At 43.2% G+C, this 72089-nt stretch overlaps 2 protein-coding genes and 1 non-coding gene across 3 annotated transcripts; 1 reads left to right on the top strand and 2 right to left on the bottom strand.

Moving 5' to 3' along the window:
• Positions 1–20193: 20193 nt before the first annotated feature.
• LOC118630383 lies at positions 20194–20357 on the bottom strand. Its single transcript, XR_004959617.1, has one exon. It is a non-coding gene; the product is annotated as a U1 spliceosomal RNA (small nuclear RNA).
• Positions 20358–25959: 5602 nt separating this feature from the next.
• LOC118629594 (cathepsin L1-like) lies at positions 25960–29834 on the top strand. The gene is made up of 8 exons (XM_036261058.1): positions 25960–26058; positions 26513–26649; positions 26945–27067; positions 27168–27314; positions 27504–27728; positions 28156–28318; positions 28967–29084; positions 29563–29834. The coding sequence occupies exons 2-8, from the start codon at positions 26524–26526 to the stop codon at positions 29660–29662; spliced, it is 1002 nt and encodes a 333-aa protein (XP_036116951.1). The 5' UTR covers positions 25960–26058; positions 26513–26523; the 3' UTR covers positions 29663–29834.
• A 7278-nt stretch (positions 29835–37112) lies between these two features.
• On the bottom strand, positions 37113–69223 carry FBP2 (fructose-bisphosphatase 2). Its single transcript, XM_036261207.1, has 7 exons — positions 68974–69223; positions 64227–64389; positions 61509–61601; positions 52869–53009; positions 48336–48473; positions 41342–41461; positions 37113–37503 (listed from the first exon to the last, which is right to left on the bottom strand). Exons 1-7 carry the CDS (start codon positions 69141–69143, stop codon positions 37309–37311), a joined length of 1020 nt encoding a protein of 339 aa, XP_036117100.1. The 5' UTR covers positions 69144–69223; the 3' UTR covers positions 37113–37308.
• Positions 69224–72089: the final 2866 nt, after the last annotated feature.

Here is a 72089-nt window from a genome sequence, read left to right as displayed (position 1 = left end):
AATGTTGTTCAGGACTCTCTTTTTCCTGACAAAATCTTGAGGAGGCTGCATACTTTCTGAGGCTCCTCCTATTGGAGGGATGAAACAGCTACAAGGCACCTCACCATTTGGGGTTCCCCAAACTGAGAAACTGCCAAGATTGTTAGGTCCATGGGGAAGAAAGGAAGCACCTGTCTATCTGTCATCCAAAGGGAATATTTCATTCATGCCAACTGCTCCACTGGATGAAGCTCCCCAGCATGTGGACTGTGTCAGTGTTAGTTCATCCGTGATCCCTCAGCACAGGGCCTGCCATAAAAGGGACTCAGTAAAGATTTGCAGAAGGAATGAATAGCAAAGCATTATTTCCTGAATCAGGCCTTTGTGCCGTCATTGTCCCCAGCCCCTGCCCTTCCCACTCCAGCACCTTACACAGTGTCCCCAGAGGAACAGAGTGGAGATCATTTGCAAAGGAAGAAATGGAGCCAAGCCCATCCTCACAGATCTGCCTAGAGGGCTGGTGTGAAGGGCCAGCCCCAGCCATTCGGGTCCCTCTGGACTGGGACCTGGCATTCTAGGCCAGGGCTGTGTGAATTAGGCCCAAACTGATCAAGATCCTCTGCTTCACATCCACCACTTTCTTCAAAAGGAATTCAAAGCATATTGTACATTTCCATCATCCTTCTTAGAAGATTTAAAATTCATTCATAGGTCCAAGAAAATCCCTGGAGGGGACACCCTAGGACAATGGGTGAAACACTGAAAGAAATCTGGCAGAGGACCATCCTGAATGGGAAGGATGTGGTACCCATGGTTTTATGTTTATTGAGGAATATTTTCTCTGAATGAAGTTAAAATCTTCTCTAATGCCGTACAGTAGGTTTCTAGATGAATGGTAAATGCAATAAATATAATCAATAGGCACTATCTCAATGACAAGAGTAGTTCCTGCAATATTAGTGTGCCTTGGACTAAATGTCATTTGATCAAGGACATTTCTATTTTCAAGGGAGAAATTATGGAAATATCTGGTTCTATCAACACTGGTGTTGCCTTAATTTTTAACACAACCTTATTAGAGTATTGGTGTTATCCACATTTATGGTTGTTATCAGAAAGGGACTGGGCCTGGAGCAGGTCTGCCTCAGGCTGGCTGGTAGTATGTTGGTTCTTGACTTCATGCAGAAAAGATTTCACAAGACAAGTCCAGGTGATTTTGAGAGGACAGTTATTAAAGCTGGAGACAGTGAAACAAGGAAGAGCTTAGAACAAAAGAAGCAATGAGATAGCCTAGGCAGGCCAGCTTTGGCTCCCTAGAAATGTTATAGTTAAGAAATGAGCCAAAGTGGGGCTGCACTGGTCACAAGAAAGTCAGGGAAAAGAGGGCCTTGGAGACAGGTTCAGGGCATTAGCCTACAACAAGCTGCTGCTGCCCATTTCTCCCCTGGTTGCAAGTCTCATGGGGTCCCTTAGAGTGTAGGAGATGCGCACCTGAGAGGGAAGAAGAGGGGGAGGGAAAAGCACGGCATGTTCCTGGAGGGAGAGTATGTGTTGGGTCCTTCATTTTGAGGGTTTTTAAGGGCTGGGAGTTTAAGGCAAGTCTTAGGGAAGGATCTTAATAGAATGCTCATCAGCTTTTCCAGGTGTATCCTTTTAGGGTTGTGGCGTCCACTGATTGGTTGGCAGTACGGTAGGGGGTCATTAGTCATCAAAGTTGGTCCTGGCATCACCCACCTGGGTTTGCTGCTTTACTGGGCCTGGAGCTGAACTACAACTGAGGCCCAGATGTTATTTCTAGGGAGGAAAGGTCAGGGGTTCTAAATCACATGCCCAATGATATGAAAGGTCAGGAAACATAAACTACATGACCATGATATGAAAGTTCAGGGGGGTCTAAACCACATGATCAGCAAAATTCCAGGGGAGAAAAGGCCACCCTGGGGGTGAGGTCTGCCACCAATTTTTCCTTTTGCTAGCCACCTGGGGCTTTCTGCCCTGGTGACCTTCTGTATCTGGCTATAAACTGCTCTACCAGTTTGTGTAGCTATCTGTCTCAGTTTCCCCATTTCATTGGCCAAGAAATTTTCCGGGCTTCTTACTATCTTTCCTTATAGTGAGTGAAACTGAAGCTTGAAGAGGGTGTTATCTGCCCAAAGTTTATCCCTACAAAACATGAGATTGAAATTACCTACATTTCAAGCCAATGCAATTTGGTGGTAAAAATAATCAAGTCAAAGCGTTTAAAAATTATGTATGTATCTATGTAACACCTTTCTTTTAACATTGCTTCTGTAAATGCTGACTCTGACTAATATGTAGCTTGCAGATAAACAGCATGTTTGTATAAGAATCTTAGAAATTGCCCGGCTGGTTTGGCTTAGTGGTTGAGCATTGACCCATACACCAAGAGGCCGTCAGTTTGATTCCCTGTGAGGGCACATGCCCAGGTTGTGGGCCTGATTCCCAGTGGGGGCATGCAAGAGATGGCCAATAGATGTTCTCTCTCATCTATGTTTCTGTTTCTCTCTCCCTCTCCCTTCCTCTGTCTCTAAAAATCAATAAAAAAAAATTTAAAAGAATCTTAGAAATTAACTTCAGATGACACAGACTTTGACCTTCAGCAGGCCCAGTTTCAGGAGATTTGCTAACCTTCAAACGTAGAACCCGGATGACAAAGACCAGAATGACACACACCAGACCATCACTTGACGAGTTTCATTGATCTTATCAGAATGGATTGTGCTGGCTTGCACATAGAGATCTTTTCAACCCCCTCCCTCTTGATTTGTTGTTCTGCTTTCCCTCTCCCTCCTTATAAAAACCTCTGTCCACACTGAGATGTTGAGATGGGCTTTGTGGTAAGAGTCCCCCATCTCCTCAGGTGACTGGCATTTGAAAATACCACTTTGCTTTTTCACCAGCATCTGACTCACAAGTTTGGTTTTTGTGGTAGCAGGCAGCCAAACTTGGGTTCTGGTTACATCTATTGGTTTGTCATTTACTAGTAATTGTTCTATTTATTTATTTATTTATCCTCACTTAAGGACACTTTTCTGAATTTATCTTCAGATAGAGCGAGAGGAAGAGAGGGAGAAAGAGAGAGAGAGAAACATTGATGTGAGAGAGACACATCAAGTGGTTGCCACCCACTCGACCCCAATCGAGGCCAGGGACAAACTGCAACTGAGATACACACCCCTAGTGGGAACCAAATCCAGGCCTCTCTTGTTCACAGGCTGATGCTCTAACCACTAAGTGAAACTGGCCAGGCTCCAGTGACTGTTTTAATGCAGACATGGTAGTAGTATAGAAAAGTTTTAAAATGGAAACTTTGGGATATTCTGTAATTTTGGTCATCATGTTTAATATTTCTAGCATAACATGATTGTTTATCAATGCTCTCTTCTACCTCAATCAAAATAATAAACAGGATGAAAAAAATAATACATGATTTTCACTGCTTCTGCAATCCAAAAGGAAAACCAAAAGCATAAACCAGAGCACTGGATGGTGTGGTTCAGTTGGTTAGATGTCATCCTGAAAAGTTGACTGTTTGACCCCTAGTCAGGGCATATGCCCAGGTTGCTGGCTCAATCCACAGTAGGGGGCGTGCAGAAGGCAGCAGGTTAATGTTTCACTTTCACATCAATGTTTCTCTCTCTCCTTCTCCCTTCTGCTCTCTCTAAAAATCGATTTTTAAAAATATGTCATAAAACAGAACTGACAGTTCAGATTAGTCCCCATTTTCTCCCTTTCATTAATTGGGCAAAATGATCAAACTATCCATGCTGAGGTCTCAATTCTCCATTGTGTTTACAGAAAGGTTTTGTTGCCTGTTGGGTGCAATGCTGAGATTCTCAGAGTGTTCAACAGGGTTAAAGACAAAAAGGTTATACTATATGATTGTATTAGTCTGGTACTGTTGGAAACGACAAGATTAGACACATGGTTAATGAGTCTTTATTCCATGCTCATTTTTACCATTTTTCAGCAACTGTTTCTCTTTCTCTCAGTTTCCCTGGAGGTGTTTCTTGGTAGAGAGTCAGACAATTGCAGGTCAACTCTGCTACAGAACAGGAATACTATGAGACATCAAAGAATGTTTAGTGACTTCAATAGCCCCCCTCTTTTCTTTATTGAGATATAACTCACATATCAGAAAGCACACCATATTAAAATGTACAATTCAGTGGTTTTTAGTATATTCACAGAAAGTAGAATAATGGTTGCCAGTGGCTGAAGGCAAGGAGAAATGGAGAGTTATCATTTAAGGGGTACAAAGATTTAATTTGGCAAGATAAGAATTCAGGACATGGATGGTGGTGATAAGTGCACAAAATGCGAGTGTAATTCATGACACTGAACAGTACACTTAAAATGGTTAAAACGTGCCCTGGCCAGTTTGGCTCAGTGGTTAGAGTGTCAACTGGTGGGCCAATGAGTCATGGGCTCAATTCCGGTCAAGGGCACATACCTTGGTTGTGGTTTGTCCCTGGCCCTGGTCTGGGTCACGTTGGAGGAAGCTGGTCAATATGTCTCTCTCACATAGATGTTTCTCTCTCTCTCTCTCTCCCTCCCACTCTATCTGAAGATAACTATAAAATATCCTTGGGTAAGGATTTGAAAAATAAAAAAAATAAAAAATAAATGGTTAAAATGGCAAAATTTATATTGTGTGTATTTCAACACAATTTGTAAAAAGAACGCTACCAAGAGAGTGAAAATCTAACAAACAGTGGGAAAATTTTTGCAAATTATATATCACATATATGAAAAACTTTCAGAATATATAAAGAACTCTTATAACTTACAATAATAAAAGGACAAATAACCCAACTGACAAATAGGCAAATGATTTGAATAGATATTTCTCTAAAGAACATATATGCACATAGCCAATAAGCTCATGAAAAGTTTTTCAGCACCATCAATCACTAGGAAAATGCAAATCAAATCCACAATGAGGTGCCACTTCTACCTACTGGCATGGAGACAATGAAATGGACAGTAGGATGGATAAGAGAGGGTGTGCAGAAATCAGAACCCTCATAATGTACTGATGGGAAAGTCAAATGGTGTAGCCACTATGGAAAGTGGTCTGGGATTTCCTCAAAAAGTGCTACATAACCATTCCTACGTTTATACCCAAGGAAATGAAAACATTCCTTCATTCAAAAACTTGTACACAGATGTTCATAGAAGCATTATTCATGATAGCAAACAACACAAATGTCCATTAATGAATGAATGAATAAAAAATGGTGATTTGTGCACTGAAATATTACTCAGACATAAAGAGGAATGAAGTACTGAAACATGCTATAATATGAATGAACCTTGAGGACATTATGCAAAGTGGCAGAAGTCAGACAGAAAGGTCACATATTTTATGATTCCGTTTATATGAAACATCGGAAGAGATAAAATCCATAGAGACAAAAAGTAGAGCCCTGGCCATTTTGGCTCAGCGGTTGGAGCGTCGACCTGCGGTACAGAGAGACCTGGGTTCAGTTCCCGCTAAGGGCATGTACCTCGGTTGCAGTTTGTCCCTGGCCCTGGTTGGTCGTGCGGGTGGCAGCCACTCGATGTGTCCCTTCACATCGATGTTTTTCTCTCTCTCTCTCTTCCTCTCTCTCCCTCCCGCTCTACCTGAACAAAAAATGGAAAAATGTCCTCGGGTGAGGATAAAAAAAAAAAAAAGTAGATTATGGGAATAGGGGCAGGAGAGAATTGGCATTATCTGGAACTAATGAATACGAGGTTTCTTTTGAAGACAAAAGCTCTTTTGAAGATGTCCTTACCTGTGGACATTTTCTGGAATTAGATAGTGCTGATGGTTGCATAAAATACTGGGGGGGGGGGGGGGGGGCCAACAACACGGAAATATTGGTTTAAATGGTGAATTTCATATTATGTGAAGCATATATCAATACAAATAGTTTGATATCTATATATATGTAAGAAACATCGTATAAGTAAAAATCAGTCTCTGTACCATTATGGTATGGTATGGTATGGGTGTGTGTGGGTGTGTGTGTGTGTGTGTGTATATATATATATATGCTGGGGGGTTGTACCATAGGAAAGGCATCTCTATCTGTGGGTATCTGATATTACTGAAAATTACAGCATTATTAGAAAGATTTCTGTGATTATGGTGATGGTCGTGGTGGTGATGGTGGTGATGATGATGATAACTAAGTAATATTTAGTTGCCAGGCACTGGTCTGAGCATGTTACAAGTGCTTCTTCATTTGCTCTCATGACCACCCTAGAACCACAGCTCTTAGACCTGAGCATGCATCAAAATCACCTGGAAGGCTTGTGAAAAGAGATTGCTGACCTCTATCCCCAGAGTTTCTGGTTCAGTGCATCTGGAGTGGGGTTTCTCAGCTGGCTTTTCTAACAAGTTCCCAAGAGTTGATGATGCTACTGTGGGACCTGCTTTGAGAACCACTGCCCTAGGATATAAGTGTTGTTATATGCCCATTTTACAGATGAGGATTATTACCACTGTGAGGCATAAAAAAATCAAGGGTGGTCAGAGTGTAGAAGATGGCTGCGGGCAGGACCGGAGGGAGGATGAGTGTGTGAGAAAATGAGCGAGTGTGTGAGAGAGTGGGAGTGGACAACCAAACTCGAGCAGTGAAAAGCCGCGGAGCAGAAAGTTCTTGTGCTGTGGATGGGAGCAGCCAGATACCATGGTAATCTGTCCTTTAGGGTGCTTCTCCCTGTGCCGCTGGGAGGTCCCACCATTTTGGAAGATCCCGGGTCTTCCCTGGGAGGAGGCAGTGGGAGCAGCTAGGGCCCAGCAACCTGAGCCCACCAGTGCACCTGGCACCATGGGACCACTGGGCACTCTGTGTCAACACAGACCAGTGCACAGTAGTGGAGCTCCCAAGGTGCAGGTCACGGAAGCCGCAGCCAGCCTGGAGCCCAGCACCATCCCCCACAGTAGCAGCCAGATCAGAGTTGAGATGTATCTCCAGCAACAGAGGCTGGGGAGCAGACATCCAGGCAACAGAAGCACAGACCAGCAACTGAGACCCATCCCCAAAAACTACAACAAAATTTGAGCAGTATTTGAGCCCCATGTGGCAGCAGCACTCCCCAGCTGCCAGTGGCGGGACCTGGGGCTCCAGAGGCCTGTGCGGTCCAGTAGCTTACAAGAGCAGTGGGAAGCTGGAGACCCAGAGGGACTGGAGCAATCCAGCTGCCCACCCACCCACAGGAACTGCAGGGTGCAGGGGCACCAGAGAGGCCTGTGTGACCCAGCAGGGACTGTGCTACCAGTTACCCAAGAGGACTGTGGGGTGCTGAAGCATCAGAGAAGCGTGTGAGACCCAGTAGGGACTGTGCCATCCTGTTACCCAAGGGACCTGCAGGGTGCTGAAGCACCACAGAGGCCTGTGTGGCCCAGCTGCCCAAACAAGGCTGGTCCAAAGCGGCCATCCGTAGGCCTGCGGTCCTAACAGAGGCTGTGACCAGGCACCAATATGTAAAAAAAAAATGGAGGCGGAGTGAATAGATGCAACCCAGATGATCTCCCAGGACCAAACTGAGGAATTACAACTAAAATAAAGACAAATCCTTGGAAAAAAGCAACAGAAAAGCAGCAGGACAGGACCATATAACAAGGGACACTGATAAGATCTGCAGAGGCACAAGAGGGTGGCGGTCTCGGGGAGCCCACGGACAGCAGTAGTCTTATCTGTGAGCAGCGCCCTTGGGGAATAAAGACCACACCCACTCCACAGTGCAGAGAACCAGGACAAAGCACTAAGATAGCCACAGCCACTCACCTGGGGGCTACAGCAGAGGGAGGGCAGACTGAGCTGAAACTCTGTGGGGACACCCGGAATTTGGAGGGCACTCAGAGTTTTTGCTGAGTTGTGGCCACAAAGGACAGTGGCCAGTGTGCTCCTTCCCAGAGCTGTGGGGAAAAGCAGCAGCCCCCGGCTACCCCACCCCCCATTAGAGATTCAGCCTTTCCCAGGTGAGGCTAAGAAATGCAAATTGAGGCTCATTAATAACATGCATCTATACCACCCTCTGGAATTCCTCTTATGCAGAACACCAGTAACCTTTTATCCAAGGCACTGAGTAACTGAGACTACCAGTCACCAGGAAAAAGGTAGAGGATAACTGAACCCTTCCTGGGTTTGCAAATCTACCCAGGAAAGTAAGACATGACAGTGGTATTAACGTGGACCCAACCAGGCTCATCCAAACCCAGTGTAGGGAGCCAAAAACAGCAGAACACCAACACCCACAGGGAAAATTTGGCAGGCTCCAAAACCCACTGAGATAGCCAAAATGGTGAAACAAAGAAACAAATCCCCAATGAAAGAACAAGAGAACTCTATTGAAGATGAGATAAATGAAATGCGGCTAAGCAAATGATCAGAGGTAGAGTTCAGAGCCATGATCTTGAGGAAGCTCAACAGCATGAGTAAGGACATCAGCACCATGAGTAAAGATATAGAAACATTGAAAACCAACCAAGTGGAAAGGAAGAATGACATAACAGAAATTAAGAACACATTGGAAGGACTAACCAGCAGAGTAGAGGAAACTGAGACTGGATTAGTGAATTAGAAGATAGGGTAGAAAAAATCAATCAATCAGAAAACCAAAAGGAAAAACACTTAAAAAACAGGAAGAGAGCTTAAGAGAACTGTGGGACAACTGGAAAAGTAATAACATTTGCATCATAGGAGGCCCGAAGAGGTAGAAAATGGGCAAGGGTTAAAGAATATATTTGAAGAAATAGTGACAGAAAACTTTCCTAACTTGGTGAAGAAAGAAGGCGTTCAAGTTCAAGAAGCACAGAGAGCCCCAAGTAAGAAGAACCCAAACAGGCCCACACAAAGACACATAGTAATTAAAATGCCAAAAATTAAAGACAGAGAATCCTAAAGGCAGTAAGAGATAAGCAACAGGTGTCCTACAAAGGAAACCCCATAAGGCTCTCAGCTGACTTCTCAACAGAAACACTACAGGCCAGAAAGGGGTAGCATGAAGTAATCAATGTCATGAAAAACAAAGATCTGAATCCAAGACTACTCTATCCAGCAAGACTATCATTCAAAATAAAAGGTCAAATAAAGAACTTCACAGACAAAAAAGGCAAAGGGAATATATTAACACCAAACCAGCACTGCAAGATATTCTAAAAGGACTGCTGTAATTAGTAGAAGAAATAGGAAGAAAAATAGAACTGCACTAAACAAAAATGGCAATAAATAAGTACATATCAATTTTCACCTTAAATGTGAATGGTTTGAATGCTCTGATAAAAAGACACAGAGTAGCTGACTGGATAAGAAAGAATTACTCACATATATGTTGTTTACAAGAGACTCACCTCACAACAAAAGACTCACATAGGTTGAAAGTGAAGAGATGGAAAAAATCTTTCAAGCAAATGGAAAGGGAAAAAAAAGCTGGGGTAGCAATACTCATATCTGATAAAGTAGATTTCAAAATGAAGGCCATAAGTAGAGACCAAGAAGGCAATACATAATATTGAAAGGAAGATATAACCTTGGTAAATATATATGCACCCAATATAGGACCACCAACATATATTAAAAATCTTCTGGAGGACTTCAAAGGAGAAATTGACAGCAATACAATCATAGCAGGGGACTTCAACACTCTGCTGACATCACTGGATAGGTCTTCTAGACAAAAAATTAACAAGGAAACAAACTGTAAATGAAGCGCTAGATCAAATGGATTTCATAGATATCTATAGAGAATTACAGCCCAAAACTGCAGAATTTACATTCTTCTCAAGTGCACATGGGACATTCTCAAAGATAGACCACATGTTAGGGCAAAAACTAAGTCTTTACAAGTTCAAGGAGATTGAAATCATATCAAGCATCTTCTCAGATCACAATGGCATGCAACTAGAAATCAATTGCAACAAGAATATGCAAAGACATTGGAAATATGGAGGCTAAATAACATGTTATTGAACAATGAATGGGTTACCATGGAGATCAAGAAAGAAATTAAAAACTTCCTGGAAACCAATGAAAATGAACACACAACAACATAAAAATCTATGGGATGCAGCAAAAGCAGTTCTGAGAGGGAAGTTCAGAGCACTACAGGCCTACCTCAAGAAGCACGAAAAACTTATAATAGACTATCTTACCTCACAACTTAAAGAACTAGAAAGCAAACAAAAGTAAACCTCAGAGCAAGTAGAAGGAAGGAAATAGTAAAGATCAGAGCAGAAATAAATGACATGGAAACAACAACAACAAAAAACAATTCAAAGGATCAATGAAACAAAGAGCTGGTTCTTTGAAAAGATAAAAGAGATTGATGGACCCTTAGCTAGACTCACCAAGAAACAAAGAGAGAGAGAACCCAAATACACAAAATCAGAAATGAAAGAGGAGAAATAATAATTGACACCACAGAAATACAAAGGATTGTTAACAGATATTATGAACAATTATATGGCAACAAATTCGACAATCTAAGCAAAATGGACAAATTTCTAGAAACACATAGTCTCCCAAAACTGGACCAGGAAGAGATAGAAAACTTTAACAGACCAATAACAACAAAAGAAATTGAAGATGTAATCAAGACTCTCCCAGCAAACAAAAGGCCAGGCCTGGACAGCTTCACAGGAAAATTTTACCGAAAATTCAAAGAAGAACTAATACCCATTCACCTCAAACTATTTCAAAAAATTCAAGAAGAAGGAACACTTCCAAACTCGTTTTATGAGGCCAGCATAATTCTAATACCAGAAAAAGACACTACAAAGAAAGTAAACGACACACCAATATCCCTGATGAACATAGATGCCAAAATCCTGAACAAAATACTAGCAATTCGAATCCAGCAATACATCAAAAAAATTATTCACCATGACCAAGTAGGATTCATCCTAGGGATGCAAGGCTGGTACAATATTCGCAAATCAATAAATGTGATACACCACATAAACAAAATGAATGATAAAAATCATATGATCATATCAATAGATGCTGAAAAAGCATTCGACAAAATCCAGCACCCATTTCTGATAAAAATGCTCAGCAATGTGGGAATGGAGGGAGCATATCTTGACATAATAAAGGCCATATATGAAAAGACCTACAACCAACATCATACTCAATGGGCAAAAATTAAAAGCATTTCCCTTAAGAACAGGACCAAGACAAGGATGCCCACTTTTGCCACTGTTATTTAACATAGTACTGGAAGTCTTAGCCACAGCAATCAGACAGGAGGAAAAAATAAAAAGGATCCAAATGGGAAAGGAGGAAGTGAAACTGTCATTATTTGCAGATGACATGATACTATATGGAGGAAACCCCAAAGACTCCATCAAAAATTTATTAGACTTAGTAAATTAATTTGGCAAAGTAGCAGGATACAAAATTAACGTCAAGAAATTGATGGCATTCTTATACACCAATGATAAACTCACAGAAAGAGAAACTAAAAAAATTCCAATTTACCATCACAGCAAAGAAATTAGGATACCTAGGAATAAACTTAACCAAAGACATAAAGGACCTACAGGTCATTGAAAAAAGAAATAGAGAAAGATGTAAAAAGTGGAAGCACATACCTTGTTTATGGATAGGAAGAATTAACATCATTAAAATGTCCATACAACCAAAAGCAATCTGTAGGTTCAATGCAATCCCCATCAAAATACCAATGACATACTTCACAGAACTAGAAAAAATACTTCAAAAGTTTATATGAAACCAAAAAATACCTCGATTAGCCTCTGCAATCTTGAAAAAGAAGAACAAAGTTAAAGGGATCACATTACCAGATTTCAGGTTATACTACAAAGCCACTGTACTCAAAGCAGCCTGGTACTGGCACAAGAACAGACATATAGATCAGTGGAACATAACAGAGAACCCAGAAGTGGACCCAAGTCAATATTCTCAATTAATATTTGACAAAGATGGCAAGAGCATATAGTGGAGTAAAGACAGCCTCTTAAATAAATGGTGCTGGAAAAATTGGACAGCTACATGCAAAAAAATGAAACTAGACCATCAATTTACACCATATACAAGAATAAACTCAAAATGGATAAAAGATTTAAATGTGACTCATGAATCCATAAAAATTCTAGAAGAAACTGTAGGCAACAAAATTTCAGACATCATACACAGTAAAATTTTCACTGATAAATCACCTAAGGCAACAGAAGGAAAGGAGAAAATGAACACATGGGACTACATCAAACTCAGAAGCTTCTGCACAGCAAAAGATACAATCATCAAAATGGAAAGGCAACCCACTATATCGGAGAGCATCATTGCCAATGATATATCAGATAAGGGGTTAATTTCCAATATATAGAGAGTGCTCATACAACTAAACAAAGGGAAGACAAAGAACCCAATTAAAAAATGGGCAGAGGAACTAAATAGACACCCCTCCAAACAGGAGATACAAATGGCTAAGAGACATATGAAGAAATGCTCAACATCACTAATCATCACACCTGTCAGAATGGCGGCCATCAACAAATCATCAAACAACAAGTTTTGGCGAGGGTGTAGAGAAAAGGGGACTCTAGTACACTGCTGGTGGGAATGCAGACTGGTGCAGCCACTATGGAAAGCAATATGGTGTTTCCTCAAAAAATTAAAAATTGAACTTCCATTTGACCCAGTGATCCCACTTCTAGGAATATATTTTAAGAAGCCTGAAATACCAATGAGGAAGAATATATATAACCCCATGTTCGTAGCAGCACTATTTACAATAGCTAAGATCTGGAAACAGCCCAAATGTCCATCAGTAGACAAATGGATAAAAAAGCTGTGGTACATATTTACAATGGAGTACTATGCAGCTGTAAGAAAGAAAGATCTCTTATCCTTTGAGATGACATGGAGGGACCTGGAAAGTATTATCCTAAGCAAAACAAGCCAAACAGAGAAAGACAATTATCATGTGATCTCACTTATTTGTGGAATATAATGAACATAAAAGTCTGAGGAATGGGGTAGTCCCAGAGACTTGGAAGTGGGGTACAGACTGACAATCCCCCAAAGAGGGGGTGGTGGGGGAGAGATAAACCACACAATTTATATGCATGTATGCATGAACAATGGACATGGACAACCAAGCTGGGGACAGGGCGGGGAGTGGGGGAGGGGAGAATCCGTGGGGGGGAAAGGAGAAACATCTGTAACAAAAATAAACTAATTAATAATAATTTAAAAAATCAAGGGTGATGCTAGGTTCCTCTCTTTGGTGAAGAAGTAACTTAAATGTGCTTTAGATCTGCAGGGCTTAATTGGCAAATTGGACTCTGGGTGCCAAAGGGCACCAAGAGAAATGAAATGTGAGCCCTGAGGCTATCTTAAGATAAAGCACCAAAGCTCCCTAGGGCCAGGCTCAACTTTGATTCTGGCTTGTCTGGTGGCATGTTGAAGGGAGGAAAATGCAGGTGAGCCACACAGAAGGCATGCTGCCCACATGAACCTGGCCTCCACATCTTCTCTCCACAAGCTTCCAGGAGGGTCTGTTGCCCTATGCCTCCTGGGCGTTTCCCTGCTTGATCATTTTTAGAGACAAAAGCCCCACACCTTATCTATGATAATTAAATGTCACATTTATAAGCCTAATTCTAATGATTTTGTCTCAATGACAATCTCAGTTATTGAAAAATGAGGTTCACTCATTCACCAATTCTAAAGACATACATAAAACATTCTTTTAGAAAATGTGAGACCACAGAAAGGAAACAGAACTATATCATCAAGCATCCCTATTCCCTATTTGATCACCCCAAAAACTAAAACCAGGAAATCTTCTCAACATAAACTTTTCAATTTTACTGACTCTACTCAGGTGGTTTATGTTTGTCTTTTCTCATGCCCTCTGTGAACCCTCAGTAGTTACTGTCTCCCGATCTTGGGTTTATTGTCCTCAAAGCAGACCTGTAGCTGTGGGTCAAGCACATCTAAACTTTATTCTCGAATCCATAGGATCCACAGAGGAATCCAGCTTCCACTTTTGAGAACAAACCCAGTCTCTGAATAAAGAATCTGATCTTTCTTTGGGATTACTGCTACATGGCCAGATGAAATTGCTTGTGGGAGCTCAGTATAGAACAAAGTTCTATTTACAGAAATAACAACTTCCTTTAAATGATTTCATTAGTAACAGCATCCTGTGCCCAGATGGTGGTCCCACACTCTGGGAGAAGACTTCAAGAGGATGGCAGAACACATAGGTCAGATGTGCCAGAAAGCTGCTCTGGTCTCTAAAAGAGAGTTTCTGGATACAGAGGTGGGAGGTGGGGATGAGGAATGTGGGGAGAAATGCCCCAGGTCAGCTCCCTTCTTATCTGCTGCAAAATGCTTGCCATAATTTTAATGGCAAAAATCTACAATGTTCTTTGCCCATTGCTATGAAATCAAGATTACTGTAGTAAGCTTTTATTTTTCAAACTTATCTTTATTGTTGAAAGTATTACAGATGTCTCTCCCCCCCACCTCATTGATTATGCATATATGCATATAATTTCTTTATTTTATCTTTTCCTGCTCCCTCCCACCTCCTTCCCTCTGAGGTTTGTCAGCAAGCTTTGATTTAATTACTATTTTTAAATTATGTTTTTATTAATTTTTTTTAGAGAGAAAGGAAGGGAGAGAGAGATAGAAACATCTATGTGAGAGAGGTAACATCAATCAGCTGTCTCCTGCATGCCCCTCACTGGGGATCAAGAAACCTGCAACTCGGGCATGTGCCCTGGCTAGGAATCTCTGAGTTCATGGGATGACGCTCAATCCACCAAGCCACACCGACTGGGCAGTAAGCTTTGATTTTAAATGGAAAAGCTGAGCCTGAGACACTGTTAGAAAAGGGATATGTAGGCCGTCTCTAAAGAAATGTTGAAAGAACACCAAAGAGGGGATAATGAGCACAAGACCAGAGCTTAATTAATTCTTGTTGATTGATTTACCTAATGAATGGGCTGACTGTTTAACCCTACAGGAAATGCAGTTTTATTTCTGTAAATAAAAAAATAACAAATGTACAAAATTTCTGGTCCGTGTTACTTAAATTCCTAATTATGTACATTAATGTTTAATATATAAATATACTTTTCCGCCCTGGCCAGTTTGGCTCAGAGGTTAGAGCTCTGATCTGTGGTCCAGAGAGACCCGGGTTCAGTTCCCACTAAGTGCGCATACCTCAGTTGCAGTTTGTCCCCGGCCCTGGTTGGTTGTGCGGGTGGCAACCACTTGATGTGTCCCTTTAACGTCAATGTTTCTCTCTCTCTCTCTCTCTCTCTCTCTCTCTCTCTCTCTCTCTCTCTCTCTCTCTCTTCCTCTCTCTCCCTCCCACTCTATCTGAACAAAAAATGGAAAAATGTCCTCAGGTGAGGATAAAAAATACATATATATACATATATATACACATATATATACATATATATATATATACACACATATATACTTTTCCTGCATTTAAAACATTTTCATCTCTGGCTAGTTTGAATCCCCAGCCCAGAGCACCAAAGCCAGGAAGAGGCACTCACATAACAGTTTGCTGTGAAAAGCAGTGGGGGTTTCTGTCCTCCAGGAAGAGACAGCTGGAGACACAGGTACTGTCTTAAAGGGCCAACACACAAAGTTTTGTTGACAGTCACTTACCCTAGGCTTTGGAGTGACAATGGAGTGAACCAGAATCACCTGAGAAGAGGCTCTGGGGATGAAACTGGAGGACAGCTATCAGGATCCCTGTGCTAAGTCATTCTACCCTACCACAGAAGCTAGGTTTCTTGGACAAAGGACTTCTCTCACTGTAGAATCTGCTTGGGAGAAAGCAACTGTGCCATCCTTTGGACTCCCTCTTGCCCCACCCTATAGAACTTAGGTCCAGCTAAGGAGTCAGCTGCCTTGGCCAGGGTGTAGAGGTCTGGGCAGACTTGGGGGGTGTCAGTGACTCAGTTACCTGGCTTTGTAGCTGGGGCCATTCCCCCCTACTTTCCCATGAACCTTACTGGTGTTTCTGCCTCATGGGAGATCTGATAGAAACAACCTCCCAGCTTCTGGAAGACCCAAACTCCAGGCTCTGGTTGCCCAACTCCCCCCCCCCCCCCCAATTCCTAGTAGCTCCATCCTGCTGATGTTAGGGCAAAATCTGGGACAGAGTCATGCAACTTTGTGTGGGTACCATACCCACCACCTTTCCTGAAGCCCACCAGGCACCTCCCCCTCATGGGGGATCCACTAGTACCAGAGACTACACCAGAGACTCAATGACTCAGCTTAACAGGCAGCTTCAAAATCAGTGATTTGGAAGAAAAGGTGGGAAAAAACACCCAATCAGAGCAACACAAAGAAAAAAGATTTTTTAAAATAATGAGGATAGTTTAAGGGATCTTTGAGACAACACAAAGTATAACAACATCCACATCACAGTGGTACCAGAAGGAGAAGAGAGTGAGCAAGGGATTGAGAATCTATTTGAAGAAATAATGAAAGAAAACTTCCCTAACCTGATGAAGAAAAAAGACACACAAGTCCAGGAAGTGTGAAGAATCCCAAAAAAGATGAACCCAAGGTGGCCCACACTAAGACACAGCATAATTAAAATGGCAAAGGTTAAAGACAAAGAGAGAATCTTAAAAGCTATAAAAGACAGTTACTTACAAAGGAGCTTCCATAAGCCTGTCAACTGATTTCTCAACAGAAACATTTTAAGTCAGAAGAGATTGGCATGAATATTAAAAGTGATGAAAAGCAAGGACTTACAACTAAGGCTACTTTCCACTCAGGCTATCATTTAAAATTGGAGAAGTTGCCCTGGCCAGTTTGGCTCAGTGGTTAAAGCGTCGGCCTGCGGTCCAGAGAGACCCGGGTTCGGTTCCCGCTAAGGGCACGTACTTCGGTTGCAGTTTGTCCCCGGCCCTGGTTGGTCGTGCGGGTGGCAGCCACTCGATGTGTCTCTTCACATCGATGTTTCTCTCTCTCTCTCCCTTCTTCTCTCTCCCTCCCGCTCTATCTGTACAAAAAATAGAAAAATATTCTCGGGTGAGGATAAAACAAACAAACAAACAAAAATAAATAAATAAATAAATAAATAAAATTGGAGAAGTACAAGAGATACGAAAAAAGAACAAAGGAGTTAAAAGAATAACATTACATTAAATATGTATCTATTATTCTGAATGGTTTTGCTCAGTGGTTAGAGCATCAGCCCGTGAACCAGAGAGGTCGGGTTCAGTTCCCACTAAGGGCACGTACCTTGGTTGCAGTTTGTCCCCGACCCCAGTTGGGGTTGTGTGGGTGGCAACCAGTCCTTGTGTCTCTCTCACATGAATGTTTCTCTCTCTCTCTTCCTCCCTCTAACCCTTCTGCTGTATCTGAAAATAAATAAAAAGATGTTCTCAGGTCAGGATAAAAAAAAAAATGTATCTATCAATAATCACCTTAAATGTAAAATGCTTAAATGCTCCAATCAAAAGACATAGGGTAGCTGAATGGATATGAAACCAAGACCCATACATATACTGTCTACAAGAGACACACCTCAGAATGGAAGATACACACAGACTAAAAGTAAAGGGATGGGAAAAAGATATTTCATGCAAATGGAATGGAAAAAAAGCTAGGGTATCAATACCTATATCTGACAAAACAAACTTTAAAACAAAGGCTATAGTAAGCAGCAAAGAAGGACATTACATAATGATAAAGGGAGCAATTCAACAAGAGACTATAACCCTTGTAAGCATTTACACACCCAACACAGGAGCATCTAATTATATAAAGCAAATCTTTATGGACATAAAAGGAGAGATTGAGAGTATACAGTCATAGTAGGGGATTTTAACACCCCATTGACATCAATGGATAGATCTTCTAGACAGAAAATCAACAAAACAATAACCTTAAATGACACACTAAATTAGATGGATTTAATTGCTGTCTTCATAGCATTTCACCCCTAAGCAGCTAAATATACATTCTTTTCAAGAGCACATGGAACATTTTCTAGGATAAACCACATGTTAGGACAAAAAAAAGTCTCAATAAATATAAAAAGACTGAAATCATATCATATGGTATGAAACTAGAAATCAATCACAAGAGAACAACTGAAAAGCACACAAAGACATGGAGGCTAAATAACATGTTACTAAACAATAAATGGGTTAACAATGAGATCAAGGAAGAAATCAAAAGATACCTTGAAACAAATGAAAATGAGGATATAATGACCCAAAAATCTATGGGACACAGTGAAAGGAATCCTAAGAGGGAAATCCATAGCATTGCAGGCCTACTTCAAGGAACATGAAGAAATGTCAAATAAACAATCTAACCTTACACTTAAAGGAACTTAGGGGAAGGAGGGAATCCCAAAGTGAGTAGAAAAAAGGAAATAATAAAGATCAGAGCAGAAATTTAAAAATAGAGTCTAAAAAATACCAAAGATCAATGAAACCAAGAGCTGGTTCTTTGAAAAGATAAACAAGATTAATAAGCCTTTAACTAGTCTCACTAAAAAAAAAAAGAGAGAAAGAGAGAGAGAGAGAACTCAAATAAATGAAATCAGAAATGACAAAGGAGAAGTAACAACTAACACCAAAGAAATACAACAGATTGTAAGAAAATATTATGAACAACTATATGTCAATAAATTGGACAATATGGAATAAATTGACAAATTCCTAGAAACATGCAATATTTCAAAACCGAATCAGGAAGAATAAAAAAATGTGAAGAGATAGATTACAATTAATTAAATTGAAGCAGTAATTAAAAACAAAAAAACTCCAAACAAACAAATTGGCTTTATGGGTGAATTTTATCAAGAATTCAAAGAAAACTAACACCTATTCTTCTCAAACTATTCCAAAATATTCAAAAGGAGGGAAGACTCCCAAGCTCATTTTATGAGGCTAGCCTTATCCTAATTCCCAAAACAGATAAAGACACCACAAAGAAATAAAATTATAGGCCAATATCCATGATGAACATAGATGCTAAAATCCTCAACAAAATATTAGCAAACTAGATCCAGCAATATATTGAAAAGATCATGATCAAGTGGGATTTATTCCAAGGTTGTAAGGTTGGTACAATATCCACAAACCAATAAACATGATATACCACATAAACAAAATAAAGGTAAAAACCACATGATCATATCAATAGATGCAGAAAAATCATTTGATAAAATCCAGCACCCAATTACAATGAAAGCTCTCAGCAAAGTGGGACTAGAGGGAACATAGCTCAACATAATAAAAGCCATATCTGACGAACCCACCACCAATACCACACACAATGAGCAAAACTAAAAGCATTTCCCTTAAGATCAGGAACAAAACAGGGATGTCTGCTTTCACCACTCTTATTCAACATAATACTGGAAGTCTACGCCACAGCAATCAGAGAAGGAGAGGTAAAAGGCATCCAAATTGGAAAGGAAGAAGTAAAACTGTCATTATTTGCAAATGACATGATAGTATATATAGACAACCCTAAGGATTCCACCAAAAAAAAACTACTAGAACTGATAATGAATTCAGTAATGTAGCAGGATATAAAATAAATATGCAGAAATCAGTTGCATTTTTATACACCAATAAGGAATTATCAGAAAGGGAAACTGAGAAAACAATTTCATTCACAACTGCTTAAAAAAATACTTAGGTGTAAATTTAACCGAGGATGCAAAAACCTATACTCAGAAAACTATAAAACACTAAAGAAAGAAATTGAAGAAGATACAAATAAGTGGAAGCATATACTGTGTTCACAGATAGGAATAATTAAGAGCATTAACATGTCCATATTACCCAAAACAATCTACAGATTCAACATAATTTCTTTTTTCTTTTTTTTATTGATTAATTTTTGTTACAGATGATTCTCCTTTTTCCCCCCACTGATTCCCCCCTCCCACTCCCGTCCCTGCCCCTTCCCCAGATTGTTGTCCATGTCCACTGTTCATGCATACATGCGTATAAGTTCTGTGGTTCATCCCTCCCCCACCTCCCCACTCCTTAGGGGATTGTCAGTCTGTACCCCGCTTCCGCGTCTCTGGGACTACCCCATTCCTCAAACTGTTATGTTCATTATATTCCACAAATAAGTGAGATCATATGAAATTTGTCTTTCTCTGTTTGGCTTGTTTCACTTAGGATGATACTTTCCAGGTCCCTCCATGTAGTCTCAAAGATTAAGAGATCTTTCTTTCTTACCGCTGCGTAGTACTCCATTGTGTATATGTACATTTGGGGAAATCGCAGGGGTCAGCACATCCGGAGTGCAATGGATAAGCCTCGCCCTGGGAAAACCACCTCCGTGATCATGGTATCTCCCCTGCCAGGTAAGTATCAACATAATTTCTATCAAGATACCAATGGAATATTTCACAGAACCAGAACAAATACTCCAAAAAGTCATATGGAACCACAAAAGCACCCAAGTAGCTACAGCATTCTTGATAAAGAAGAACAGAGTTGGAAAAATCATGCTACCTGGCATCAAACTATACTACAAGGCCATAGCAATCAAAGCAGCATGGTACTGGCATAAAAATAGACACATAGATCAATGGAATAGAGTAGAGGGACCAGAAATAAACCCATGCCTTCATAGTCAACTAATATTTGACAAAGGAGACAAAAACATACAAAGGAGTAAAGACAGTCTATTCAATAAATAGTAGTAGGAAAATTGGACAGATATGAGCAAAATATCAAACTAGGCCCCCCTCTTACACCATAAACAAGGATAAACCTCAAAATGTATTAAAGACTTAAATGTTAGACTCGAAAATATAGGCAGTAAAATCTCAGATATTTCTCATAGCAATGTTTTTTTTTCTGATATATCTCCTTGGGCAAAGAAAACAAAAGAAAAAATAAACAAATGGGACTACATCAAACTAAAAAGTTTTCACTGCACAGGAAAACCTTAACAAAATGAAAAGAAAACCCACCAAATGGGCAAACATATTCACTGATAAGGGCTAAATATCCAAAATTTATAAGGAATTTACAAAGCTCAACACCAAAAAAATCAAACAATCTAATTAAGAAATGGGCAGAGGACCCTGATCGACACTTCTCCAAAGAGGACATACAGTTAGCTAATAGACATATGAAAAAATGCTCAGTCACTAATTATCAGAGAAATGCAAATAAAAATCACAATGAGATATCACCTCACATCTGTCAGAATGGCCACCATTAAGAAATCAACAAACTACAAGTGCTGGCGAGGATGTGGAGAAAAGGGAGCCCTCGTACACTGTTGGTGGGAATGTGGACTGCTGCCGCCACTATGCAAAGTAGTATGGAGTTTCCTCAAAAAGTTAAAAATGAACCTGCCTTATGACCCAGCAATTCCACTCCTGGGAATATATCCAAAAAACCCTAAAACACTAATTTGAAAGAATACATGCACCCCTACGTTCATTACAGCATTATTTACAATAGGCAAGATTTGGAAGCAGCTCTAGTGCCCATCAGTAAACGAGTGCATAAAATAGCTGTGGTACACAGTGGAGGACTACTCAGCTGAAAAAAGATGGAAATCTTACCTTTAGTGATAGCCTGGATGGACTTAGAGAGTATTATGATAAGGGAAATAAGCCAGGCTAAGAAAACAAGTACCATATGATTTCACTGATATGTAGAATCTAACAGACAAAATAAACCAACAGAGTGAAGACAGACTCTTGGATGCAGAGGACAGACTTACAGCTAGCTGTCAGAGGGGAGAAGTTTGGGACTGGGTCAGAAAGGGATTAAGCAAAGAAAAAAAGAAAGACTCATGGACACATATCAGTATGGTGATTGCCAGTGGGAAGGGGGTGGGGGAGGTAGAAGAAGACAAGGGGGGGATAAATGGTAATGGAAGGAGACTTGGAGTGTTAAACACACAATACAATATACAGATGACATATTGTAGAATTGTAAACCTGAAACATATATAATTTTATTAACCAATGTCACCCCAATAAATTCAATTTAAAAACCCCATGAAAAATAATAGGACTCATCTCAGTTATCTGACAAAGAAATGAAGACAGAAGAGCAGAAAAAATAACAAAATGATGACCCATGTTGTCTTTCTGTAAGATGTTATTTAACAGATTCTATATAAATAGATGTTACAAATTCTTGCTTAAATGGCCTCTCATATTTCTGTGGAATTTAGACATTTCTTGTTCTCATTCTAGATTTGGGACACATTTGGTATAAAAACAGTCCATGCTTTCTCCAGTGCATTGTGTCACAGTCCAGAAACAAAGGCGATGCCATTCTTTGGAGCTACACCTGCTTCACAGCCTCCTGCGAGGTTATTGCCGAAGGTGCAGGTGTCCCTGCATCGCAGGTTCTCCACCCTGTGCAGTCTTTTCGTTCTGTGACCCAAGGGCAACTGTAAAACTGTATATTAGAAGATGTACTTAGATTTCTTGAATGATTGATTGTATTGAACTCCATGGTATATTAAAACTATTTTAACCCTCCAGTCATTTACCATACAACATAATGTTGCAATCATCTAAGAGCTCCAGCTGTGTTTGAGATTCTATTTAATCAAAGACCTTAAAATAAAAATTTTAATAACTGAATTTCAAAATTGTATGGGGTTACCAGGACCATTCAAAAGGAAGGGTGGTCATTTCAACAAATCATGCTGGGAGAATGGGGTATCTATAGACAAAGAATGAAGTTGGACTTTCACCTTACACCATATGCAAATATTAACTCAAAATGGATCAAAGACCGAACTTAACAGCAAAACTATAAAACTTTAGATGAAAACATAAAAGAATAATCTCATGAGAGTAAGTTGGTAACAATTTTTTGGTTATGGCACCAAAAGAACAGACAACCAAAGAAAAAAATAGACAAATCAAACTTCATCAATGTTAAAAAACTTTTGTGCACCAAAGGACGCTATCAACTTAATGAAAAACAACTCACAGAATTCAAGAAAATGTTTGCAAGTCATATTGCTGTAGGACAATGAAAAGCCAGGAAAATTCTGGGATAAGGGAAATTGTGACAGGAAAGTTAAAAAAAGCTTTGCAGGCCCCTTGTAGCAGGGTCTTATCTTGAGAACACAGGTTAAAACCTGGATGCAGAAGAGGAGGAGGAAGGAAGGGGGAAGAAGGAGGAGGAATCAAAGACTACTTAATGTAAATCATCCTGAAGTTGTTAGAACAGCAAGGAGGAGGAGGAAAAAAAGAGTATGAACAGAAAAAGCCAGGAGTCAGGATTTAATTGCCAGGTACCTCCCACAAATTATGGGAAAGTTGTAACAAAGAAAAGGGAGACTTTTAGAGTTAATCTGTACCAGGATATCTAACAAAGAAACTTTAAAAAGGTATATAATGCAGAAACTACCCACCCTACTTGCTCTTCAGATTAGCTGAGGTCCATCTGTGCTTTGTAAACCAGATGTGTAGGTTTGCTTGCTTTGTTTCATTAATAAGTGTGCATGCTTTAATATTTTAATAAATTCACTGAACATAATGCAAATATTATCTAGAGTCTCTTATACAAATTATTTTATATGAGAAGACAAGGATGGAGGTTGGGGACAACCCTTTCCCTCCGATTCAGGGGGCTGTCCAGTAACACTTTAACACTTCTCTGGTGTATGTGAGAGGTGCCTGTCACATTTTTGTCACAATATCAGATTGGAATCCTCCCTGTACAATTCTGGTAGAAATGTAAAATGGTGCAGCTACTGTGGAAAACAGAGAAAAAAAATTAAACATAGAATTACCATATCTAGCAAATCCACTTCTGTGTATACACCCTAAGAACTGAAACCAGGAACTCAAACATTTATACAACTATGTGGACAGCTGCATTATTCAAAACAGGCAAATGTGTAAATAACCCATTTGTCCATATAAGGATGACTGAAGAAATAAAAGATGGTACAATCACACAATGTAATATTATTCACCTTTCAAAAAGGGAAATTCTGACACATGTTACAACATGGATGGACCTTGAAGACATTATGTTAGTGAAATAGCCAGGCACAAAAAAACAAATATCACATGATTCCACTTATGTGAGTTAACTAGAGTAGTCTAATTCATAGATAAAGAAGATAGAATGGCTCAGTGGTTGAGCGTCGGCCCATACACCAAGAGGTCACTGGTTCGATTCCTGGTCAGGGCACATGCCCAGGTTGTGGGCCCGATCCCCAGTGGGGGGCATGCAGGAGGCAGCCAATCCATGTTCTCTCTCATCGATGTTTTTATCTCCCTTTCCTTTCTCTCTCTAAAATCCATTAAAAAAAAAAAAAGAAGATAGAAGAATGGTTGCAGAGGTTTGGGGGAGGAAGAAATGCAGAGTGATTGTGTAACAGGTACTGAGTTTCAATCTGAGAAGACAAAAAAGTTCTGAAGATGGATGGTGGTGATGGTTACACAACAATGTGAGTGGACTTAATGCCAGTAACTGTACACTTAAAAATGGTCAGAATGCAAATTTTTATGTTACATACATGTCACCACAGTAAAATAAAACAAAACTATGCGTTTGATAGTGCTTCTAGAAGGTTTATCAATTTAGTCCTAAATAGGAATTAGTTCACAAGTCCACATGAAACATGACACCATTTTTATCAAAGGATTCCAAAATATGCCTAGAAAAGGATGAGGTGGTAGGGGAAACAAGGTACTGATAATATTTGTTATAGAGGTTATTTTCAACAATGAAAATTTTTTGCAATAAAAAAGAACAAATGTATGTTTCTGATTTATGTTCCTTAAAATCTTAATTATGTACATTAATATTTAATATATAAATATATTTACCTCCATTTAAAGCATTTTCACAAACTGTCCTTTAAATCCTGACATTAAATGTAAATTTAAAAACATTGAAGTAAAAGTCACTAAAGCAAATTTCTTTTTTATTTTATTTTTTATTTAATCTTCACCTGAGGACATTTTTTTGCATTTATCTTCAGATAGAGTAGGAGGGAGAAAGGGAAAAAGAGGAAAAGAGAAGCATCAATGTGAGAGAAACACATCAAGAGGCTGCCACCCACAGGACCCCAAGCGGGGCGGGGACAAACTGCAGCCCAGGTACGTGCCCCTAGCAGGAACCTCTCTGGGTCTCTCTGGTCCATGGCTCACGCTCTAACCGCTGAGCAACCGGCCAGGGCTAAAGCAACTTTCTTAAATTAAATCTCAAAAAATCTCTTTGAGGAAGGCATAATCCACAAGGCAGAGAGTGGGAAGGTAAAAGCAGTTTCTACTTTCCTTCGTTTATTAAAGCACACTTTTCTGTAAATGACCGCTTTCTGTGGATTTCGAGGAAGGCTGTGATGGAGACACTCCCGACCTGGGAAGACAGGAAAGGAGCGCTCCAAACGCCAGCCTTCCCTGGGCACCTGCCAGTCCGCCCCCTTTCCCTGCAGGGACCTGGGCCTCGACCATCGTGTCGGAGCCCTGGGCGCCGTCCTTCCCCTCAGATTCCTCCCAGCAGCTGCGCCCCCGGGAACAGGGAGCCCGTCTGCCCGCGCCTCTGCCTTGCAGCCCGCCCAGTTTGCTGGGAACAAACAGGAACCACTAGGCTAGATTTTGCTGTTCTCAGCGCTCTAGGGATTTTAACCAACTCTAAAAGGCAGGGTTACACTGAAATCCACTTGGGGCGTTCCGTAAACCACCTGCTGACGCCAGAAATTCGCGGTATTCAGTTGATCCAGGTCCCCAGGGAGGCACGGGACTCCTCCCACGCCCCCCACCCGCACCCCCAGAGCTGTCCCTAGGCCCCCAGCTCACCTCCCACAGTGTCCAGTGAGGTAGGTACCATCTGCCCTGTGACAAGTTGGGACCTAGCCTGGTCACGAGCCAGGAGTCCCGGCACCCGAAGGCCCCGCCCACAGGCCGGCTCAACCAATCTCGGCGCGGGCTGGCAGTGGGGGCGGGGCGGGGTGGGGCGAGGCCGATACCCGGGGCCTTAAATGCGAGGCCTGGGGGTCACAGCCCCGGCCTTGCAGATCCCTGGACCTGCGCGTGCGGACTGCGTTTGCGCAGCCGCTCCCTCCGCTGGTGAGCACCCCACTCCCTCCCCAGGCCTGGGCCTGGCGCAGCCGGGCCACCCGGGGATCTAGGGCCGCTGCCAGCCTTGGGGATCGAGGGTTCAGGGATCCTAGGAGTCGATGTCCCCAGGTCTGACCTCCGCTCTCTCCACCGCGTCAACATCCTCTGGGAGTGGCTGGCGTGTGCGGAGGGCTGGGAGCGGGGCAGCACGCCTCTTGCAGTTCGGTCTGCAGAGCCTGTGTTACCTGACCCTGAACTGGTTCTCTGACCCCTGGAGAGCTTCACCCTGGGCGTGGGAATGGGGGTCTCAGGATTGTTTTTCTCCACCCACACCCTTAGCTTTCCTCCACAGTCCTTATGTAATTATTTGGGAGGGTAAATTAAATGTTTTACTCCATGGTGGCTTATAAGGTCTCAGGGGGAGAAATGGTCCAATCAGAGACTCACTTCTCTTTCTTCCTAGCTTTTTGAAATATGAATCCTTCCCTCTTCCTGGCTGCCCTGTGCTTGGGAATAGCCTCAGCTGCTCCAAACCTTGATCACAGTTCAGACGCACAATGGAACCAGTGGAAGACAACGCATGGGAAACTATATAATCAGGTTGATAACATCTGAAACTGTCCAGAGGGGACCCCGCAGAGAATGATCCTTGCTGTTGGGAGTTTATAGCAGAGAGTAGCTCCTTGAGACTGGCTCAGGTCATAACTTCATGGCACCCATTACTAACACAATAGGGTATACATCCCCTGTTGTGTGGGTGCTGGAGAACAGGTCCCTGAGGTATAGAGACATCCTTGACAGTGGTTTGTCTTCGTCCCTGTCTGCAAATCCACTTGGTGAAGGTGAGTTGGTTTTAAGTAGAAATAAAGACCATGGCTGATTTCTTTGCCTCTAGAATGAAGAAAGGTGGAGGAGAGCAGTGTGGGAGAAGAACATGAAAATGATTGAACTGCACAATTGGGGATACGAGCAAGGGAAACATGGCTTCACCATGGCAATGAATGCCTTTGGTGACATGGTGAGTGTGGTGGGGGAGGCCTCGCTTTTGTGTCTCCTCTCCTAGTACTTCAACAAAATATTCTCTTCCTTTATAACTTTCTATTTCCTTTTCCTCGAAGACCAATGAAGAATTCAGGCAGGTGATGAATGGGTTTCAAAACCAGAAGCACAGGGCCGGGAAAGTGTTCCGAGAGCCTGCCCTTGCCCAGGTCCCCCGATCTGTGGATTGGAGAGAGGAGGGCTATGTAACTCCTGTGAAGAATCAGGTATGACAGTGTTCAGCAGGTCTCTCTGAGAGGGAAGCCATAAAAGAGCTGCTGTCCCTGAAACGGTGTACCGTGGAACAAGGTGCAGTTTGCTATTTTTTAAAAGAGTTTCCTGATGTATCGGCTGTTGTCAAAGGTATATCTTGCTATTTGTTTCGTAGACTGAGCACTTTTGAATTTTGTTTTCAGGGTTCGTGTGGTTCTTGCTGGGCTTTTAGTGCAACTGGTGCCCTTGAAGGACAGATGTTCCGGAAAACTGGCAAACTTGTTTCACTGAGTGAGCAGAACCTGGTGGACTGCTCTTGGTCTCAAGGCAATAACGGCTGCAATGGTGGCCTAATGGACAACGCCTTCCAGTATGTCAAGGACAACCAAGGCCTGGACTCAGAGGAATCCTACCCATATTATGCAACGGTAAAATGCACTTCTTATCATTCTAACTCTGCTTTTGAGTGTTAAACACTTCAGAGAAAACAGATACCATATTTAGAATTTATATTTTAGGCTGGAGAATTTATATCCACAAACTGTCAGAATGCCACATTCTCTGCTTAGATGGTTACCATATAGCTGTTCCTACTTCTGTGTTATATGGAGATTTACATACCATTCTCTATGTAGTACAAATTTCTCCAGAAGAAAAGGACAGGTAGACCGAGAGTATCTCATTGAATGGACACACCAGCTAGTTCTTCCATTTCAAAGCAACCAACAGCACTTCACCTCCTGGGATGCTTTATAACAAACTGGATTTAGAAGTCATTAAACTTCCAGCTGTCTTGAACTCATGTTCCCCAAGAGGTAGGTTGTAATGAAGTCTCTCTCCTTTTACCTTTAAAAGGATGACACTTGCAAATACAAGCCTGAGTTTTCTGCTGCCAATGACACTGGCTTTGTGGACATCCATAAGAAGGAGAGGGCCCTTATGAAAGCAGTGGCAAGTGTGGGGCCCATCTCTGTTGCTATAGATGCAAGCCTTACATCCTTCCAGTTCTATAAAAAAGGTAAAGATTTGTCTTTATATAGATTTAGGCAGAAAAATTATAAAACCACTCTGACATTCAGCAAGGCCAACACTTCGGTGTATAGAATTCAATGTAGCATTCCTGGGTGAGTGTGTTTGACATAGTTGTGCATTCTGTACATGTAATATGTATGCCAGATGTTTCCATTCAACATGACTTGACCTGTATCCCCATGATGTTAAGTGCTTCATAATTCAAATGGCCACATAATTTGATTGGTATAGCTTATTTTACTTTACTTTTTAAAATTTTGACCTTTAAAATGTTCAAAGAATTTTACTACTGAAATTAGAACTGGAAAAAACTCTTAGTTCAAGTAATTTTGTGTTCTGTGCTGTTGTCTTAGATTGACATCCTAAAAGTAGAATAAGGTTTCAACAAGTGGTCTTTTTATGCCTCTTGACAAGTTGTTTTTAAAAGTGATAGTGGTGATTTGTATTTCTGTTAGTATTACAGGAGGGCCCGACTCCCAGCCTAGATGTTTAAAAAATCTTGTTTTTAAATCTTATGTGGATTTATGTCATCTAACTGAATTTTGAGATCCTCCCTTACTGTGATTGGTAGGTTGAATTACTGTCATGTCTTACCTAGAGGTTTTTACCCCAGTATTGACTTTTATTTTCCTAGGCATTTATTATGATCCAGACTGCAGCAGCGAGGAACTGAATCATGGTGTTCTGGTGGTTGGCTATGGCTTTCAAGGAGTGGAATCAGACAACAATAAATATTGGATTGTCAAGAATAGGTATAAAATGCCAAAAATACTTATGTTTGATATTTGAAGTGGAATCCTTTTTGGAGTCAGTATTTGGATACAGGTCCTCAAACCTCTGAGCACGCCTCTAAATTCCCAGAGTCTTTATCCCACTTAGAGTGAACACAGACATAAACATTTGATTGCAACATTAAGAGACTGTCTCAAGCTTGCTAGGGCATTGAAATAGTTCTGGTACCGTTGCTTTTCTAAATTTGAAAATGTTCTTAGCAACCTCTGGCCCAAAGAGCTTCTTTTTCATCTCTAATTTTGAGGTTCTGTAAAAGGTTTGTGGATAGAATTATGTGTAGGTTTGGAACTCAGCCATGAACAACAACAGCAGACTCGCCTGCTTCTTTCTGAATCTGTCTGGGCCTCAGGTGCACTGTTTTAGCATCAAGTGTTGTTGTTAATAAAGATAAATGTGTTTGGTTATTTGTAAAAAATGGAAAATCCTCTGTTCTTTCAGCTGGGGTACCACATGGGGCACAGATGGCTACATAAAGATGGCCAAGGACCGGGACAACCACTGTGGAATTGCCAGCGCCGCCAGCTACCCCACTGTGTGAGATGCTGCTGACACAGACATGGTGAAGAAGAGAACGTCTCAGACCTGTGGGATGAAACACTCGAGTCATTGAAGATCTAAGCTGTGATTTGAATTGGGTGACATTTTACACTGGTAAAATGTTACCACTTCTTTAATTACTGTGTTAACAGTTTTGAATGATTGACTTGCCTAATACCTTTTGCATTTTTATGTTTAAAAGGATGTTTAAGTTTTCTCTTTTAAAACAAAACTTAATTTTAGAGTAGAGGTGGGGCTTCTTTTTGTTTTTAAAACATTAACTTTTTTTATAGTGAAAAATGTAATTGGGCTCTAAAGATGTAACAGAAGGTGCTAGGGGTCCATGAGGAGAAGGCGGGGCCTCTGGCTCTTCTACTCGTGAATATGCAGATCTCATGTTAGTTGTCCATTGGCTGTGTCTGACCGAACCCTTGAATGGAGCAAAATTTGACAAATGATCCATAAAGGACAAAGGTAAATTGTTTTAATAAGCAAAAAAAAAAAAAAAACTTGCCATATTAAATAAGTGATTACACATATATAGGATTTCCAGACTAGAAAGGGATCTGAGAGGTCATGGTCATTTGACACAAGATGGTTATGACCCAGGTGAGTGACAGGACAAATGTTACAGTGTCAGTTTCTGAAGCATCTTCTCCAACTTCCCATAAAGCTCCTGTGGCTACTTTGCAGATGAGAAAGGACAAAACAGGCTGGATTGCCAAGAATGTTTGTCTTTGGGGCCACAAGGGGAGAAGGATAAGACCCTGGATTTGAGGCTGGGCTTCAGAAACAGTGCTGTGGCCTCCAAGGTTGAAGATAGGCGAGAGGGTCAACAGTGATAGTCTGAGGCTTAATTTATGCCTGGCTACCTTAACTCTGAATTTATTTTTTAAAAAACACATAAACCACCCTGGCCGGTTTGGCTCAGCGGTTAGAGCGTCGGCCTGCGGTCCAGAGAGACCCGGGTTCGGTTCCCACTAAGGGCATGTACCTTGGTTGCAGTTTGTCCCCACTTGGTTGGGTCGTGTGGGTGGCAACCACTCGATGTGTCGCTTTCGCGTCGATGTTTCTCTCTCTCTCTCTCCCTCTCTCTCTATCTGAACAAAATATCGAAGGATGTCCTCGGGTGAGGATTAAAAAAAAAAAAGCCTCCCTACATCCTGCAGGCTACGGAAGCACATGGTTCCACTTGTTGTCTGTATGTTTAAACTTTTCATGTTGCCACTCAAGGAAATACACAGAGTAGGTGGAAGTATTTGTTAATAGACCCGTAATTACCCATGAAGACATGAAGTGTAGGACAACCGGGGCCTCAGCCCCCAAGGTCTCCGCAGCCTCTGGTCAAGTCCATCTGTCCCGGACCACGTGCCATGCTGGACCCTCAGTGGGGCCTTCCCTCGTAGGTCCTTAAATTTATAACTTTCTGACCTAAAATGACAAATGTGTTTAGAGTGAAACTGAGGGTTCTGTGATCATAGCAAAAAGTGTGGTCACAGGAAGTGTTGCGAGGCTCCTGAGATGAATCACTTCTGCCGAACTGGACCTATATTGAAACATCTGGAAGTGATGTCATCCCACTGTGTCCCAGTCGTCACCTTGTAGAGGACATTCCCACCCTCCAGGAAGAGCTGGTGCTGTGAGGGAGAGGGAGGTCCTGGGGACACCAGGAGGAGGAGAAATCTGACACGAACCCAGGGGACCAGTCAGTCAGACAGTATAAAAGGTGAGTGTCTGAGCAGAGACTTGTGGTCAGAATCTCTGGGAGAGAGAAACCACATTTAGAGAGAGTGGGAAAGGGGGAGCTGAGGTTGGGCGATGAGGCTGGGTCCCCACCTGGCATTAAGGACATGGGGGAACCACGGGGATGAGGTGAGGAGACTGGTCTGGTTATCTCTTACCGGGAAACACTCCCTGAAACAGCAGCTTGATGACAACCATCTTTCCCATTTCCTAACTGGGCTTATCTTTGTGCTTTACCACTGGGAGTCTCCCCTGCGTGCTGCAGTCGTCTGTAGGTCTAACTGGGCTCGTGTCACTCCCGTGACTGTCCTAGATGCTGGTGTGGGCTGGCGTTCAGCCTGGATGATGACCAGAGCTTGTACACAGGCCCTGCATGGTTTGGGCTCCCACAGCATAAAGATGGGCTCCGGGAGGAATGTCCCTAGAGACAGGGTGCCAGACGCCCAGTGAGGAACCACATGGCTCCTTATGAGCCAGTCTTAGTCCCCAGTGGAATCCCTGCTGCTGTATTGAATTTGGGGAACATTACCAGAAAGAGCCCGGGATCCAGGGGAGGGGCTGAGGGTCCACCTCATGCCTAGAGGAGACAAGGTCACTTAGAAGAGCATGTGGGACGGAAGCTACGGTTGTGGCTGTCCTTGGAAATTGCAGTCTCCTACATTTCAACATGGAAACCCACTAGAAAGGATTTCTTTGTGGCTGTCATTTTGCTTCACCATGATAGGCCAGCTCAGGCTTCTGTCCCTGGAATCCTGGAAGTTCAGATGAAGACTCTGAGAAATGGCCTGGGTACTGATTAGGATGAAAGAGGAGAACCTCTCCGATGCCTAAATGATTGAACACATAAGATTTTTAAAGACATCATTTTTATTATTTATTTATTTTTTTAAATACCACAAAGTGCTTCCCAAACACTTTATTGTATTTTTTTTTTTTAAAGACACAAGAGAACTTTTTTTTCCTTTATTGATTTTACAGAGAGAGGGAGAGCAAGACAGAAACATGAATGAGAGAGAACATCGACTGGCTGCCTCCTGCATGGCCCCCACTTGGGATCGGGCCCACAACCTGGGCATGTGCCCTGACCGGGAATCGAACCGATGACCTCTTGGTGCATGGGTTGATGCTCAACCACTGAGCCACACCAGCTGGAGTAAAGACATCGTTTTTAAAGACATTTGTATTTAAACTTGGGAAAAGTTTCAAACGAAATGATGTCTAAATGATTAAACACATATCAGAAGTTTCTGTGACTTTCAAAGATATATCAATTTAACTTGTGAAAAGTTCCAAGCCATAGCTATCATATATTTAAAATAAGCCAATGAACACAAGTTAAATAAAGCCGAAAACAACTTTCAGTTACACAAAAGTCTTGTCTGAAACATAAGCTTACTGTCAGGAGCTGGACGAGGCATCGAGAGATTCAGCCCCACAGCCCTCCGAGGGACGCAGTGTTGAGCAGCAGACACTCGGGCGTGGATTCCAGCCTCCAGACTGAGAACCAAGCCAGCCCCAGGACACTAACGCACCTACTGTCACAGCTGGCCTCCAGTTCTCAGCCATCCAGAGGACACCGCTAGCCTCAGCCAGTCAAGACCAGCAGGACAAGTCAGACTTGTTGACCATCCAGGCAGAACAAATAAGAAATCTGTCAACGCCAAATGGTTGTCAGCCATCCATTACATGCATCAAGACAGTTTTATTTTCACAAGTTTTCGTCTAGTTTCTTAGGATTCCACTGAGCTCAACAAAATGCTACAGTCCACAAGGAAATCGGCTAAGATTGGAGAAGTTTAAGAAACCCAACGTGGTGTAGCCTGGGTATCACTAGTAGCAGTGAATGTAGGGATCTGCCAAGCAGGAAAAAAGGCACAGGAAGGTTGTGCCTTCTCACATGTCCTCTCTCATCTAAATCGAGCGCCGGCCAGGTTCCATACCCGAGACCATCGATACCTCATCGAAAGGCGTTCTCACTCACCAAAATGCACTGAAAACTAACGCTGTTTCTTTACTCTGGTGTTACTTTCACTGGATGACATCAAATATTTTCTGGGGTTTTTTTTGTAAGAGAGAAAAGATCATAAGAAACATATGAAGGAAGCATGGGAAAAGATGGAAATAAAACTTAATATTATATGTGTTCCTCAAAAAGTAGAGGTGACCCAAGATGGCTTTACCCCATCATGGGGAGCATTGCTGGTTTTTTGACGCCAAAGTCCTGATCTCTGACAGCAAGTCTGCTCCTGAGAGCACTGCCATTGAGGTTTTGTGCTCTGCACACATCAGCTTTGAATCTATACAGAGATCACCTCTCACTATTTGTTCACCTCTCTAGTCTCAGCACTAAGGACAGGACCTGGCAAACAGTAGGCAAGCAAAATCTGCTGTCCAATTGAAATGACACACCCAAGTTATGTAACAGTACATGGTCATAGTTTTAAGAGTCAAGCAGTGAAGATAAAGCAAAGACACCTTTTGGTACTTTATCCCCCCAATATCTGTCCCCCTTCCTCAGGGAAATAACCATAATTATTAATTCAGTGATATTAATAGTCTCCTTTTTCTTTGTCTTTACCCAAAGACACGTGTAGTTTAGTTGTATGCTTAAAAAATATATTTTTAATGGCATGCTGTCATATTTACTTGCAAAATGCCCTTTTCACCTACCATTATGGTTTGGTCATCTATCCTTGTTGAACTTCACACTGAGTTGGTTAATTTTAAGTGTCACTTGGTTAGGCTATGGTGCCCAGTTCTTTGGCCAAACACTACTCTAGAGGTTGCTGTGAAGTTACTGTGGAGAAGTGATTAACATTTATAATCAGTTGACTTTAAATAAAGAAGGAAACTGGACATCCAAATGCAAAAGAATAAAACTCCACTACTATCTTACACGATACACAAAATGTAACTCAAATGGATCATCAAGGAGGCCTTTTCAGATATTTATTGACTATTTGTGTTTTCTTTTCTGCAAATTGCAGTTTTATATCTTTAGTTTATTGCTCTATAGATAGTTTATCTTTTCCCTCTTAATATGTATGATTCTTCATACTCATTTTTTGTTATATGTTACAAATATTTCCTCTTATCAGTTGTCTTTTAACTTGGCAGTGTGTTGTTTTTATTTTTATGTCATCACATCTATCCTTTATACCTTTGCTTTTTGTGTTTTGGTCTATGTAAGGTACTATTTGTCTTTTTTGTAATACCTTTATATTTTTATTATTTATATTTAATTCTGGAATTCATCTGAAATATATTTTGGGGGTCTGGTTGTTTTATTCCCCCCCCCCAACTGACTAGCTAATTATTCAAACACCAGTCATTCCTTACCCACTAATCTGAAACTGCATATTTTCTTCTTATTTTTAAAAAGCATCTATTAAAACGATCATATGGCTTTTACCCTTTCAGTGTTAATAAGTCTGCCTCCCAATTGCTGAAGCCCATCTGCCCAAAGGAAACCAGGGAATGATCCCACCTTTCCCGAGTGGGGAATGCCCGCCTGCAGAGTGGACAGTTGAGGAATGCTTGAAGGTGAAAAGAACAGTGGCCTTCTTCCTGGGACAGACACAAGCATCTACGCTGGGAAGCCAATCAAGAGGAAACGAGAAACTGAGAAGAAAAGGGTTCTCAGCCCGGTTAGGTTAGAGCGCCCGATCAGTGCTCTTTCTGGACCCTGCCGATGGAGGCACCGGTCACCCAGGTTCCATGGCCCCGCTGTCCTGGCATCTTTGATATGTAGCCTCCGAGAACGGAATGAGAGTCCCATATTCTTTGCTAGTTCCCTGTTCTTGGATTTCACAGGAAGGGACACAGAGCCTCAGCTTGAAGAAGAATGCATTTGAATGGTAAATGGATCTTTCCCTGGTGTCCACTACCATTCACTAAAGCAACATAAACTATGATTGAAAGTGCTATCTCTCAGCTTTGTTTCCAAGAAAACCCTCCCTCCTGGCTCTGTACTCTTTAGACTCTATGCTGTAAACTCAGCAAATCAAGGTATTCATAAGAGATTTTGAAGTAAGATTTTACTTTGAATCATTGAGATACACATTTCAAATTGAGTGTCTAATAAAGCACCACTAACCCATTGATTAGAATCAGAATGTGCCCTACAAAAAGAAATTCTTTGTTCCTTTTTGGAAAGCTGGAAAAAAAATTTATTTATGTATTAAAATTGGGCTGTCTCTGTTACTGCAGCCAAGCCATAGTGGACTGAAGAACAACGTGGAGTCCTGAATAAGAGTCAAGTGGAAATCTGCCTTTGGGTTTTATGAACCACTCTGCCCCAAGCTAATGTGGGAAAGGAGAGTCTGGCTTCTTCCCATGCCTTCTCCTAGCTCCCCCTCCACACCGCTGCCTTTTGCCTTAACCTAATGCATTACTTTATTGTGTTTTCTAATGCGAATCATTCTTGATCTCCTGAGTTAAGCCTGACTTCATTCTGATGCATCCTTGTTTTAAATACTTCTGGATCTGATTTGTCAGTATTTCACTAAGGAGTTTGGCCTCCAAGTTCATAAACATACATAGCAATTCTTATTAAACCAAGCTGAGGTTTCTGAAATGTATGCAGCCCCATCCCCATGTTGACATAATTTGACAAATGGAGAGTTATTTAACCAGTGCGCTCTGCTTCAGCCCTGAGATTGATTAAAATATTTCTCCCAAAATCTAAAATGCAAAGTCAAGGGGTTGAGAAAAGTAGGTGTTAATTTTTAAATATGAACTTCATTTAGTACGTTGTTTTTTCAATAGATGACCTCATTTTTCCCATTCATATTGTTATTAGTCATTGCTCCCACCAAAAGATCAATCTGAAATTTTAGAATTTAATAGCCATGAGATTTCTAACTCAAAACTTATCTAAATAAGACAAAACACTCTGCTAAGAAATTAAGTCAGCCCTTTTAATATATATACACATTTAAATATATAACATATTTAAACATATACACACATTATGCATATATTCAATATATATGAGAAAGAAAATGAATCACTACAGGATAAGACACTAGATTTGGATTTTGTTTTGTTTTTAATCCTTACCTGAGGACATTTTTCCATTTTTTTTGTTCAGATAGAGCAGGAGGGAGAGAGAGGAAGAGAGAGAGAGAGAGAAATATCAACATGAAAGGGACACATCGAGTGCCTGCCACCTGCATGACCCAACCAGGGCTGGTGACAAACTGCAACCGAGGTATGTGCTCTTAGTGGGAACCGAACCCGGGTCTCTCTGGACCATAGGCCGAGGCTCTAACCACTGAGCAAAACTGGCCAGGGCCTAGGTTTGGATTTTAAGTGGAGACAAATTTGTGACTGACCTCTGTACTTTTTTTTTTTTTTTTTATCCTCACTCGAGGATATTTTTCCATTTTTTGTACAGATAGAGTGGGAGGGAGAGAGAGGAAGGGAGAGAGAGAGAGAAACATCGACGTGAAGGGACACATCGAGTGGCTGCCACCCGCACGACCAACCAGGGCCGGCGACAAATTGCAACCGAAGTACGTGCCCTTAGCTGGAACCGAACCCGGGTCTCTCCGGACCGCAGGCCGACGCTCTAACCACTGAGCCAAACTGGCCAGAGCTGACCTCTGTACTTTTGCCCCAACTAGATAGCCACGATTACTTGAACTGACAGACTTACAGCCCTTTTGCCACTGTTATGACAAAAGACAAACCAAAGTTCTTCTTTTCACGCGTGGATTTTTATTTTTAGCCATGTACACTGACCACAGCGTCGCCTCTGGCCTCTAACCGGTGGCGAGCAGTTTGGCGCTGCTCCTGCTTGTGAGTGGGTGGCCTGGCCTTTTGTTTCTGCTTACCAGTCATTTAGGGTCCTTAATACAAGGTAAAGACAAAAAAAGAAGAGGGCTGGCAGGGTCAAACCCACTACCTGCCTGCCTGGTTTTTCTGTACACAGGTGAGATATTCCTGCACATCATCCGGGGACCCCAGAATGAGGGGGACTCGCTGGTGAATGGCCTCAGGCTTCACGTCCAGCACGGGCTGGGTGCCTGTGGTCGCCAAGCCTCCCGCCTGCTCGATGATGTAGGCCACAGGATTGCACTCATACAGGAGCCGGAGCTGCAGGGGAAGTCAGACAGACAAGCTTTGCAAGTTGCCAAAAATCTCAAGCCCTGCCCCTGGATCTCCACGGGGAATTCCTACTGTGAACCTCGGTCCCCTCAGTGCAAGTGGGCTCGTGCCCCTCCGCAGAGGGGCCTGCCCGAGATCGAGCCCCTCTGCAAGGCTGGGTCATCTGCTGGCGAGCACGCATCTGCCTCTGCAGGCACCTCTGGTCCGCCGCTACCTGCCTTGTGACCTTTATGAGAGACCTGCCTCTTCACTAGCGCGTGAGGTCTTGGTACCCTTTCCCGATGGTTTTGTAACAGAAAAACGGGACCTACAGGCCTGCTTAGGAGGTGCTGTGTGAGGAGTCAAGCTTGGGTGGGATTGGAAGGTCAGCTCCGAGGGCTGGGTGGTCCCTCAGGATGTCCACAGGGTCCGGGTAATGGCAAGGAACTCCACACCTCAAGTGCCACTTGGCAAAATCGTTTGATGACATTTAAATTGCCTTTCTTGTGCTGGGGCTGGTTTGGCTCAGCAGTTAGAGCATCGGCCCACAGACCAAAGTTACAGGTTTGATTCCGGTTGCGGTTGGGTCCTGGCCCTGGTCCTGGTGGTGCTGGAGGCAACCAACCGGTGGTCTCTCTCACATTGATGTTTCTCTCCCTCTCTCTCCCTCCCTCTCATTCTATCTGAAGACAAATGGAAAAATATCCTCCGGTGAGGATTAATATAAATAAATAAATAGCCTCTTTTGCCCTTAGACTAAGTTAACTCCCGTTGCTTGTCCACAGTAGCCTGCACTTCCCCTTCATAGCAGCCATGGCAGTGAGGTTGGCTTGACATCTGCCTTCCTCCTGAGTCACCCTTCCTGAAGGCAGGGACAGCAGCTATCTTGGTCACTGTGGCATCTCCAGTCCCAGTACTGCCCGACACAAAAAGAGCGTCCAAACAAGGCGACCACATACCTTGCCCAAGGGCTCCCAGTGGAGGGTAGAAAGGGGGTAAAACAGCCCATGCCCTGCTTGCCCAGCTGAGCCCAAGGACCCAGGGCCGAGCCTGCTCTGAACAAGGAATACCTTCTGTAAAAGGCACGATGAGAGCTAGCCTGTGACTCCCCGTGTCGGTGGGTACATGGTGCATTGAACTGAAATGGGCTGGAATGAATGTCCTTTTGGGGTGTATTTCTGTAGTGACTCCCTCCCCAGACTGCCCTCCCAACCACACACACACACACACACACACACACACCAACTGAACCACATTAGATTCAAGGTGACATTCTAGCTGTATTCTCTGACTTAATATAATTCTATCTTCTCTTTCCTTCCCCCATACATGCAAAATCTGCATTTTTTTTTCAAATTTCCTTTTCTATAATCAGCTTAGCAAGTGTTGACCCAGCTCTATGCAGCCTTTTCTTTTCTTTTCTTTTCTTTTCTTTTCTTTTCTTTTCTTTAAATCCATTTTGAAGACATGTTGAACCTACTCAAAGAAACAGCCATATCTGGTGCCAACTTTTAAATTTGTGTTATTGCATGGAGAGGAATAAAATATCTGTGGTCTGGGTTGGAGAGCCAGGCACTCAGGAGGAAGTAATTAAGACTCTGGGGCAATTACTTGCCATCAGCCTGGTGGGGCACAGAGGAGCCCCGGTGCACATGGACACACCTAAATCACCTAGTTTTGTCCCTTATCATCCACAGGAGGGACACTGGAGGCCACGCTGTCCTGGACAGACCACCAGGGAGACTCTGACCTGGCAACTTGTAGAGCTAGGCTCTTTCCTCCTCTTTCCCTGGCCCTGGGGGTACGAGGTTTATGGTGTCCGATAACAAAGCCTCAAGTTGTAACCACTCTCCTTTGTTTGTACCATGTTGATTCAGATACTTCAAAAACAAACATTAAATAGCACAGTATTCTCACTTTAAGCTCGTTCTGGAGCCAAGGTTTGTTCTGACCTTAAGATCCCATTGTTGTAGTAAACTCATGGGAAAACACAATGCCCAGGTCTTCATGGTGCCTAGGCCTGTGGGCCATGCGATGTTTTTTTTCTGCAGTTAAAATATACATGGCTCTACAGAGTAAGTACACACACACACACACACACACACACACACACACGGTCACAGAGACCATGAGAGCTAAAACGTGGAGGTCAGGAACTAATTGGTACAGTGCTGTGAATATACATGGTCTATACATGGACTTATACCTCCTATGGAAATGTTTATATAATTATATGTAGGTATTTTTAAACTAATTTTAAATCATTTGAATAATTAGTAATAATTAGTCTTAATGTTCTCTCTGTTGGAACTGAGTAGGTGGCAAGAATGGTTCCATTTAGAGTTTTCTCATCTTTTGCTTGATTTCATTAATACTTCATAACAATTCTTTACTCCAACACAGACTTTTCCTAATACAACAGGTTCATATACGTGAGCTGAACACTCACATGAAGAGAAATGCCTGAGCCCTGGCCAGTTTGGCTCAGCAGTTAGAGCATCAGCCTGCAATCCAGAGAGACCAGGGTTCAGTTCCCGCTAAGGGCGCGTACCTCGGTTGCAGTTTGTCCCCGCTCCTGGTTGGTCGTGCAGGTGGCAGCCACTTGATGTGTCCCTTTAACGTCAATGTTTCTTTCTCTCTCTCTCTCCCCCTCTCTCTCCCTCTCACTCTATCTGAACAAAAAAAAAGGAAAAATGCCCTTGGGTGAGGATAAAAAAAAAAAGAGAGAGCCCTGGCCGGTTTGGCTCAGCAGTAGAGCGTCGGCCTGCTGTCCAGAGAGACCCAGGTTCGGTTCCTGCTGAGGGCACGTGCCTCGGGTGCGGTTTGTCCCCGGCCCTGGTTGGGTTGTGCGGGTGGCGGCCACTCGATGTGTCCCTTTCGCGTCAATGTTTCTCTCTCTCTCTCTCTCTCTCTTCCTCCCACTCTATCTGAACAAAACAAACAAACAAAAAAAATAGAGAGAGAGAAATGCCTGATACACCCATCTGCATACTAAAAATCTCTGCTCTGGTCTCATGTGCTGTTAGATTTCTGATCATGGCTTTGAACCTGCCATTCCAATAACTCAAATCACCCACCCCAACGTGTGTGTGTGTGTGTGTGTGTGTGTGTGTATATATATATATATATATATGGTTAGTTGGTGTGTGAGAGAATACACCAGTTCTTTGTTTTTGACTTGCCTACTTAGCTATGATTTCTGTGACTGCTAAACATCAGATGCTTTCCATGGAAGAGTTTTTTCAAGATGGATGCATTTGGATCATAAGATTCCTAATTGATAATACCAGTATTTTCAGTTTTGCGTCATAAAATTGCTTAAGATCTTCCAGGAGCTTCCTTTCCAGAAATACTGAATGGATTCAGAGCAGAGGTTCTTATTCTTGAGTTTGTGAACTTTTGGGGAGATTATGGATGGACTTCAGGTCATCTGTGAATCTCCTGAACATGCATGAAATGTGTATGTTTACATGCATTTCTTTCTAGGAAGTGGGTCCATAAGTTTCATTAGATTCTCAAAGGGGTCTGTGATCCACAGTGAGTTGGTACTGAAATTAAAGTTCAGACAGAGCATGTGAAAAATGGGAGGAAACACAGCTGACTCCTGGTGCATGATGGGCATGAGGACAAAGAACAGAAGGCCAGAAAAATCACCAATCATAGCTTCAGTCTTCTCCTCCAGCAGCCTCAGATTCACTAATGGGAAACATATCTCATTTCTCTTCTTCCTGCCCACTCACAGACAGACATGCCAAGGACAAGGCAGTGGCCAAAAGGCTGTGTGAAGAGAAAGGGAGCTCCACCCGGCTCCCTGACTGGATATAGCCAGTGGACAAAGGAGAATTACCTTGCCCTTAGGATTCTTCTGGTTTGCTGGGTATAGGAAAATCCCTCCATAGACTAGGGTTCGGTGCACATCAGCCACCATGGAGCCCACGTACCTAGCCCCATAGGGAGCACTGCCATCCTAGAAAGCAGAGAGAGAAGAGACAGATGCAGTGAGTTCTGCAATCAGCCAGCACCGGCTCAGAGTCACACATCCAATTGGTGTGGCCTCTGCATTCCAGGTCCTTCATCCTCCACCTAGGAGCTTAGGAGTCAAAAAACATTACATAATTAATCATTTCATTCATTAGGACCACCCCCTACCTCAACCAGTGATTGAAGCCATTCAATGTAGGATTACTTAAAGTAAGACACTATGTCCTGAAACAATCTTAAGAGAGCAGCTATCAAAAAAGCAAGTATAGCCCTGGCCGGTTTGGCTCAGTGGTTAGAGCATTGGCCTGCAGTCCAGAGAGACCTGGGTTCGGTTCCCACTAAGGGCATGTACCTCCGTTGCAGTTTGTCCCCAGCCCTGGTAGGGTCGTGCAGGTGGCAGCCACTCGATGTGTCCCTTTAACGTCGATGTTTCTCTCTCTTTCTTCCTCTCTCTCCCTCTTACTTCATCTCAACAAAAAATGGAAAAAATGTCCTCAGGTGAGTATGAAAAAAAAAAAAAAGCAAGTATAGCCCTGACTGGTTTGGCTCAGCCATCAGAGTGTTGGCCCTCAGACCAAAGAGTCTCGGGTTTGATTTCAGTCAAGGACACGTACCTTGGTTGCGGTTTGTCCGCTCCCCGGTTGGGGTCATGTGGATGGCAACCAGTCGATGTGTCTCTCTCACATCGATGTTTCTCTCTCTCTCTTCCCCCCTGTCTCCCTCCTGCTCTATAAATGTAAACATGTCCTCGGGTGAGGAATAAAAAAAAAAAAAAAAGTAAGTATATACTGAAGAACAGCAGAATATGCCCCTCCAAAGTATGTCACTTGGGCATATTGATTATTTCAAATTAAAATTACTCGGAAATAGCCAGTGCAAGAAGGGCCCTCTGACCCTCCTTTATTCTCCCAAAAGCAAAAGCGGGAAATAAATCTCCCCTGTGGAAGGTGCCCTCCCTGTCCCAGGAGGCAGAGACACCCTTGTCACCAGAGAGAGGGAATTTAGGGCTGAGCAGGCTGCTCAACAAACCTGTTACTTCCTCTGGTTTACTCCCCCTACACCTCACCTCTTTGTCCTGTCAATTCTTCACACATTTATTTGTCTTTGTCTAAAAATTTTAAAAGCTGCCTGCTTTGGTCACTTCTGTAAGTCTCACTTTTTTTTTTTATCCTCACCTGAGTACATTTTTCCATTTTTTGTTCAGATAGAGTGGGAGGGAGAGAGAGGAAGAGAGGAGAAACACTGACGTGAAAGGGACACATCGAGTGGTTGCCTCCCGCACTCACGACCCAACCAGGGCCGGAGACAAACTGCAACCGAGGCACGTGCCCTTAGCAGGAACCGAACCCTGGTCTCTCTGGACCGCAGGCCGATGCTCTAACCGCTGAGCCAAACCAGCCAGGGCGAGTCTCATATTTTTAAGGAGGCTCCCATAAGTACAAAATTTGCTCCTATTAACCTATGTCAATTCAATTATCAGACCAGTCAAAGGACCTGGAAGGGAAGAAGAGAGAAGCCATCATCCCTACAATTCAAACAATTGCCTGGAGGCTCCTTGAAACCATGCGGCCCACACTCCAGAGGGCTTCCGAGCTCCTGAGAGCCAGACCCCTTGAACAGTGACAGCGTCTGCACTCACTCCAAGCGATGTTTCCATGGGCCAACGTTTACACAGCTGTAGAAATTATTTTTCAATTTAAATAATATATCAGAATGTTATCATTTCAATGTGTAATCCACAGAAAAGACTTTTCGAGAGTTATTTTACACTCCTTTCTTCCACGAAGCTCTCCAAATCCAATGTGTCTTCCAGCTCCTCTCAGATCAGACCAGTCCTCACTCGAGTGCCCAGCAGCCTTGTGTGGCTGTTGTGCTGTCGTGCTGTCAGCACAGATTAAATGACAACCTACTTCTCATCTTTCAAAAGGTGTTAAAATGCAGAGTATTCTGCATTGTCTTTTTTTGGAGGGGGGTTATTTTTATTTACTTTTTAATTGAATTTATTGGCGTGACATTGGTTAATAAAAGTATGTAGATTTCAGGTCTACAATTCTACAATTCATGTAATTGTCTTTTTATAACTAAAAATAAACCAATATAGTTTTAAAATATTTTTCAAAAGGAAGAAGTAGGAACAGTGTATAAAAACTATGTTTTCAAGGGAACTTGGCTGCTAAGTATAGGAGAAGGAGTAGTTAACTCAGGTGACACAGGACACAGGCTGTTGGGGTGTCAGTGAGGTCAAACGAGGAACAAAGGACAGGGACAAGAGGACACTGACCATACAGAGTGACAAAGAGGAAGAATCAAGGGACATGATGAACTCCAGATCAGGGCTGGGAACACGTTGAAATCCTAACCCCACTGCTATGGTGATAGGGGGTGGGCCTTTGGGAGGTGATTAGGTCATGAGGGTGGAGCCCTCATGAATCGTATCAGTGCCTTCTAGAAGAAACGGCAGAGAGCTCCCTCGCCCCTTCCACCGTGTGAGGATGCAGTGTGAGGATGGCCATCCATGGACCAGGAAGAGAGCTCTCACCAAACACATCTGCCAGCACCTTGATCGTGAACTTCTAGCCTCCAGACGGTGAGAAATACATTTCTGCTGTTTATTACCTGCCTAGTCGACGGCATTCCATTACAGCAGCCCAGATGGGCGAAGACAGGGTAAGAAGTACAAAGGCTAGGGGGCTGTTTGAAGAATAAACATGAGAGTTTATCGTTTCATAATTTAGCAATTCCTAAGAACCGATAAGCCCTAGGATGTAGCTATTGAACCAGCTAGATGAATTGAAATGGAGATGAATATATCTGGAATTGGTGGGTCTTCTTGAAGAAGAACAAAAATATGTACAATAAATACATATCTATCAACAATTGACTCTACAAACAAAATGAGCACAGACAGAAACAGACTCATAGATACAGAGAACTTTCTGTTGGTTGCCAGATGAGAGGGGATTGGCGGCGTGGGAGAACAAGGAGAAGGGATTAAGAAGTACAAATTGGCCCTGCAGTTAGAGCGTCGGCCTGCAGTCCAGAGAGACCTGGGTTCGGTTCCCGCTAAGGGCACGTACCTCGGTTGCAGTTTGTCCTCAGCCCTGGTTAAGTTGTGCGGGTGGCAGCCACTCAATGCGCACCTTTCACGTCGATGTTTTTCTCTCTCTCTCTCTCTCTCCCTCCTGCTCTATCTGAACAAAAAATGCAAAAATGTCCTTGGGTGAGGATTAAAAAAAAAAAGACAATAACAACAAAAAAAAAAAGAATACAAATTGGTTGTTAGACTGAGGAACCTCAAAGGGAAGGAGGTGGGGGGCAGGAAGAGATAAACCAAAGAACTTCTATGCATATATGCATAACCAATGGACACCAACAATAGTGTGGGAAAGCAGAAGGGGGGCAGGAGAGGAGAGGAGGGGGTTGATAGGGGGAAAAGGGGGGATATCTGTAATACATTCAACAATAGAGATAAGTAAATAAGTTTAAAAATAAAAATATTAGTTTAAAAAAAGAAATAGCTACTGGATAGACCCGTAGACTCTGAAATCACTCCAGATGTTGGCAGAAGTCAGAGTGGAGATACTAAGTCACATGTCACAGACTTGGTGAAAGTCATGAAGAGGTCACACAACACAGCAAAAATTTCAAACTTTTAAAAAAGAAATATACTTCATGACAAAATACATCATGCATTCAAATACACACACATGGCTGAAATAAAACAAGTGTTTTGCAAAAATAATTATTTTATTGATTAATTTCTATTCCATTATATTCTAGACATTCCACTCTGTTTCATTCTGCTCTGTTCTGTTCTAATTTCAGCTAAAAATGAATGCTGGTCACAACTCCCTACACAATTTTATCCCCACTAATGGATTGCACAGCATCCATGGGCTCTGGATCCAGGTGGTCTACATTTTAATCCTCATTCTATCAGCTTTCATAGGGTCACCTTAGACAAGTTACTCAACCGTTCACTTGGAACAGCACCTGCCACCATACACACCAGTTACTATTATCAATGTGAAGGAGAAGAGTGCAGTCCGAGTCAGGAGAAGCTGCTATTGTCAGGGGGCAGAGATGGCAAAGGAGGATGCTCTCTCCACAGTGGGGTGTGGGGTGTGGGCAAAAGGCAGCCAGAACACACAGGTCTGCAGGGAAGCAACAGCCTGGGGAGCAATCAGGAGGGGCGGAGCACTGCCCACTGACACCGGAGCCAGCTTCCGGAAGGCAAAGCTCTAGGAGAGAAAGGAGACTTCTTTTTCAAAATGGAATGATTTATTTTCTTTTCTATTATTTTAATAAAAAAGTATTTATTTTAAAATAGAAAAAAGAAATCACAACATATTACAAACAAAATTTTAAAGCTATATTATATATTATGTTATTTATATTATATTATATTATATTATATTATATTATATTATATTATATTATACATCATAAAATTCCAAAAAATATTAACTACCTGATAAATTTGTTTCCTTAACTTTTTTTGGGTCACATAGTTTTTGGCCTCTTCAAATGACATGGTTTTATAATAATTTCTATAAAGAGAATTGCTATTCAGTTACACATGATCATTGCACATATTCACACAATACAGAGAAAATGAAGGATCCTATACACTCAACTTCCAGAAACCACTATTAACAAAATGACACATTCTTTGACATTTTATGCATGTATACATGATACATATATTTGTGTGCATGAATATATATATATATATATATATATATATATATACTCATTTACAGGAAATTATATTTAGTTTTATACCTCATTTCTTTCACTGAATATGGACATATTTCAATATCAATATGTAAAGAATGACTTACCTTTCTAATTGATGAATAGACGTGTAGCACAATATTCACTAGTATATTGTGGATGCCCATAATATGTTAACCCATCCTGATGAATGGATACTTCAGTTATTCCTTTTGTGGTTGTTATAAATAGTGCTGCAATGAGACACCTTTGTGCATTTATCTCTTTTCATTGGACCTATTAGTTTCTTAGGATAAACTCCTAGGGGAATTTAGGATAAACTGCTGAGTCAAAAGGTATGGATAATTAATATTTAAAATAATATTACCACCTGACTGGGTAGCTCAGTTGGTTAGAGCATCATCCAGATACACCAAGGTTCTGGGTTCGATCCCCAGTCAGGACACATACAAGAATCAACCAATGAATGCATAAATAAGTGGGACAGCAAATCGATGTTTCTCTCTCTCTCTCTCTCTCTCTCTCTCTCTCTCTCTCCCCCCCTGCCTTTCTCTTTCTCTCTCAAATCAATCAATAAAAAGTCATACTGCCAGATTGCCTGATTGCCCAGAGAGGTTGTAATATTTGTTTTCATTAACAATTTATGAGAGTGCTCTTTTCCCCATATCACTGAACACTATTCATCTTTTTAAGTCTTTGCCCATGTCATGTAAAAATTATATTGAGTTTAAATTTGCATATTTAACACCTTCCCATTTGATAACTGAACATTTATGAGTCTTCTGTGACTTGCATGGTTTTCTATTTGGGGCCTGCTTATCCTTGGGTTATGATTTATAAGGGTCCGCGTGCACTCAGACTATTCACCTGTTGGTCATATGTGTGGGGATTACTTTTTTCTCAATTTGCAACTTTTCCTTCAAAAAGATGTATGATGTTTTGATGCACTGGAGTTTTTTGTGGTTTTTTTAGTGACAAAATAAACATCTAGCCTGGGTCTTCAGCTTTCCCATGAATGCAGTAGCATCCTTTACTTAATTGAGCCAGAATCCTTTTCTCTCTTGTTTATCAGTAAAGAGTGAGACATATATACACAACAGTTGTCTAAAGAAGGCACTTTTTAGCTTAGAATTGGAATCACTATGAAGCCATCTCTAAGACTGGGAACTGGTAAACAATTCTGTTTATTAACCTCACAATTCATATGCTGTTCCTTTCACCCTCAAGATACCTGGTGGGTTTGTGCACTACGGCAAAATGCTACCTCACAAAGGAGAGGTTCTGGAAACTGCACTTCTGAGAATTTCACTTAAGAAACAGACAAAAGAAAAGAGATGTAAACTCTCCAAAACGTCACTTTTCAGGCAGCCAAGTCAGGTCCCAGCTTCCTGTTGACTGCGTGCCACCTGGTCCGTGGAATTCTATGAGGAGCTTCCAGGGTCTACCAGGTCGGCTTCCCACACCAATGCTTTTCCACTGTGTGAAAATAGGCCTCTCTTACCACATTCCCCAGAATTTAGTAGGAAAGGGTCACCCTTGTAGACAGGTTTTTGTTCTATTCCCAATTTAGGCCCTGGATGTGCTTTGACTATGTTCCCACTCCTGCCTTAAAAGCTCTCTCTGGACGGTGGACATGCTCAATGAACTGTTTGGGCTGTGTTGACAGCTATGCAAAACCCAGAACTTGGTGATCACCTTAAGAGTGAAAGAGCTACCTAAAACTTGGGGTAAACACTAGTCCTCAACATTAGAGCACATGAATGGGACTTTCAAATACATTATTCTATCTCAAAGCAAACACAACTGAGTGACTGACACTATATGGGTAGCAGCCCAGATAACAAATGACTGGAGAGAGGTTCTGGCCTGAACCTCTGAGTTTTTAAAAGATGGGTTCATTATAAACAATGTTTCCTGGAAAACTTCAACTAGGGAGTGTTATCTTTAGTAGGGAAACTTTAGCTATAAAAGGTATTGATTGTTTATGAAGGCAAAGTCAAACACTCTCGTACTGATCAGAGCCGTGAACAGTGGCATCAACCTCTTTCAGCCAGACCCTCAGAGCCACCATTGAAACAGGAACCCACTGAGACAGCATTTTGTCCTAGGCCCTCTTCACTCACCTCGGGAAATTTCTTTTTCTGCACGTATTCCGTGGTGGCAGCATCAAAATACTTGGCGTAGCCCTCATTGAGGCTGTAAATCTTTCCTTTCTTTTTAATTTTTACCTCTTTTTCCACCAGAACAAATTCACCAAGAGCCTAGAAAGTTGAAGAAAAATGCCAGTAAGAAGAGCGATACCAGGAAACAGAAGCCAACAGCCCGCTCCCCGACAATCACAGAATGTCAGAAGATGAGGGCCTCCTGGAAAGACCCAGGGGGTTGCCAAATCCTTCTGCAGCCTGCCCAGTAATATTTTTTATGAGTTGTATAAAGAACAGTAACAACATTGAGCCTGCACAGGAAGCGTAAGCAGTAATGTAACAGGAGATAAAATAATTCAAGAAGAAGAAGGAAAGTTTTCTTTGTAACCTTCACTGCCAGCTAGACTACTCATTTATACAGAACCTAGTTGTATTTATTCCCCAAGCTATCATCTTCAATTAATTCCTAATGTTTTCAGGAAGACTTGGGTCATTAACAATGAAAGGAAAAAGTTACATAAATGAGATTTGTCATAAAGGTGGGGAATGCAGTTCAACCACTAATTTGTGGTCTGGTTATTTTATCTTAATAATTCAATGTTGGAAACCATTCAAAGTTCCTGGCATCCCAGTGACTCTTAAATGGGGTAAGGGGAAGTCTTTTCATTCAGAAACTATGTACTTGGCATAAGGAATAGTTGATAAAAATAAAAGAAATCTTGAGGATTATTAATAACACTGTCCAGTGCCCCGTGGCCACTGTGGATCTGTAGAATACCCTCAGGTATCCTGTATCTGAGTGATGGTGACATCAGTCCCTGTGGATGTGATTAGCTAGTTGCATATTTCACCTTGAAAGGCTGAATGTGTCCCTCAGTCACTAGCAGGGAAATCAGAGCCTGGAGATCTAATTAGTTTTGATAAACCACAAGATGACAGCTCACAGCTGGCAGCTAGACTAACAGGTTCCTAATGAATGTAGATGACATTCCCAGAATATAAAGAGACGAGGTCATGCTGATCATGTATGAAATAAGACAATGACAAGGATACTTAGCTACTGTGGGATGTGAGTAATGACTGCTTCCTTTTTTTTTTTTTTAATCAAGTTTTGTTCAGATAGAGTGGGAGGGAGGAAGGGAGAGAGAGAGAGAGAGAGAGAGAGAGAGGGAGAAACATGGACATGAAAGGGATACATCAAGTGGACACCTTCCACACGACCCCAACCAGGGTGGGGGCTGAATCATAACCGAGGTACTTGCCCTTGACTGGAATTGAACCCATAATTCCTTGCTCCGAAGGCCGACGCTCTAACTGCTGAGCCAAACTGGCCAGGGCGATGACTGCTTCTTTACCAGTGAATCCCTACCCTCACTTTAATCTTCCCACCTCCTAGATAAAAATTATTGAGATATATAATTACTAATTGTACCCACTTCTAGACAACACCTAATATAGAACTAATACTTTCTCAAATCCTCCTTAGAATCATTAAGCAAAATAATTGCTATAATAAGCCTGTCCCAACTCCCTCTTGGCACAGCCACCCACAGTTCCTCTTCAGTGTGTTCTCTATTGCTCAGTAAACCTAACATTTTTTTTATCCTCACCTGAGGACATTTTTGCATTTATCTTTAGATAGAGTGGGAGGGAGAGAGGGGGGAGGAGAGAGAGAGAGAAACATCGATGTGAGAGAGACTCACCGAGTGGCTGCCACCCACACGACCCCAACCAGGGCTGGGGACAAACCGCAACCAAGGTACGTGCCCTTAGTGGGAATCGAACCCGGAACTCTCTGGTCCGCAGGCCGACGCTCTAACCACTGAGCAAAACTGGCCAGGGCTAACTTATTTTTATTATAGGTATGTTCACGATGGTCTCGGGTTCATGAGCTTTAATATCCTGCTGTGGACACTCCTTGCTTTGGAGCAGCCTAGCATGGAAGTCTACTTCCTAAAAGCACCCTAACTTCTTTTGGGGAATTAACTCTACTCACCGGATGCCGGTCTAGGGGTACTCTAAGCTGGACCTCCTCTAGCCCGAGGTCAGGCACTTGACTTAGTGTGGCAAATTAGATACTCTTCCCTGGCACTGAATGAGAGACAGAATCAGGGGTGGTGTCCAAACCAACCTGCTGTGCTGCCAGATCATCCCTGTGACTCCTATTTCCTGGTCCGCTAGGCCTGCCCATTGCTAACCTGGGTCTTCAGCTTCCCCACGAATGCATTAGCATCCTCTACTTCATTGCGCCAGAATCCCTTTCTCTCTTACTTATCAGCAAAGAGCGAGCCATATACACAACTGTTGTCTAACTAGTGTCAGTCACTTGTTTATCCATCCCTGGACTTGGGGATGGGGACCCTCAGGCCCCTAGAGAGCTGTTCTCTCATTCGGGATGAGATAGTGTGGACCCTCACCCTAACCTGGAAAATAGATTCCTTTGTTTTGACTCTGTGATCACTGACAACCACTGGTTATTGGAAAGCTTCCCACAGCTTTGAGGAGAAGGTACCTCATTATCAGACACCATATATGAAAAGATACAGAGTTTCCCTACTATAAAGTTTGTTTTAACTCAGTTCTGAAATGCTGTACCTCACTTTCTTCCACACACATGCAGCGACATGGGCTGCACTGTCTGCTTGATCACACTGAATACTGGAAACTGAAATGACCTCAGTCAGAATTCTTTGAATTTTCACCAGACCTGACTATATTGGGTGAAGCAGTTCGTTCACAAGTGATAGGCAAAGTATCCAGCATTTTAAAGAGAAATTCTATAAGTTATGAATATTTTCCAAAATTTCTGCTGAACATTTTTTAATCAAAATCATATTCTATAGCCTGAAAACAGTACTATTTAATGGATTCCAAAATTTTTCAGTTACATATATGTTTTTATCTTTGTTGTTGAGAGTAGTACAGATGTCTTCCCCTTTTATTCCCAATTGCTCCCCTCCACCAGGTTCCTGCCCTGCCCCAGGCCTTCACCACCGTTGTCTGGTCCACGGGCAGTGTGTATATGCATATAAGAACATTAAAAAATTTTTTTTCTTTATTGATTTTAGAGAAAGAGGAAGGGAGAGGGAGAGAGAGATAGAAACATTGTTGAGAGAGAACATCAGTTGGCTGCCTCCTGCCTGTCCCCTTCTGGGGATCGGGCCCACAACCTGGGCATGTACCCTGACCAGTAATTGAACCAGTAACCTCTTGGTGCATGGGTTGATGCTCAACTACTGAGCCACACTGGCCGGGCTATAAGAACATTTTTAATGTACACTTTCCATGAAAGCTCAGCCTTATTTTTTTTAACTCTTGCGTCTTTATCTAATTATCTCTTCATTTAATGAGCATCAGGCTATGAGATTTTCCATCCACCCCAAGGCTGTGCTCCTTCCCCTCTGTTGCCCAGCATGCTCACGTTGTGAGAAATGTGGAGCATTACACAGGACCTGATGGAGCAGCTTTCCACTAGCCTCTCCTCTTGGGAAGAACATGGAGTCGGGAAGGCCCCCAGACCCGTGCTGGCCAGTAGGGCAGCCACTAGCCACCTGTGGCTGTGTAAGTTAACTAAAATGAAGCAAAATGAAAAGCCCCGGCTCCTCAGTCACACGAGCCTCATGGCAGGTGCTCAGTTAGGAAGGCACAGGCCACAGGACATGTCCATCGCCACAGAAGTTTCGACTGGATGGTGCCGCTCTAAAGAATCCACGTTTCTGTCTGGAAACCTGCAGCACGGAGATTCATAAATCATCGCGTTCCCATAAACAAAGAGGAATAAACTCTTTTTTTGTTAGTTTTGTTTCGTTAACCTCACCCGAAGGTATTTTTTCCATTGATTTTTTTTTTTCTAGAGAGAGTGGAAGGGAAGTGGGGAGGGTGGGAGAGAGAGAGAGAAACATTGATGTGAGAGAGACACATCAATTGATTGCCTCCTGCGTGAGCCCTGATCAGGGCCAGGGATCAAACCTGCAGCCCAGGTACATGCCCTTGACCAGGAATTGAACCCTCAACCCTCCAGTGTGCAGGCCATTACTCTAGCCACTGAGCCAAACCAACCTGGGTGAGGAATAATCTCTTCAAGGGCAGGGCCTGAGTTGATAGCACTGAATCTACAGAACCCCTCAAATTCCATCACTTGGACAAAGGTCCTTAATATTTTTTGATGATGCTGTTGGCTCCTCAAACTAGACTCTCTGTCCCCAGAAGCAAGTATTAAGAATGACCAGGGCCCTGACGAGGTGGCTCTGTTGGTTAGAGCATCATCCCAATATGCCAAGGTTGTGAATTCAATCCCCAGCTGGGGCACATACCAATGAATGCATAAATAAGTGGGATAACAAATCACACACACACTCTCTCTCTCTCCTTTCCTCTCTCCAATAAATAAATAAATAAATTTTAAAAACAGATTTTTTTAAGAATAAACAGGAAATTATCCCAGAGGACTAGAATTGAATGACAGAGCCCCATGGAGTCCCAGGTGCTGATAATGCCGTACTGGGTACTTACTGGGTCGAGCATGAAGAGGTCCACACCTTGCCCAGTGGAAAGAGCCACCAGGGTCGCACTGCCATAGAGGGCATAGCCCGCAGCCACAATATTGCGGCCTGGCTGCAGGGCATCCTTTTCAGAAGGCTCGTCCCCTGAGGTCTGAGGAAGAGAGGAGAGGAACACAGTACATTATTGCCTCCGGTGTGGGCTTCTTAGCTCTCCTGAAGCATACCTTTTAGGGTAAAATGAAAATTTGCATTGATGTGGGACTCTGTATCTTTCAAAACATTTTCACGTTATGTTTTTGTGAAACAATGGAGAGGCTCTATAACCTCATTAGAAAGAAGGGATGGAGGTCAGAAAGGTACTCACATAACATCTTCCAACCAGTGAGTAATAAAGCTGGGCTTGGACCCATGTGTCTGGTGTCTGGGCCAGCATCACTCTCAACAACTAATGAGATAAGAGGCCAGTTTACCCTCTGCTGGTAACATTCTAACAGCCTTATTTTGAAACCAAATCTCATCCTTCTTTAAGGATTTCTTTAAAATGTCACTTTCCCCTTAATATTTTTCTAGGGCTACAAGTTAATTTAATTAAAAGCGGCACATTCCTTTTAATATTTTTCCTTACTTTTACAATCTTGCATTCTTTCTAACACATTTTTTTTTTACAAATAATTATATTTGCATTTGATGTGTGTGTGTGTGCGCACGCGCTCACTCTCAATAATTTTGGCTTTATTACAGATTCCCAGGCCACACACGGATTCTGAGAGGCAGACCCCAGAGCAGTGATTCTCAGTGGGCCTGCAGCATCCGCATCCTGGGATCTCACTGGAGATGCATATTCTTGGGCTGTGCCCCCCGCCCACCTCCAGGGTCAGAAATGCTGGGCCTTCAGCGTCTGCCCTCCAGGTGACTGATGCAAACAGAAGTTTCAGAACAACTGCTCTAGAACCTCGTATCTTAAGGTCCTTCAGAGAAGTAGAAGGCAAAGGTGGTATTAGGTTTTTTAATTAAAATCTTCAGTCGTCCCCATTGAAGCTTTTGAAACACCTTTACTTAGCCATCAGAAGGGTCACATTTTCTCCGTACAAAAGCAGAGTTCTCCCAGACTGGAGATTTCCTTTCTCTGAGCTGTGATGCTGTGGCCTCTGCTGGGCACCACACTCTCTCCTTCGTCCTTGGAAACTTGCACTGTGGTTTAAAGGAAATTACTCCTCCCCGACTGGTTCCTCTGGCCTTTAATTACTCGTAGAATCCCTAGCCTTCAAAAAATAATAACAAGAAATACTTTCTAGACTACAAGGTTTTCCTCCAGCTATTGCCCTGCCTCTGTCTTCACCTATGTCCTAGAGTCTAGGATGCCTGTCTACACTGTCTTCCTTCTCTAGATAGGCTGACCCTATCTACCAAATCTTGTGCATACTTTTCATTTCTACCTCTTACCCGACCTCTAGGTAGTGTTGAATCTTTTGGCTGCTGCTTTCTTCTTCAGATGAGTCTCTCCAGAGCGCCTGTCCACCTCCCTCTTGTCTGGCTTTCTTTCTGACTCTCTAGATATTTCTCATTTGTTTCTGCAACTCCTCTTCTTAAATGTTGATGCTCCTCCTGGTTCGTCCCCAGGCCTTGAGTGTCTATCCAGTGCAAAATGCACCTTCTTAATCACCACTTAATCCAAAGTGAGGACTCTCAGCTGCGATGTTTGTGTTATGAGTGCCAAACCCTCCCTACAAGTGTAATTGGGTCTGGGATGGATTCCTGACCCAAACTGGCCCAATCAGAGTCTCTGCTCCAGAAATCTGTATTTGGAGCTAGAACATTCTGGCTGATGGCAATTTGGGAGCATTGGGGTGACCACCTTTCTTCTGTCATTGGCCGAAGAATCACACAAAACTGGTCTACAGAGAGAACAAGGAATGCAGTGGCCATAGGAAGACAAGATGAGCAACTTTGAGGAAAAAAGCTCTTCTACCTTGACCCTTCTCTGGCCCTTTCTGAGGCTGGTCGTACTTCTGTCTTGGGGCTTCCTGATTCATCCCTGCTATTTATAGCAGAGTCCAGACGAATATAGCTCTCTTCTCTCTTCAGTCTACCCACTCCTCAGCAAACTCACCCACAACCAGAGTTGCAAGCAGGTGTCCATGCCTCCCAGACCTCCACCTTCATCTCTTCTGATGGCCCAACTCTTGGAGCCACTCGTCTGCCAGACATCCTTCCTCAGGTATTCCCCAGATGCCTCAAGCTCAGCATGTCAAAGATAAAATTCATCTGCCTTGTCTCACCCCCCAAAATTTCCACTCTTCTCTCATTGCTCCCCATCTGAACAAATAGCACCATCGTCTGACCAATGGAAATCTGGGAATCACCCTTCCCTTCCTTTCACCAGCCACAACCTCCACTCAGTCACTAAATCCAGTCCATTCTACAACCCACTCTTCGCAGGTCCATACCCTCCTGTCTGTCCTCACCACTACCTCTTGGTCTGAGTGACCATCCCCTTTTGTCTGGCTCCTCCACTTTGTTCTTGCCCAGCTCAGATCCAGTGTTCTCTGTTTAAAACACTACATTGATTTCCCATGGCCTTGATGTCCAAAATTCTTAAAATAGAAAAAAACTCATAACTCAATAGCAAAAACAAACAATATATTAAAAAATAGGCAGAGGACTTAAATAGACAGTTTCCAAAGAAGACATACAAAGGGCTAACAGGTATATAAAAAGATGCTCAAAATCACCAATTATCAGGAAAATGTAAATCAAAACCACAATGAAATATCATCTCATACCTGTTAGATAAAAGATAAAAAGTGTTGGTAAGGATATGGAGAAAAGAAAATCCTTGTGCACTGTTGATGGGAATGTAAATTGGTACAGTCACTATGAAAACAGTATAAAATTTCTTCAAAAAATTAAAACTAGAACTAATGATCTATTAATTCTACATCTGGGTATATATCTAAAGGAAATTAAATCACTATCTTTTTTTTAAAACTTATCTTCATTGTTGAATGTATTACAAGTGTCCCCTCATTCCCCCCCCATTAACCCCTTCCTCTCCGCTCCTACCCCCTTCCTGCCTACCCTACACTATTGTCTGTGTCCACTGGTGATGTATATATGCATAGAAGTTCTTTGGTTTATCTCTTCTCATCCTCTTTCCCCCCCTTCTCTTTGAGGTTCCTCAGTTTAACAACCAATTTGTACTTCTTAATTCCTTCATCTTGTTTGACCATGCCCCCAACCCCACCCCCATCTGGTGACCAACAAAAAGCTTTTTCTGTATTTTTGAGTCTGTTTCTGTTCTGCTTGTTCATTTGGTTTGCAGATTCAACTGTTGATAGATATATATTTATTGCCATTTTATTGTTCATATGTTTTATCTTCTTCTTCTTCAAGAAGACCCTTCAACAATCATATACTACTGGTTTGGTGGTGATAAACTCCTTTAGCTTTCTCTTGTCTGGGAAACTCTTTATATATCCATTGATTCTAAATTATAGCTTTGCAGGATAGAGTAATCTTGGTTGTAGGTCCTTGTTTTTCATCACTTTGAATATTTCTTGCCACTCCCTTCTGGCCTGCAAAGTTTCTTTTGAGAAATTGACTGACAATCTTATGGGAACTCCTTTGTAGATAACTAACTGCTTTTCTCTTGCTGCTTTTAAGAGTCTCTCTTCGTCTTTAACCTTTTGCATTTTGATAATGTCTTGGTGTGGGTCTCTTTGGGGTCATCTTGTCTGGGACTCTCTGTGCTTCCTAGACTTGTATGTCTTTTTCCTTCACCAAGTTAGGAAAGTTTTCTGTCATTATTTTTTCAAATAGGTTTTTAATTTCTTGCTCTCTCTCTTCTCCTTCTGGCACCCCCATGATGTGAATGTTGGTACACTTGAACTTGTCCCAGAGGCTCCTGATACTGTCCTCATTTTTTTTTTTTTAATTCTTTGTTCTCTTTGCTATTCTGATTGGGTGTTTTTTGCTTCTTTATACTCCAAATTGATGGTTTGCTTCTTGCCTTCACTTACTCTACTACTTGTTCCCTATAAATTATCCTTTATTTCAGTTAGTGCAGCCTTCATTTCTGACTAGTACTTTTTATGCTCTTGAGGTCCTCACTAAGTTCCTTGAAATTTTCACTAAGTTTCTTGAGCATCCTTATAACCGGTGTTTTGAACTCTACATCTGTTAGATTGTTTATCTCCCTTTCATTTAGTTATTTTCCTGGAGTTCTGTTCTGTTCTTTCATTTGGGACATGTTTCTTTGTCTCCTCATTTTGGCTGCCTCCATGTGTTTGTTTCTATGTATTAGGTAGAGTTGCTATGTCTCCTAGGCTTCCTAGGGTGGCCTATTGTTGTAGGTGTCCTGTAGGGTCCAGTGGCACAGTCTCCCTGATCACCCCAACTGGGCCCTCTAGGTGTACCCCTAGTGTGGACTGTACACTCTTCTATTGTAATTGAGTCTTACCCCTAGTGTGCACTGTACACTCTTCTGTTTTAATTGTAGTGCAGTTGGCACTACAAAATGATTTGTCGATGGCTGCTTCTTGTGCTTGGCTTAGAGGTGCCCAGGCAAAGCCAGGCTGTGAACCAAAGCTGGCTGCTTCTAGTGCCGGACCTGGGGCCACTTGAGAGGTATGGGGTTCTCTGAGGTCAGATGCTGCTTGTTTGAGAGAATTTAGGAAAATCTGAAGCAGGAGCCAATACAGGCCAATCCTATGGTAAAGCCACTGGAAAGAGCCTGGGTGGGCCCAAAAGTTGGGTGGGGAAAGGCCTCAGTGGATCACCAGGGCAGAGCAAACAGTGTGTCAGGTTTCTGGAGTCCCAGATAAGGTCCTCATCTGCTGGCCCTGTGGGGGAAGGGCTCACCAAAGGGACAATGGCCTCCACCATCACATCTGTCTAAGAGATAGCTGCCTCTCTAGCTCTCGTCCCGATGCCAAACGACTCAGTTCTTCCCCGTATGTCTCTGGTGCCTTTCAAGCTGCCTCCCCAACCCTGGAGCCTGGATGGAGCAAGTTTGAGTAAGTCTGTGCGTGAGCCCTTTAAGAGGAGCTGCCTAGGGCTCAAGTATCCTCAGTCTCCCTCAGCCTCAGTTCCCGCTGGTTTTTACAGCCAGAAGTTCTGAGGATTCTCTTCCTGGCACTGGAACCCTGAGCGCCTGGTGTGGGAGAAGGACCCCTCACTCCTCAGGGAGAACCTTCCCAGCTGAGGTGTTCTCCTGATTTTTATCCACCACATGTGGATGTGGGATCAGTCTGTCCACCTCTGCCCCTTCTACCCGTCTCCATGTGGCTGCTTCTTTAATTACATAGTTGCAGGACTTCCATTCAACTCAACTTCAGGCGGTTCTGAAGGGTGGTTGTTCTGTAGCTTAGTTGTAATTTTGATGTGGTTGTGGGAGGAGGCGATACTGCATTTACCTATGCCACCATCTTGACCGGAAGTCTCGAAATCACTATCTTAAAGATGTATCTGCACCCCATGTTCATTGCAGCATTATTCACAAAAGCCAAGATATGGAAACAACCTAAGTGTCCATCAGTGGATGAACTGATAAAGAAAATGTAGTGTATGTATATAAGGAATAGTATTCAGTCATAAAAAAGAAGAAAATCTTGCCATTTGTAGCAACATGAATGGATCTTGAGGGCATTGTGCTGAGTGAAAAAAGTCAGAAAGAGAAATATAAACACTATATGAGCTCACTTATATGTGACTCTATAAAAAACAAATTCATAGAAACAGAACAGAGCAGTGGTTGCCAAGGACAAGTTGGGGGGAATGGGTGAAGGTGGTCAAAAGGTACAAACTTTCGGTAATAAGATAAATAAGTTCTGGGGAGGTAATGGACAGCATGGGAACTATCGTTAATAATGCTATACTGTATATTTGAAAGTTGCTGAGAGTAAGTCATAAAAAGTCTCATCACAAGAAAAAATTTGTAACTATGTAAGGTGATAGGTGTTAAATAAGCTATTGTGTTGATCATTTCACAATACATGCATATACCAGATCATTATGTTGTACACCTAAAACTAACACAGTGTTATATGTCAATTATATTTCAATACAACGAGGGGAGGGAGCTATTAAGAGCTGTGATGGTGACGTTACCAGGAGCACTGAGCTTGCTGGTGGGTAGAGCCATGGCTGCCTCATGACCAGCCGTGAAGAGCAATGGCCATGATGAAAACACCAACATCAGTCACCTCAAAGATACAACTGGGTGTCTTTTTTCAGAATCTCATAAATATCACACCAGTGATCTCTGTTTTTACCTGGAAGCTGTACCTCAAAGCGGGAAATGAAGCTCCTTTACTCACCTAGCTTATTTTTGCTTAGACTTGAAATAGCATCTGAGTCTTTAACTTTCTCAGATACCAGAGACAGTGTCTTGTGTCCTCTTCTTCTTCCTCAACAAAAGTCTCCTTGTCTCTCCTCTAGCAGGCTTGGCTTCCACTTTGTTCTCCAAGACAGGAGGAATAGACCACTTGCCTGTACCTTGCTTTTCTTCTCAAAGAAACAGTTTAGGCTAATTCATACATTCTGCTATGGTTAGTTTTCTGCTAAGCTTTTGCCCTGAAAATCAAATGCTTGCCCTGTTTTTGGACAGTCATCAGCCAAGCATTACCAATCTGTACAGACAGCCCTTTAGATGGCACAAGGCACACCCACTCTTGCCTGCATTTGTGTGATCATAGGTAGGTAGGTGGACAGAGCATAGGTAGGTAGGAGCCAGAGAGATGGGCCTCGGACACCAGTACTAGGGCAAGTTACCCAGCCTTGAGACCTTCCAATGCTACTGGTCTCCTTCTGCCCGAAAGCCACAAGGGCAAAGGCCCAGCCATCCTGATGGGCGCAAGGACTGATTCTAAAGCTGAGGAAGAGTGTGGATTATGTGGTTTGTCATAAAGTTTCTGATGGTCACCAATCAAGCCATATGATTCTGTCTATTGTTAGGTACGTGAGGAAAATGGAATGGCCCCGAAGATACCCTAATCTCCAGAATCGGGGGCAATTTTGCATTTGTGGGGTGCAGAGTTGGTATAACTAACTCCATCTTGAATTTGAACCTTATTGTCTGAGCACATAGAGGTTTGGACCCACAGCCAAATTCTGGGCTCCAGCCCAGGGAGAAACCCACAGGTGAACGTAGTAAGGATGACTAGGCACCTCCGAGGACACTGTCAAATATCCTGACTCCGGACTTTGAAGACTAATCTTAGAGACCACCGGCATTTCTAACAAGTGCAGATGAAGGGAGACACCCCCAAACGAAGGGTAAAAGTGAAACCAGAACAGTGACCTTTGCTACTCGCCCTCTTGGTAATGAGCCGTGCTGACAGCTCGTGTGTCTGGCTTGGTGGCCGTTGATGATTCCGAGGCCTTGCTGTCTCGAGCTGAGTCAGCAGTCTTCCTTGCAAGACATGGACTCCCTGGACACAGAGGCTTCCGTGACTCTGAGTGACCAGTGACCACTGCTCTCTGAGCAGCCTGGACTGGAGGACATTTAGGATGCTTGGACTTTCAGTCCGTTGACTCCCAATACTTGTGTGTGTTCACATGTGTCTGTGATTTGGACTGAACCTGCAGTAATAAAGGCTAAAGTTGACAGCACAGTCACTTGCATTGGCTCACGGCTGTTTCTTGGTGTCAGGAACCTAGAGGGCCCAGTGACCACCTAGGGTCCCGGCCTCCGTCAGGCACCCCTGAAACTATGCAGGGGTCAGAACTTTGAATGACTTGTAGGAAAGACTACACCCATAGCCAGAGCGCTCATGACAGCACTACATGGCAAAGGGACTTTGCAGGTGTAATTAGAGTTACCTAATTAAATAGGCAGCTCATCTTGGACCTAATCAGGCAAACCCTTTTAAGCAGAGAACTTTCTGTGGCTGGAGGCAGAGCAATGAGGCAAAGTGGGGGTGTCAGAGATCAAAAGAGTGAGGAAGATTTGTCCTGCCTTTGCTGGCTTTAAGGACATAGGAATCACAAGCCGGGGAATGCAGGGAACCTCTAGAAACTGCAAGTCATCCTCAGCATCGACCAAGATGCAAGGACCTCTGTCCTACGACAGAATGGAACTGAATTCTGCCAACCACCTAAATGAGCCTGGAAGCTACTGCTACACACACAGCCCAGCCTCTCGGCAGGAAGTCAGGCTGGCTGACACCCAGATTTTGACCTTAGGAGACCCTGAGCAGAGAACCCAGTCACATCCGCCAGACCTGGGACCTACCGAACCAGGAGGTCATCAGTGGGTGTCATTTTAAGCTCTAAATGTGTGATGCATTGTTATGGCGGCAACAGAAGAGGAGTACAGTCCGATTTGAAATACATTAAGAAAAAACAGATGCCCCCTGGAACCTCATCCCATGTCTGACATTTGTGCCTCATCCAGGTTTTAAAAACAAGGCCCCATCCGTCCCCTTACTTTGCCGTCCCATGAATGCAGTGGAGAAGGCAGGGGCGGGGGGTGATTGATTTGTCCCTCCAGTGAGGGGTCCGAGGCGGAGTGGGCTTCATGGTTTGCCTGGGGGGCCCGTCTGCTTTGTGGGAGGACAGAGATTAGAATTCCAGACTCGTGGCTCCCAGGCCAGGAACCTTCCGGAACCCACCAGGGGAAAGAGGCTTTAAAGATCAGGCTGTCACTCACCTTTCTGTAGATGGCAAATATAGTTCCAATGGAGGCCAGACAGTCAATATTGGAAGATCCATCCAGTGGGTCAAAGCAGACCACGTATTTCCCCTAAATGCACAGAGAGAAGAATCACTTCAGATCAACACAATCTACATAAGTGACCATGGGGGGCAAATAACACAGCACCAGAAAGCGATGGAGAGCAAAGGGATATTCTTATTTAAAAAATGCAGTGCCGCCCTGGCCGGTTTGGCTCAGCGGTTAGAGCATCGGCCTGCGGTCCAGAGAGACCCGGGTTCGGTTCCTGCTGAGGGCATGTACCTCGATTGCAGTTTGTCCCCGGCCCTGGTTGGGTCATTCATGTGGCAGCCACTTGATGTGTCCCTTTCACATCGATGTTTCTCTCTCTCTCTCTCTTTCTTTCTCTCTTCCTCTCTCTCTCTCTCTCTCTCTCTCTCTTTCTCTCTCTCTTCCTCTCTCTCCCTCCCGCTCTACCTGAACAAAAAATGAAAAGTATCCTCGGATGAGGATTAAAAAAAAAATGCAGTGACTTGAGGCAGGTGGAGTGTACCAGCATATGTGAGCTGCGCGCTCAGGGCTGACCTGTCCACACACGTCAGTGGAGGCCACACAGGGCGACGAAGGTCCCTCTGCTCCTGCCTCCTCTGGCTCCACCCTCCCCTCCTACCTGGGCCCCCAGGGACTTGGAGCTGCTGTACCCAACCCACCTGCCTGATGTGAAGACCAGAGGACAGAGCAGATGGGGTCTGTGATACCATGTCCCTCATGCCCACACACACTGCGGTCACAGACAGCTCCAGACAGCATTTCGTGGGGCAAAATCACCAGATACTTTTTACAGATCTCCTCTGTGCAAGGCCCTATGACAGCCCGAGAGAAGGGGACTGGAGTCTCCTGGCTACTTAAACAGAGTAATAACACTTGAGTCCTGACCAGATAGCTCAGTTGGCTAGAGTGTCGTCCTGATACACAAATGCTGTGGGTTTGATTCCCAGTCAGGCAAGGTACACACAAGAACCAATGAATGTACCACTAAGTGAAACAACAAATCAGTATTTCTCCAATATTTCTCTCTCTCAATCCTTCTCTCTCTCCTTTCTTCTCTCTCTCAAATCAATAAGTAAAAATTTAAAAAATTAAAATAAAATAGCCCTGGCCAGTTTTGCTCAGTGGTTAGAGCGTTGGCCTGCCGTCTGGAGAGACCCGGGTTCGGTTCCTGCTAAGGGCATGTACCTCGGTTACAGTTTGTCCCCGGCCCTGGTTGGGTCGTGCAGGTGGCAGCCACTTGATGTGTCCCTTTCATGTCGATGTTTCTCTCTCTCTCTCCCCCTCCCACTCTATCTAAACAAAAAATGGAAAAATGTCCTCGGGTGAGGATAAAAAAGTAAAATAATACATATTCCTTTTAAAAAACTTGGAGTAAAATGGGAGTCACTTCCATTATCACTAAAATCACTTTCCCTGACTTTCTGGTGGGTGACGCCCTTGCTGAATCTGAGCTTTATTTCCTTTATTTCTCCCTTGCTCAACAGGGGTGGGCAGGGTAGGGGGGAAGGGCACAAAAAGGTGGGGTGATTCATAAACTTGGAAATTCCCCATTCTCCCTGCGGACAATCCAACTTAGCCCGTTTATTCACTCATGTATTCATTCACAGATATCTGGTGGGCAGATGTTGGAGAGTGTTTAAGGAACTTATATGGGAACATGGAATATTCAAGAACTAGCATGAAGACCTATGTAGCTCAGGTCAGCCAGGAAAGAACATGGCAGATCAGACTGGAGAGAGAATTGAGGGTCATATCAGTGGAATCTGAACATTCAAAAGAACAGGTGTGATTTAGCTTAAATTATGTGAGATGAGAAGACTCAAGTGCTGTGCACAGTCCCTGGCATGCAGTAGGTGCTTAATAAACTTGGCTTTACCTTTTCTGTCCTACTGGCTAATCATAAAGAAATGGCACTTTGTCCCCAACACCCAGTGTATACATCAAGGGCCAAGAGTCCCAGCATGTATTCTATATCAGTGTATCGCAGCCGAACATGGTTGAGTTTTTTGGCCACCAGCAACCTTTCTCTTTAGTAAACTGTTCATGAAGTCAGAGTGAATATGGACTGTCCCAGCCATGCCCTGCACTAAGTTGACTATTGTATTAATGCAAGACAGCCACCATCTTTATGATTTATTTTCTGAGGCTGACAACGTGTCAGGAATAAAGAAATCTCGGCTGAAACCATAACCCCCTTGGGGAAGTGTGTGTGTGTGTGTGTGTGTGTGTGTGCAAGAGTAGGGTGGGTGGGAGTGAATAGAAATGAGGAGGGAACACGTAAGAGGCTGTATATTAAGGTTCTTCCCCGAAACTCTACTCATTACTGAACTTGATAATTTTCAAGTCCCCCCCAAAATGTCAGCACATGTTACCAAAGGGCATGTTAAGCCAAAATCCATGAACCCCACCCAGAGGCATTTTGCAAATCACTCTGATTTATTTCCTGAATGAGTCACTGCCCTGCTACGGAGTCCTTTTTTTTGTTTGTTTTTTTAACCTAACAGCATATGACTTCCAATGAAAGAAGCATGCAATTGTTTCCGGAAAGCAAAAGTTAAGCAACAGAGGAAAACCCCAGTAACAAATGCAAGACAACCAACTTCTCAACTCAGTATCACCATGTAGTGGCGACGAGCGGAACTGCATCCCGCCTCCTGCACGCACCCGCTGGTCCTTGGCGGTGATGATCGCCTCTTTATTCTCCTCTGAGACCAGTACGCAGGTGCTGTAGGAGGACTGGAGCATGTTGATCACCAGGGAGTTGGACAACACGTCCAGTTTCTTCACCTCATCCCCCGTCACGTTCACGCTTCCCGCGATCCCATACCTAAGAAGACACACACACACAAAAACAACTTTGAGTGACATCAGTAAAGGATCCTGAAGTCCAACAAACAAACACCACCAGTGTATATACTTTTCCCTTCATGGTTCCGGAGTCTCCAAATTATAAACACAGATCAAGTATGTCATGCCCCACAGCAGGGATGCTCAACCTTACTTCCTGTACACCCTGGGGATATGGTCCTAGCCCCCAGTTCTCCCAATATGTTGACCAGAATTCAGTCTTGCTAAAATACAAACCTACTCTGGGCACTAGCTGGTGAAGAGTTAGAGTTACAAAGTCAAACAGCGTTATAATTAATGACTCCCAAAAAATAAAGAACCATACTTTCCAGCCCTGGAATTTCAATGTGTTATTTATCCTTAAACAGTGGCCTGCTGGGCTGAATTAAAAATCACCCTGCTCTTGTGGGTGTTACTTGAATAAGAAGAAAATTTGGAGACACACTTAACTAATTTAATAGGGATTTTCCTATCTCTTTCCAAGCAATATCAGAAAGAGCACGACTATAACATTTTATCTAGAGTTGTTTTTTTTTTTAGAGTATTAATATGCAAAGTTCTCATGCCTTCCACCCTCATGGAAGGGATCCTTCTAATATTTGAGTCAGATCACTTACTTGTCCACCCAAAGTTCCCAAGTTCCCATAGTGCAAGGGGAACCCTTCAGATCCAATTGGCAGTGCCTGTTCCTGAACTGGCATTGTCTCTCGTGCCCCTCACCCTCACCTGGCCTGTCTCAGCCTCTGGACCAACCAGGCATACACCTGCCTTATAATCAACCTCTAGGTTGGGTGTCCTGCCCCCATGCTCTTCCCTCCAAGAGCCACATGGCTACAACCCCTCTGGAGCCTTTTGCATTCCAATAGCTGCAAAGGTTTTGTGGCCACTGGCACCCAGCAAGTTGCTCCTCTCCTTTTCACCTTCACTCATGGTGTTCCCCCCACAGGAGTACTCCCTGCACACCATCAGCTTTTCCCTACTGATACTCCTGATCCACTCTTGAAGCTTCCCTGGTCCCCCTTCATTTTTCCACCACACACCAGGAATACCCCTGCCACCCTGTCCACAGTGGCTCACAATCTGTTCATGGGAATGTCTTTCCTACTAGATTACCTGCCCACTGAGGCAAGAAGTGTGGCTGCCCTGGCTGCTGTGGCCCAGCAGTTGAGCATCAGCCTGAGCACGGGAGGGTCATGGTTTCAACTCCTGGTCGAGGGCATGTACCTGGGTTGCAGGTTCAATCCCCAGCCCCGGTAGGGGCCTGTTTAGGAAGCAACAAATTGACGTGTCTCTCTCACATCGATGTATATATCTCTCACTCTCTCTCTCTCCCCACCCCAACTCCCTTCCACTCTCTCTAAAAATCAATGGAAAAAATATCCTCAGGTGATGGTTAAAAGAAAAAAGAAGTGTGGCTACTCTATTTATTTCCACAGTATCCAGAAACATAAGAGATGCTCAACACATGTTCGCTGAACGATGAAAAAAAAAAAAGATGCAGAACCTGTGGGAAGTCTCATTCTCTTCCCCTTTTTAAAAAAACACATTTTTATTGATTTTTTGAGAGAGAGGAAGGGAGAGAGAGAAATATGGATGGGAGAGAGAAACATCAATCGGCTGCCTTCTGCATGCCCCCTACTGGAGGTTGAACCCTCCATTGAGGCACCCGCTGGGCTCTTCCTCTTCCTTTTTTTTTTTATCCTCATCTGAGGACATTTTTTCCATTTTTTGTTCAGATCGAGTAGGAAGGAGAGAGAGGAAGAGAGAGAGACATCGATGTGAAAGGGTCACATCGAGCGGCTGCCACCCACATGACCCAACCAGGGCCGGAGACAAACTGCAACCGAGGTACGTGCCCATAGCGGGAACTGAACCCGGGTCTCTCCAGACCGCAGGCCAACACTCTAACCACTGAGCCAAACCGGCTAGGGCTTCCTCTTCCTTTTTAAGGTCATTTATTTGTTGAAGAAATCCTCAAGTGGTCTAACAGGTAGCCTGGGTTGAGAACCTGGGATTTACCCTCAGGGGACAAGTCACTTCCCACCCTCTTCCCTGACTGACAGCCTCTCGGTCCCCACAGCCCTCCCCCTCACTGTGATCTGAAGGGCTGAGCCCAGCCTGGCCCCAAAGAGCTTAGCTTCTGATTCAAAACAAAAGCAAACGAACAACAGCAACAACAAAGCTGGGATCTTTTGCATCAAAGTTTAATGTGGATTCTTGAGGTGGCTACCCCCCCTCACAGGCCATCTCACCCTCCCTCCCTGCAGTGGCGGGGTGTCCTGCTGTGTCGCACACCCACATCCCTCCTTCCAATGAGGCCTGATTTCCTGACAAGGCTCCGGCTCCCGGTTAGAACACGGGTGAAGGGGTGTTTCATAACCCACAGGACAATACCTTCTAGCATGTTAACTAACACCAAAGCTTTCCTGACCATTTTAAAGGGGGACATTCAAACATTTTGACAAGAAAAGCCATGGAGAGGTTTTCAGGGGAGGTATCCTAGCAAGGAGTGGAGAAAAAAGAAGGAAAACATGGAAATGTCTGATCACTTTTAAGTTGTATTAATAGAGCCTGTGCCTAGAAATGTCTTCCCAAAAAGAGAAAGCAAAGGATGGGGGACTTGCGGCCCCTAACTGGGAAGTGGCGGGAGCGTGTGGGAGTCTCCAGCTCCCAGCAGAGTACCTCGGGACAGAGTTCAACCGTTTAGCTCTCTGAGAAGCAGTCCCTCTTAAAATAATCTCAGCATCTTGCCAGAAAAAAAAAATTCCAGCCAATGGGTTTATCCCGCTGCCACTTCGTGTGTCTTTTACAAGGAGAAAGGGGGGAGAATGCTGTCTGAACCCTCAGAATGTGGAGTTCCTGCCAGACCAAGGGAAATTCCGTTCCCCAGAAAACGTGGACGCCTGACCTCTTGTTTCCACGGGTTGCGCCTGCCACCTAGTGGTCATGCTGCAGCCTCGACCAGCCAGCTGGCAAATTTCCCCAGGTCTGTACTTTGAACTAGGATAACAAAGAGCATTTACTGAGCGTTTAGGGTTGGCACTGTCGACATCATCATCACATGAACTTACTAACCTTTACAACAGCCCTACAAGTTTTGGGCTATCAGTACCCTCTCAATTTCACAAATGGGGAAACTGAGGTCCTAGAGAGAATAGATCATTGCCAGCGATCATGTGGAAAAGCCAAGTCAGAGGAGCACCTTAATTATTCAATTCCTGGGTCCTCTTCATCTGGACATTAATTGCCACAGAGTCAGTTCTGCGGCCTATTGATACAACCCAGCAGCCGCTGTCCAGCTGAGCGTCCTGCCCAGACGCGGAGCTCAATGGACTTGGGTGAATAATACTGAGATGTCAGCAGGACAGGGCACTAAGCAAAGCAGGGCCCACATTCAGGGAGAGGCAAAGGCACTACTTAGTGTCACTCAGCAGGCCCCATCATCTGGCAGGAGCAGGACAGAGGCCAATGGCTGCACCTCACATTCGTGAACGTCCTTAAGTGTAGAGCTTGGCCATTATCTCTGAATGACAGCAATACACAGAGTAGGGAAAAGCTCATCGTAAAGCATCTTAAACTGGATCCCATTACTAGGTCACAAAACTTGTAAAAACAATTCTGTAGTTATCTTGTGATAATTATATCTTGTCATATAATGCTATCCCATTTCTGTTAAAAGCACTAAATTGATAATAATAAATTTTTAAATATTGGATTTTGTTTTTTCTTCACTTTGGAGTAGTAAAAATAATAATGGGTCCTTTCAACTTCTGCAAGGACCTCCACTAGAATGACTATAATAGGAAGGGAAGTCCACAAAGACTGCTTCTTTTTATTTGAAACTTAGACTGGACACTTGGCTGTGTCGCTCAGCAGCTGTGGCCTGAACTTGGACTCATTCTTTGCTTGGATGAAGCACCAAAGAGAACAAAGTGTAGAAGCGTACAGTCCATCCTCCCAAGCCCAGTACCTCCCAGTTTCCTGCCCACCAAGTGGAAAAGATAAAAAGTCACGGAGAAGAAATTAAAAAGTTGTTTTAAAAGCAAGACTCCTTTCCGTGGTAAGAAAGGAGATGTAGGCTGGGGCTCTGGGAAGTTATTTGTAAATGATCCCTGTCTCCTCATGTCCTGGCAAAGGTGATGACAATAAAATGTTCCCATCTGCCAAGGGTGTGAAGAGTCTCCTGGCTGTTTCTTTGTGCCGGTGAGGATGCAAATGCTAAAGTCACCATAGTTCAGTCTGTTTTCATGTAACAAGCCACTGAGCTTGTTATCATTATAACACATGGCAACTGGAAAATTATTTATACACATACACACACACACACACACACACACACACATATATATGTATATATCGCATGTCTCTAATTATTTTGTTCCTTTCTTGAAACAAGTCAAAGCACATGTGACAGAAACCTTAAGGCAATTCTGTCCAGAGCACATAGATAAAGCACGTTGACCAGATTTCCCGCCAAGCACCTGCAGCTTGCCCAATCACCCCACCTGGGCCCTCTCCCCGCGTGGGGCGGCTCCGTGTCCCCGCACCTGCTCCCAGGACTCACAGGTTGGCCAGGCCGGCCTTGCGCACCGCGGAGGAGATGGCCTTGATGGCCGTCAGCATGGAGTTCAGCAGCTGCGTGAGCTCTCCTGTCCCTTTGGCCTGCCGCCCCCTTTCCATGACATAGCGGGTGAGGGTGAGCATGTCGGTTTCGAAGGGGCTTCTGTCCGTCATTGTGGCGGGTAACTTTTCAAAGCCTTCTTTTCTCCCTGCAGAAAGCCGTGTTTATCTCCAGGAACTGTAGCTCCCTGGAATCAGAGCTGGCAACTGCAAAACTTATTTAAGGAGAAGTGCCCCAGCCCACGTGGTTGAGATGACTGGGCAAGCCCGCAAGGATAGCTCTGGCTCTGGCATGGGTATCCGGGAGGCGGCCAAGGCCCCTCAGCAGGCTGGAAATAGAACCGGGAAGCCCAGAGACACAGACCTACTCCTCTTGATGAGCTCCTTTCTTTAGAGATGCTAGGCAGCAACCACTTAGTAATACGTGGGAAATGAGAAATCCAGCCACTAAAAAACCATAAAACCCTCTTATTCAAGGACTGAAAAGGATTCTTCACAGCCATCTACTGCAGAACCTACTTCCCCACGACTATAGAAAGTACATTGGCAAATCTCTGGGGTCTAGGTGGTGGCAAGCCTGGGGCCTCTTAGCCAGGGTCTTTTCATATAAGTTTGACGGATGCTTTTTATTTCCCAAAAGCGTGTAAGACTGAATGGACATCCATAATAGATATCCAAATCTAGAGGAAATGAAGTCTATTCCTCGCACAGTGCCTAGAACCAGGGTTATTATTATCAATTTCGCTAAATTTGCTGTTTTCGAACAAAAATAATACTTGCTTATTGAAAAGGAAACACTGCAGAAGTATATACAGAAAAAAAAAGTCCTCACCACCAGGCCATCCCCCAACCCAGTCCTTAGACATAACTACCTTTTCAGCTGGTGGGACTCTGTTTTGGTCATAGCACAGGTGGGGGCTGCCTAGGGTGGCCCAAGCACTTGCTCTGGGGACAAACAGGCCTGACTCTGAGTCCCCAGCTAGTCATCTGCTAGTTGGACAAACCTGTTTCCTCACTTGTAAATCGGGAGAATGATAAAACATCTATCTGCCTTACAGAGTGGAGGTGAGGATTAAAGTGGTAAGATGTGCCTGGCACACAGTAGGTGCTCAATACTTGTTCACTATTATTACCCTTCCAAGTTTTGGATGTATATATAACTCTCGTGTGTGTGTGTGTGTGTGTAGATATATAGCTATAGATATGTAGATATATATATGTAAAATTTCATTTCACAAGTTAGAATTTGCACATTGCTTTGTAATTTGATTTTTCCTTTGAAAGTTATTCCAGTGAGAATGTGTTTAGCTACAAGTAATAGAAAACTCAGTGTGATTTAAATATGTGGGGATTTATTTTTCTCCTATATTCTCAACTCACTCAGAGGTGGCTGCGGGCATTCATTTAGCCATTCAAATGTTTCATTAGAGACCTCTGTCTCTTCTCTGTGATCTTTGGTGCTGAAATGCTTGTCACTTCATGGGCACAAATGGACATCACAGCTCTGAGCATCTAGCCCGTATGGAAGACCCACACAGGAGAGAAAGGGCAGCTCCAACTGCATCAGTTCCCTTTTATTAGAAAAGAAACATTTCTCCAGAACACCCCCTAGCCTCCACCCCAGTAGGTTTCTACTCATGTAGAGTTGGCCAGATTTATGTCATATGGTGATCCCTTGCTGCAGGAGTTGAATCAACCCATCTAGTGTCTGCCACCACCCTGGCCAGTTTGGCTCAGCAGTCCTTGGACCAAAGAGTCACGGGTTTGATTCCATTCAAGGGCCCATACCTCGGTTGCGGTTGGACCCCGGCCCTGGTCGGGGTCATGCAGGAGGCAACCAGTTGATGTGTCTCTCTCACGTCGGTATTTCTCTTCTCTCTCTCTTTCCCTCCTTCCCACTCTATCTGAAGATAAGTGGGAAAATATCCTCAGGTGAAGATTAAAATAAAAAAATAAGTAAATAGAGTGCCGCCAAGTGTTGGTACACAGAGACGTACTGCAGTCCAGTGTGGCCGGTTAGACTGCTTTGGAAACTGTGCTCTGCAGACAGGGCTGTGACAAGCTCCTCATCTCTGTGCACGGACCTGTGCGAGGACTGCAGAGAGAGATGGTTCTGAGGAGGAACCGCTGTGCCAGAGCATCTTAAATTTGACATCACCAGGATCTCAACCAGAAAACTCTCTCTTTCCTTCCCTGGAGCTTCTGGGAATTGGAGGGCTATAGATCCTGACGAGTCGCATGACCAGTAACAAATAACTGGTCTGTCTTTCACATGGGAGTCCAACTGTGACTCCTCGGACATAATCACAGAAGGAGCTGGTGTCACCAGTGAATGACTGCCAGATGGAGGGGGCCTGGCTGACTGGTTCCCATTGAAATCTAACATTGTCACCGAGGAAGGGTTTCCTTCATGATGGGTGCACAGCAATGTCACGCAGAGTGGATGTCAAATCTTCCTTACAGAAGTGAACATGTACAACACACAAAAACCAACTCACGAATATTTATAGAAACTCGATTTTAATGGTCAGAAACTACAAGCACACACATGCTCTTGAAGGGTGAAGAGATAAACTATAGTAGATCTATAAAATGGAATACTTTTCAGCAATAAAAAAAGGAACAAGCTATTGCTACATGTAGCACGAGGCTGAACCTCAAAGGCACTGTGCTGGTGAAAGAAGCCAGTCTCAAAAGATGTTATGTTCTAGGATTCCATTTTTATGATATTCTCAACAAGACAAAATTATAGAGATAGAGAATAAGTCCATGGCTGCCAGGGGTTAGGAGTGAGGGGAGGGAACAGAAAATAGGAGTATTTTGCTTGATGGAACTGTTCTATATCCTGATTATGAATATATGTGTTAAAAATCATAGAGCTGCCCTGGCTGGTTTGGCTCAGCGGTTTGAACATCAGCTCGCAGACCAAAGAGTCACAGGTTTGATTCTAGTCAAGGGCCTGTACCCTGGTTGCAGTTCGGTCCCAGCTGGGGTCCGGGTCGTGTGGGAGGCAACCAATCGATGTGTCTCTCTCACATCAATGTCTCTCTCTCTCTTCCT

This window comes from Molossus molossus, unplaced genomic scaffold (genome assembly GCF_014108415.1).
Source record: "Molossus molossus isolate mMolMol1 unplaced genomic scaffold, mMolMol1.p scaffold_m16_p_14, whole genome shotgun sequence".
Lineage (NCBI taxonomy): Eukaryota > Metazoa > Chordata > Mammalia > Chiroptera > Molossidae > Molossus > Molossus molossus.
The sequence above is the reverse complement of the archived record's forward strand: the minus strand, read 5'-3'. Positions and strand labels throughout refer to the sequence as shown.

Coding starts and splice junctions, on each gene's coding strand:
- LOC118629594 (XM_036261058.1), top strand. CDS start 26,524: ATGAATCCTTCCCTCTTCCTGGCTGCCCTGTGCTTGGGAATAGCCTCA. Junction 26,650..26,944: donor ATGGGAAACTATATAATCAG/GTTGATAACATC, acceptor CTTTGCCTCTAG/AATGAAGAAAGGTGGAGGAG. Junction 27,068..27,167: donor TGAATGCCTTTGGTGACATG/GTGAGTGTGGTG, acceptor TTTTCCTCGAAG/ACCAATGAAGAATTCAGGCA.
- FBP2 (XM_036261207.1), bottom strand. CDS start 69,143: ATGACGGACAGAAGCCCCTTCGAAACCGACATGCTCACCCTCACCCGC. Junction 61,602..64,226: donor TCACCGCCAAGGACCAGCGG/GTGCGTGCAGGA, acceptor CTGTGCATTTAG/GGGAAATACGTGGTCTGCTT. Junction 48,474..52,868: donor ACCTCTTCATGCTCGACCCA/GTAAGTACCCAG, acceptor TCAACTTTCTAG/GCTCTTGGTGAATTTGTTCT.